General features: G+C 42.0%; 2 protein-coding genes across 3 annotated transcripts in view; one reads left to right on the top strand and one right to left on the bottom strand.

The window, feature by feature from the left end:
* The window catches only part of SUGT1 (SGT1 homolog, MIS12 kinetochore complex assembly cochaperone), a 78,401-nt gene extending 73,097 nt beyond the window's left edge, over positions 1–5,304 (top strand). The window contains exon 13 of the mRNA XM_023731653.1: positions 1,681–5,304. Within this exon, the coding sequence (XP_023587421.1) occupies positions 1,681–1,782 (102 nt within the window). The 3' untranslated portion in view covers positions 1,783–5,304. The remainder of the gene's footprint in view (positions 1–1,680) is intronic.
* A 9,642-nt stretch (positions 5,305–14,946) lies between these two features.
* Positions 14,947–44,671, bottom strand: CNMD (chondromodulin). 2 transcript variants are annotated; one of them, XM_012555625.2, is made up of 7 exons: positions 44,600–44,671; positions 43,934–44,074; positions 37,559–37,699; positions 28,515–28,628; positions 24,146–24,299; positions 20,726–20,895; positions 14,947–17,011 (listed from the first exon to the last, which is right to left on the bottom strand). In XM_012555625.2, exons 1-7 carry the CDS (start codon positions 44,669–44,671, stop codon positions 16,799–16,801), a joined length of 1,005 nt encoding a protein of 334 aa, XP_012411079.1. In that variant the 3' UTR covers positions 14,947–16,798. The 2 variants fall into 2 exon arrangements, with proteins under 2 accessions (XP_012411079.1, XP_004376680.1); XM_004376623.2 differs by having other exon boundaries at positions 14,947–17,014.
* Positions 44,672–66,899: the final 22,228 nt, after the last annotated feature.

Consider the following 66,899-nt stretch of genomic DNA (forward strand, 5'->3'; position numbering starts at 1 on the left):
TGTTTGGCTTAGTTTTTCGGATCTTTGTTGTGGAGGGACGGCGTGGTGCTTCTGCCTAGACCGCCATCTTGCCGGAGTCTCAGAATGGTTATTATTATATAAGCTTTCTGTCTCCTAAACTGTCCCTTTTCTGGTCCTTTGGTTTGAGATAGCAGACTTTTGTTGGGACTCTTTTTGTTTGTGCCCCTTAGCATTTCCAGGTTTCTGGTTTCTTCAGCTCCAAGCCTGGGATATATGAGGCAAAAAGAAAACCCAGGGAATTCACCACCATGTTGTTCCTTGGGTCCCAAGAACCCTAGCTAGTCTTTCTTCCCTTCACGTTTCAGATTCTTCTTAAGTTTGTTAATATATATTGTCCAGGCTTTTTACTTGTGTACTTCGTGGGAGGAATAGGGAAAAATACACCTACTCCATCTTCCCCGAAGGGGAAGTCAGTCTCATTGTTGACCTTTTAAAGGTGTGCTAGACAAATAGCAGTGTGTGAAATTTCAAAGATGACTTAAGAGTCTGCATCTGTTTTCAGTACAGCTACTTTGCTGTTTGTAAGTAAACCATATATTTTCATAAAACAAGCCATCTATTTGACAACATAGTTCTAGAACATACCAAGGACTTGCTTTGTCCTTGTGGGAATACAAAGGAAACAAAATAGACTCTATCCTCTATGATTTTCCAGTCTAATTGGGACAAAAAGACCAGCATGTACAAAATAATGCTAAATTGCACTGCAATCCTTAAGTAGCAAAGGGAAAAATAAGTATCATTAGTGAATACGACCAGATTGTAAATGAAATCCATTTCTTTCAGTTATATAACTGAAGGTCCTGTTAGGGGTAGTCTGTTATACAGATTTGTTACAAAGAATTGGAATGGAGAAAAGCCTCCCATGTGAGGGACCTTGACAGAATGTGGCATTCTAGTGAGGTTCCAATGTACAGTAGTGTATGTAGCTTTATATGTTTGCCAATACAACTAATTGTTCTTAAATGTTTAGATTTTAAGTAATTCACTCCGCTCTTTGCTGTGATCCAAGCCTGTGAATTTTTATTACATTAAAATAAAAAAGATTAGAAGTTTTACTTTTTAATGTTTTATGAGTACGCTAGGGTTGTTGATAGGTGATATGTTCCGTAGATGGTAAGTAGGTAACCAGTTCTTCACAGTGATGCTATGACTTTGTGTGCCTATGTACGTATACGTCAATTTAAAAAATTTAATCCCAGTGTAAACACACATGTGTTTAGCGTAGAGGGAGTATCAGGAAGGGGCTGTTAATTAAGTTCTATCCAACTGGTATAGAAAGAGGTTGCTTTTGCCTTCAGCAAAAGAGATTACATCCTTGTCTTTGGGAGCCAGTTTCATTTTTATTTGAAGGTGATTTTTCCACATATACCTTGTGGAGTATCCTTACTGACAGAGGGGGGATATGGTTGATTATTTATATGTCAGTGGATGTGAACATGATGCTCCTACCAGACAGACTTCTCTTAAGTGTCCTTTTCAGATTTTGCAGAACATGTTAACCTCTTTGGTAAGCCTAAGGTTAAATAAAAATATTGTCTTGTTTATATTGAAAAGCATAGCCTATATTTGAGAATCTATGTTTGGAAAATTTTTAGAAAAATACTCTATTTTGATTATATGGTCCAGGAATTAATCTGTTTTTATTCTTTATTGCAGATGGAGTCTGGTGGCACAGTTTTGAGTACCAACTGGTCTGATGTAGGTAAAAGGAAAGTTGAAATCAATCCTCCTGATGATATGGAATGGAAAAAGTACTAAATAAATTAATTTGCTATCACTGCATTGTGTATATTCACCTAGTATCCATTATGTATAAATACTGCATTCTTGAATTTTGAACACTGAGTATCTTTTTGAAAAATTATACCTCTTTACCTCTTTGTGCTTTAGAAATTACTTTCCTTTAAGTGTTCTAAGTTTCTAAGGAAGAATGAAGATCATATTTTATCACTTCTGTCCTTAAGGTTTTCAGACATACTGAAACTGAATGAAGTCTCATTTGCTGCTAGATAATTGCTGTCTAGTTGTGGGAGTGGTGAAATCTTTAGTGGGATATCTTGAATTATTGCCTTATTTTTGATGCAGTATTCTGTTAATAATTTATTAGACCTGGCAGCTCTGGGTCAGCATAGATTTTTTTTCAGTCTCAGTGTTACAGTGTGTTTCCGTTTAAAAACTGCTTTTGAATGGAGTTGTAAATACAATTTTTCTATGAAGAAGTTTGGTTTATTTACCTTTTTCTTAAGTTTTTAATGAGAACATTGAGAAATTATTTATCACAGGATATATTCCCGTTTGGTTCTTTTAATGGGAAGTATTTCTAATTGCACTGAGATTTTGGTCCTTGCCTTCCAAATTCTTGTATAAAACATAGACCCCTGAGTTAACACACTGCAGATTCAGTTATACTGAAGGATAGCCTGCGATGCTGGGGCAAGGAGGGATCTAGGAAGAGCCCAACTCCACTTCTTGCTGCTTTTGCCATAGCAGGATTCTTAAAATTAGAGCACTGGTGTTCTTTTGTGTGTGTGTGTGTGTGTGTATTTTTTTTTTTTTCCTTCTTTATTACAAAATCTCTGTTTTCACATCCCCATGATTACTTTGGTTTCAGTGGTTTAAGGTAGCTGTGGTGATAGTAAATTGATATGCATATGTTTAGTACCTACTCTCTGCCTAGAATAAATAGATACTGTGGAAATACAAAACTAAAAGACATGGTCATTAACTTCAAAAAGCTTATAATCGAGCAGAGAGAAAATTAACATTCATGAAGAAATTATGAAACAGTTGAATGCTGAGCTCTGGTTATAAATACAGTTTTGAGAGAGAAAGAAACTGTTCTATGATTAAAATTCTTCACAGTCTGAGCACTTCTAAAGCACAGGCAAGATGATCTGCTGTCCTGACTTCGTTTTCTGACCATGATTTTGCTTGTTTTTCAACCATAATGACCTCAGAGGTTGCTCTTTGTTAGGTGTCACTAATATTTTTGTGGTGAGGCACTACTCTGTTACTCAGAGCTGAGGGTAGGGTGAATGAGAAGCAAATTGGCCACGATGTCAGCCTCTGAAAGGTGGGAACGCAACCCCTACCTTCTAGTCCTTTGATGTGTGAGACGTAGGGGAGTTCATAAGGAAAGTGGAAGTGGATGATACTAGATCCTGCCCAAACCTGTTGTTATAGCTTCTTTAAGCATGCAGGAGTTTTCACTTGTCCTTCTGCCCACTTAGAGTTGCAAGCTACTTTTTTATTCTTGGACATTGAAGGAGAAAGCAAAAATAAATACTTGGCTTGGAAGAATTCCAAAATTTTCTCCTTATGGAAACAAGATAGTGATTTTTGTGTTCTGTATGTTAAATTTTTCAGTACCATTAGTTCTAAGGGGGCAGGAGGCAAGACAAGAATCCTAGCTCTAGCAAGTCTCTGCCTCTAACTAGCTTTATAATCTTGACAGGTTTAACGTTTGTGTGTCTTAGTTTCTTTATCTATAAACAATCTGTCGAGTCTTAGAGTGTTTTTAAAAACTCCATGGTTCTAAATAAGGAAACATTTTTGTCACTTAAGAACAATTATTCTTTTTTATAGCATTATTATAATAGAAATTGTTCTTTTAAAACAAAAAATCCTAATACTAGTTTTGTTTGTATTTTAAAGAGTATATTATCTAGACTATGCTCATCTATTGGCTATATTTGCTTAGCGTTAAAGGATTCAGGATTTTGCTGGGCCAAAATGATTCCTAATATACATGACTAAAAGCATTATAAAATGCACCTGGTCTAAATACATTAGATTTATGGGTCAAGAAGGGAATTTGACGAAGCAGGCTAGACCACGGCCCTAAGGTACCACTCTAAAGTACTGCTCCTCTTTCATCATTCTAGATAGTGAAATTAATGATAATGAATTCGTTCTGATTAAAAGCCTCTTAATTCTGTCCATATTCTCTACACTCTTATCTGTTAATTGGAGTGACTTTCATTCTTATTTCTCAAGCTTTGGTTCTCATAGTGTTCTAGTTAACCTTTTGTTTCTTCAGAATGGCCTTTTTTTTTCTCTTTATATTTCTTTTTTTAAGGTTCAGTCCGGGGATACTTTTTTTCCCTTGTTCTTAGAGACGTCATCTGTTCTGATTCCTGTAATCATTTGTGCCTAATGGCTTCCTTCCGTTTAATCCACAATTCTTTCATTGTCCTCAAGAAATCTTGGATGAGACAACCTTCTTTGAACTCTGTTACCTCGTAATCACTTTAGATTTACCATACTACCAGTCTGTAACATCAGGGTCAGTTTTGATAATTTCCTGTGTTGTGTCGTATATACCCATTCAGAGCTGGTTTCTAACAAGTTCAGTCTTCAGCATTGGCCAGTTATTGCCATTGTCTCCCTAAGTCTTTGGAAAAACTTCAAATTTTTTTGGCAGGCTAACTGTATAGGACAAAGGAAAATAATTGGACTGTCCTGTGAAATTTCTGTAGATAAATTTCAGATATACTTTTGAAATAGTGGCATATCACTGTGACGTTATGAATAGTTTAGGTAGCAGTTTAGTTCATATGTAAATATTTTTACAGCCGTCCTTTCCCACTCCCTTTTATTCTTCTTCAGTTACCTACCTGTCAGATTAGATCATTGTTTTCTGAGGTATATCACTGATCCAGAGAAGAATTGCATATTAATTTACCATCTGGTCAGCCTAATGCACTTTAATTCCATTGGGATTTTCCTTGCCCAGATTAGTGTGCATCTCTCTCTGACTTGTGGCTGTTACTGACAGTTCCAAAATTTGGAAGAAAATTTCTGGGTGGTATTTTGTTTGTTTGCTTGGGTGTTTTGTTGTTGTTTTGTTTTGTTTTTTTTAACTACAGTGACTTCTTTGTAGCCAGTTCTAAAGACATGAACCTGTACTTCTTCCTGGTACTACAGCCACATGAGACTATGGATTTCAATTACCTCTTTCTGAGAGGAACCAGGGAGGGGAGGTAATAAAAGCCAAAAGGACAAAATACTGGTTTCTGTGCAAGGAAGGGTCATAGGTAGTTTTAAGTAAGAGGGATCATCTGTATTGATCTGGTTTCCTTTGTCTCCATCTGTTCATTGTTTATCGTAATTTCGTTTTACACATACCAGGAGATTTTATTTTGGAAATGTCTGGGAACTTACGGACAAATTAGAGATATTGATTTACTAATAAATGTTACTATTTGGGGACATCGTTATGACTCGCTTCTGGAATTAATTTATCTCTTAGTCTCTCTTCCTACCTTAGTAAACTTGCTCCCAAACTTGGCTGAAAGCATACACATTCTTAACCCATTAAGGCAATAATAGTGGTAACTACTCTATAATAGCACTTTCTGTGGGCCAGGCATCACTAAGTTCTTCATGCACACTACCTCATTTACAGCAGCCCTGTGAAGTAGTGAAAGCATCCCGATACTACAGGTCAGAAAAATGTTAAGTTCTTTGCACAGATTCAAGTGTTAAGTGATGGAGCTGGGATTTGAACCTAGTCTTGCCAGACCGTAGAGCTCATGCTTTTAACCACTGTTACTTCTCCTCCTCCAGGTGAATGAGTTGGGTGTGCAGTGAATGATTTTTATCACTAAATAAACTCTCTGAAAATGAAGCAGAGAATGTGTAAGTTGGAAGAATTGTTTCAAGAATTTCTTGAAGAATTCTTGTACATATATCCCTAAAGATCAGAAAGTTAATTTCTTAAGTAGGAAAGCTTATTAGAATACCAACCTCTTGGATCTCATAGAAGATGATAATACAAACAAGTAGTTTTGATTTGTGTTGAGGGTATTGTTTTTCTCAAATCCAGATGATTACAGAGAAAGTACCCTTATAACCATTACAGGTGTAAGAGGACTGACTAGTCATGCCGATCAAATTCTTGGTCTTTTTAAACTGGGGAGCTCTTAAACTAGTTTTCATTGCATAAATGCTGACATTGTTTTAAGAGTTTCTCCAGGATACATATTTTAAGATTTGTGTTATCACTGATTTCTTCAGTAAAATTGGAATGATTCAGGTTAGTTCCTTTGCCCTAGTTAGTATTTTCTTTATAATCTGAACTTCGGTTTATTTGGGAGCCTTCTAATATGCCTTCAGGTTTGAGCTTTTAATTCTTATTTTTGCACTGAGATTTCTCTTAGGTAAGACTTTAAAAGGTAAGACTTAAAAATGAAGTCTCAATGACTTTATTTTTTCTTATGATTACAGGGTTCAGTCATACAGAGACATGTTTTAAAAATAATACTATTTGCCCAAAGCATTTTTTAGCTTGTCAGACCAGAGTTAGGAAAATAATCTCTAATGTCTATCAGAGGACTTCTAAAAACCATACTCCACAATGCAACCACAAAAGCTCTGAATAGTAAACTGTTGAGCACATGAGTACAACTTGGTGCTGTATTAAGTGCATTGAAAGGTAGGAATGCACTTTATGGGTAAGTACGTGGACTCTGAAGCCAGACTGCTTGGAATCACTCTAGCTGTGTGACCATGGGCAGGTATTTAACCTCTCTCTGCATCAGTTTTCCCATCTATAAAAATGGGGATAATAACGGTACCTATCCCATGAGCTGTTACGAGAATTGAATGAATTCACATACTTCCACAATTTTTTATCGTAATCCAAAAAGCTGTAAAAACAAAGGTTTTTTTTTTTTTTTTTTAATATTTTTTGGTGACAGTGGTATAAAACCTGACCTGAATTTACAGTCCATATTTATCCCATTTAGTATGAACAGTCATATATTTCACAGCAGAGAGATTGTGATATTTAATTACAGGATACCAGCACATACCATGCTGAGGGTGTTACAAAATAAATGATGTATCTATATTGTATTAACTTCTAAAATCCAAAATTTTGAATTCTGAAACACATCTGGCTTCAAGGGTTTTGAATAAAGAATTATATACTTATATATGTAAAGTGCATATAGCAGTGCTTAATGTTACAGATAACACCATATTATTTTATAATATGTCTTTAGGCTGGAAGGTTTAAATCCCAGAGAAAGCCTTTTTTGTTATAAGTTCAGTCCTTCGAGATCCTGGATTCCTTCTTAGGAAGATATATCATCTAGTTAAAAAGTTGTTAATACAATTTATAAAATTTGTACTTTGACAGCATAACAGTTCATAGAAAAGTTTTTAATAAATTTGAGTAGTTATTTAAGCAGAGCTCAAGTATTTAAGTATTGTCAGGAGCACTTCCAAAAAGTCATAAAAAAGTAATGGTGGCAAAAATACAATATATGTAAAATGTTAAGGAACTTCCTTTCAGAAGTTCTTTTAATTTCATTTTAACTTTAAATCGGAAAACATAGTAAAACTATTAGAGTTTATAGAAATAATGTGCAAAATCAACCACGTGTAAATCCCAAATTCTATCTTGTTATTCCCATCAGTGAAGAGAAGCTGATAGGTGTTTTTACATGGATTTAGTTCATCGAATTCCAAGGCAGTGGGGAGCAAAAATAAGTATGTGCAGTCTTTGTATATGGGCACTACTGTGGACTCACTCTCGGTATTTGGGTTTTTTCCCCCCACCACTGTTTTTTGCTGATCATCTGTACTGTAGCATAGGACCTTAATTGACTAAAAATGAGCACTTTTTAAAGTTAGCTAGCTTAGGCAAAGGATGATATATATTTAGTGAGCATGAAATATGTTAGAAATTGTGAACACATTTCCATAGTGTTATTGTTAGTATGCAGTGTTAGTGGCAAAATTATTGATTTGATATTTATACTCTCACAGAGGCAGCCGTTGTCTGGTGGAAAGAGGACTTTAGTTTAAAAATCTTTGGTTTAAATTTAGTTTAAAAATCTTAACTCTGATATTTTAACAGTTGTATGATTTGAGGACAAGTGTCTTTTTTTTCCCTCTCATCTATAAAACTGGATAATAATTCTCAGAATTAGGAGGATTTCCCTAAGTCCTGACTAAAGTTACTTAAGTCGAAAGCTCCTGCATTTTTTCCTCAGTCCTATTGAGTAGTGGAATTCCTGAGAGAAGGGTAACAAGTCTGGCTTTCACCTGGCACTTCAAAGACTTTCATAATTCAGCCCCCATCACATTTTTAGCCTCATCTCCTGTCACTGCATTCTTCGATATCCCAGCTGCAGCCACACAAGAATACCCTATTTCGGGGCCAGCAAACGTTTTCTGTAATGAGCCATATAGTAAATATTTTAGACTTTTCAGGCCACATACAGTCTCTGTCTCATATTTTTCTTGTTTTTGGTTTGCAGATCTCTACTTTGTCTGTATATGCCATGTATTTTCATCACTTCCACTTACCTGGGAAGCTCCAGTTTCCTGTTGATCTGTCAAAACTGAGCTCATATGCCATCTCTAGGCTGCCGATCTACCTTCCTACACCAGAAGGCCAGTTGTTTTAATCTTGTGCTACTCTATGTGGTGACTGGATGGGTTATTTGCTTGTTTGAAGCACCCATCAGATCCTTTGATAGAGTCAGACAAAAACCACAGTGCCTCATGAGCATGTCTGAGAGTGCTAATCTCTTCTCTCTTTATCATGTTACTACGTTGCAGTTGACTCATTTTGTTCCCCATGCGACTAAGCCTCTTGAGGGCAGGGGGCTGTCTTCCATCTCTGTATTTGCTTACCTGGTGTAAACAGAAAAAATAAACCACCAAACCCATTGGTGTCGATTCAGTTCCGACTCATAATGACCCTATAGGACAGAGTAGAACTGCCCCGCAGGGTTTCCATGGAGTGGCTGTTGGATTCAAACTGCTGACCTTTTGGTTAGCAGCCAAATGCCTAACCACTGTGCCACCAGGGCCCCGCATGCATAATGTTGTTAGGTGCCGTCCAGTCAGTTCGACTCTTAGTGACCCTGTGTACTACAGAACAAAACACTGCCCGGTCCTGCGCCATGCTCACAATCATTGCTTGATTGAGCCCATTGTTGGCAGCCACTGTGTCATTCCAACTCGTTGAGGGTCTTCCTCTTTTTTGCTGACCTTGTACTTTACCAAGCATGATGTTCTTCTCCAGGGACTGATCCCTCCTGACAGCGTGTCCAAAGTATGTAAGATGTAGCCTCGCCATCCTTGCTTCTAAGGAACATTCTGGTTGTACTTCTTCTAAGACAGATTTGTTCGTTCTTTTGGCAGTCCATAGTATATTCAGTATTCTTCGCCAGCACCTCAATTCAAAGGCATCAGTTCTTCTTTGGTCTTATTCATTGTCCTGCTTTCGCGGGCATATGATACGATTGAAAATACTATGGCTTGGGTCAGGCGCATCTTAGTCTTCAAGGTGACATCTTTGCTTTTCAACACTTTAAAAGAGGTCTTTTGCAGCAGATTTGCCCGATGCGGTGTGTCTTTTTGATTTCTTGACTGCTGCTTCCATGCGTGTTGGTTGTGGATCCAAGTGAAATGAAATCCTTGACAACTTCAGTCTTTTCTCCATTTATCACGATGTTGCTTATTGGTCCAGTTGTGAGGATATTTGTTTTCTTTATCTTGAGGTGTAATCCACACTGAAGACTGTGGTCTTTGATCTTCATCAGTAAGTGCTTCAAGTCCTCTTCATTGTCAGCAAGCAAAGTTGCATCATATACATAACACAGGTTGTTAGTGAATCTTCCTTGAAATTGATCAGTGTAGTTATTCATCAACATAGATAGTATTAAGTAGGTTGTTTAGCCATGGCCGTGTGGGCTAAATCTGATTTGTTCTTAGTTACCCACATTACTGATGGAGGATAGCAGTTATATAACTAAAGAAAACTAGTGTGATATCAAAGTATTTTTTTGGTTTCCTAATTTTGAGATTCCTTTTTTATCGTACTGATTGTTGTAAGATATAATAGTATGTTAAAATTGCTATAAAACCATAATGTGTGTGTTTCTTTAAGGAAGGGGCTGAAATTTACTTACTAGATTAGTCATCTTTTCAGAAGAAATTTTGAGTCCAGAGAGTGTGGGTAGAGGAGTTAAGGGAGGTCAGAGCCTTACAGAGCCAGGCGTGGAATATGTTTGTAGTGTGGAGAGCTCTGAGAACTAGGAGTGAGTGAAGCCATTGCATTTATAAGCATACCAACTTCTAGAGGCAAAAGTTTGAACTTCTCATTAGTATATTTTTTCTGGAACACCTTCAAACGATTTTGAAGTATTGAAACTATATGGCCCTCTATGGTGAGAGCTGTATACTTTTTAAACAGTATTGATACCCTTTGAGGTCTTTGATATCAAAAACCATACACTTTTTTTTTTTTTAAGCGGGTTTTCACTTTAATACAGGTGGTAGAATAATGTAGGTAAAGGAAAATACAGGGTTTCCTGTACACCCCTATATTCATTCAACAAATATTCATTGAGAGCCACATATATGTCAGACACTTCTCTAGGCACTAGGGGTGCACTGGCCAACAAAACAAAACTCCCCATCTCGATGGAGCTTAGCTTGTGGTTGGGAAAATAGACTAAGTAAGCAAAATCTATGTTAGATGATGTTAAGTACCAAGGAGGAAAAGTAGAGAAAGGGACGATAGACAATTGAAATTTGACATAGTAGGCCAAGAAGAACTCACCAAGCCAGTGACATCTGAATAAGATTTGAAGAAAGTGAAGGTGTGACCATTCAGATAGGTACTAAGCAGAAGGGTCAGCCATGTAAAGGCCTCGATCAGGAGCGTGCTAGATGTGGGTGAGGAATAGTGAGGAGGCCGTGGGGCTGAAGCAGTGTGAACGAGGGGTTGAATGGTAAGTAGAGTGAGGGGGTAATGGGACACCCAGATGAAGGTAGCCTAGACTACGGTTTGTCCCCAGCTCAATATAAGATCCTTTCGTCCTCAGTGCTATCACTATTTTGTCTGTTGTCATGCTTTTTTAAAAAAAAATTATTAAACCTACATACAGGCAGTCTTTGGGTTACGAGTGGGATCCGTTCCTAAGTGTGTCTTTGTCAAATTTGTAAGTAAGTCAGAACAGGTGCATAGGGTTCTTTCTTAGCCTTACTTTAGTACAAGAAAAGGCTCGAAGCCTTTTCAATGATGTAAAAGCTGCACGTGCAGGAAGTTAAGACGAGAAAAGCATAAGTCCTCTGGCCATCTCCCTCCCCTGCCCCAGTCCTCCACCTCAGAGGCAACCATTTCAAAAAATTTTAGCCCCCTATTTCCCCCTCCCCACCCCCACTGCCTGAGGTCTCAGTATCAGCCCTCTTGTCTCTGTATCAGTCTGGACTGGTCACTTAATAAGCTTTCCCTTACTATTCTCCTGTTCCTTACCTTTTCTTGGTGTATACTTTCATTTTGCTAAAGCATATCATCCTCCAGTAGCTTCCAAAGGAAGCATGCAGGGGCGTGTGTGTGTGTAAGTACTTGAGCCCTTGTATGAGTGAAATTGTCTTTATTTTACTTTCATACTTGAGTATATATTGAGTGACAGCTGGACTGGCTGTAGAATTTTAGGTTGAAGAGAATGTTCCCCCAGCGTTTTGAAGGCATTATTCCATTGTTTTCTAAAGCCCACTGTTGCTGTTCGGGAGTCCAGTACCAACTCTCCCATAGTTTTTGTCCTTAAGGGGTAATACTTCTTTTATTCCTTAATGTCACTTTAAAATGTGGTTGTATCAATGCAAAAAATATTTTTTCTTCCCTCATTCTTTCAGCCAGTGGAATTACTATAAATGGTATTAGCACTTGGCAGCATTAGAAGCAAAAACTGGAATTTACTTTACAGGGATTGCAGTGGAATTTTACTCTGAACACCCTAATAAATTAACTTGAGTTATACTATATTACTTAATGGGTATATGAAAAACCCTCAGTCTAAGTACTCACCTTATTTCTGCTCTTTATCCTCCTTGCACATTAAATTAGAGGTAATACCACATTTTAGTGTAGTCTGTTTTTAGCAGAGCTACCTTTTGTTCTGGAATATAAGTATAGTTATAGCAGAATAGATACAGAAACAAGATCGGATTAAATAGAATGACTGGTGGTGAACAGGGACTTGAGAGTAAGCATGGTAGTAGAGGATTTTATGTTTGATAGACTAGTTAAATCAGAATATGTTTTTATGGGCCATCTGCCAAGACTAGATGTGGCTTTGGTACCTGTTATTCCCTAAAACGTGAATTTGCATTCCATGCCCTGTCATACGAGGAGATAAAACAGAAATAAAATCAGAATTTCAGAGCTGGAGTGGATTTAAAGTACTACTAGTCCAATCATGAGTGTACAGATTTATGTTTTCCATAAACATAAGATGCTTCTTCATAGCAGTTCTTCAACGTAACTCACAGTGATAGAATCAGAATTTGAATCTCTTAAAATTTAAACTATTTTTCTTAATCTTAGAGTCACCTTTTGACAGTTGCCAAATATATTAGGCAACTAAATTACGGCATTGGGCAAATATTGTGTATTCTGTATAGGGGATATGGTGATGTGAGTAACCATCACCTGGGAAGTTTGTTTTTTAAATGCAGGCTTTTTCAGCTTCCCCTCCTGAGGTTTTGAGTTAGTAGGTTTGGGATAGGGTCCAGTAATGACCCTGCGTTTTTAGTGAAGTAATGATTCTGAAGCAGGTGACCTAGGAGATTTTTCAGAAAACACTGAATTTAAGGAGTAAAAGAATAAAGAAGTGAGGTTGTCACTGATCACTTCTAATACTTTATTTCCATTAAGTTTTAGAAAGAGTAAAAAGCTACTTGGGGGCTTGCTCCTTTAAAGGATTTGTTTCTCTCTTACATAGAAGTGAAAAGGCAGAGGAGAAATGTTCAGTGATTGTTTTGTTCCTCTGTCAGTAGAACCATAGGGTCATTTTGACAAAGTCTTTGAGTCTATGTAACTATGGCACTGCACGTGATGAAAATCTGTTTCAGTCAAAGTGAAACAAATTCAGAACAAGGCAAAACACTAGTTTATCACTGCTGAGATATTACTAAGCTTGAGCACAGAATACCAGAATACTCAATATTCATGGAGAGCCATGGCACAGTACTGATTCACAATAAAGCACCTTTTCTCTTTTAGCAACTGGAATCTCAGGTGTTGCCTGATTATATCTAGGTGTTAAATATTAAAAATTATGGTGCTGATTGAGTAGGTCAAGTAGAATGTGTGTTAGGGTGCATCCTGTGGAGATCTTTTTTACTTAGTTTTATGGTTACCTCAGTAACAAAGAGGCAGGAATATGGGTTTTAATTGCCTTTAACAGTGCTATGCCTTGCTAAGAGAAAGCTCATGCTTGACTAGCTTATTCCAGTTCTTTATATTGGTATTTGGTAAATTCATTATAAAAAGATGAATAATAGCCTAGGCTAATGGAATATAGGCAGTTGAAAAGAGAATTCTTAGCAATTAAATAATCTACATGTTATAAGGAAGGCTGAAAGACAGGAAACCACAGAAAGCATGTTTAAAAAAATAATTGAAAAGTGTATAGATATTACTACTTCAAGCTGTCTCATTGCTGTTAACCTTTTCTGTAGCCATGGGAGTTGAATTTTCTGGCGTTCTGCTTCAGTTACAGGAATTTGGGGTGAAGAGAATTTTGCAGAGGAGTGGGCCACAGAGAAGAGAACAGGACTATGACAGACTCCAAGAGGGAACTTAGTGGGATAGATCTCTTAAAATGAAGCATTTTTAATAATCTGGTGTTTTAGTGACTTTGTTATAGCTTAGTGGGCATACTTTATTTCCATTCCCATTACTGATTTTTATCACTCTCTTGTGATAACATACACCCTAATGAAAACTGACTTCTATATATTTGATTTCAAATCTGTTAAGATGTGAAAAAGGTTCAATAAGCCAAACACTTCAGAAAATCGTATCATCTATTTGCCAGGTTAGATTATACACACATAATGTATTCATGTGTAGATGTACTTAACGTTTACACAGTAAGTACCTAAAAACTGTATAAGTTGAATACTTCTCAATGTAAACAGTTAAAATAAAGCCTGTGGTGAATCCTTTTGTAAAGTCAGTCAGTGCTAACTTAACCTGTTCTGTAAATTTGATTCTAATATTATAATGGGCTTTTTCAAAGTAAAGCACACCTGTGTATCTGTATAAACTAGGAGCAAGCATATATGTACAGAAGCCCTTTAAAAGGAGTTAGCTTTCTTTTATGAACACTGAAGCTTTGCCTATCAAATGTTTTTGCTAAAGTTTGCATTATTGATTCACATTTATACGTTCATTTTGAGATATTTTATTAGGATTATCTGTGCATGCAAATTTTGGTCAATTCCGCCCCCCCCTTTAATAAGTCAATTAACTTTTAAAAAATCGTGGCCATTTCTATAAAACAAATGTCCATAAAAGAAATTAGTGTATTCAGCTTATACGGAAATAAAATTAACTTATGCCACTCACACAAGGAATTTCTATTTTGTAAAAATGTAGTGTGTATTTCAGAGTGTAATAAAATCTGATGTAAGAAATAAACTGTTGAATGGGTTAAGTGATTATTCTGTATATATTTTTTAATGTCACAATTATTTGAGTAGTGGGTGTAAGGAGGTCTAAGGGTGAGATTAACAGCTGTCTGAAACTTTTTGTTGGTTCCTTATTATCCATCCACCCCCCCAAAACAATATTCCAAGTTAACATGCTGTCTATCATAAAAGAGTCTAACTTTGCCTACATTCCATCTTGATATTTCCTATCTCAGTCCGAATACTTACAGGTCCCATGTTTGTACTGTGCATCTTCTACCTCTGTGACTTGATTTAAACTACCCCCTCTGCTTGGAACACCCTTTCTGTGTCACCTCCACATGGCTAACTCCTGCTCATTCTTAGAGACCTAGTTTAGACATTCTCTTCTGCCAGGAAGCCCAGTGCTCCCATCCTGGGTGTACTGAACCCTGATTATCTCGTACTAGACCACAAGCCCTTCTGGGCTGGGATCACTGTCTTTTTTTTTTTTTTAGTTTTTTGTGCTTTAGGTGAAAGTTTACAGCTCAAGTTAGTTTCTTATTCAAAATTGTGTACACATACTGTTTCGTGAGATTGGTGGCAATTCCCACAATGTGACAGCACTCTCCCCCTTTCCGCCCTGGGTTCCCTGTGTCCATTAGTCCAGTTCCTGTCCCTTCTTGCCTTTGCATCTTGCTTTTGGGCAGGAGCTGCCCATTTGCTCTCGTATATTTGATTAAACTAAGAAGCATGTTCCACATGTGTTACTTGTTTTTTAGGCCTGTCTGATCATTGTCTGAAAAGTAGGTGTCAGGAGTGGAGTCATTCATTTTTTTCCCCCCCTTCTCTTTTCTTGTCCTCCTTTAAAAATTAATTTCTACAACTCAGTACAGGTTGCTGGGCAATTGAAGGGAGGCAGGGTGTAATCGTGGTCCAGAACCATTGGCATATATTTGCATAGTTAATAGAGTAACAACCATTTTTAAGAGTAAGCGTAAAATGTATAACTTGTGCTGTGCAGGAAGTAGCTGCTGCCTAAGAGCAGTGCAGCCATCACTTGTAATTATTTTAGTGTGTCTTTCCTACATCCCTTTTTTCTCCAGAGACCTGGCTTGCTGTATATTCCGTTCAGTATAGGCATGCATATGAGTGTCGATCTGATAACCAGGTTTAAAATTCTTTTTATGACTTTACACATTTTAATTGACAAACATTAGACATACAATAATAAGATGTATTCAGAATATGGGACTGTAGTAAGATCATGGCATCAAGACCTTTCTGTCATCTCTCTGAATCCTTTCATTATTGATTTGGGAAACTTATCTTTCCCCCGCTTTGGAAAGTTAACTCTAAAAAACTGTGGGATTCGAAACTAAAATGTCAGAAATAGGAAATAGTTGTTCATCCTCCTGATCTAATATTTCAATTTCTAAAGACAGTCCATGTTCCTGAGAGATTTTCTTTGTCATTATGAATAAATAAGCTGTCTGTCCCTCCTCAGCCTTGCCTGCCAAGCAGCACTGTCAACCCCATTACTAGGAGAGTCACTTATTGGTAATTGGACTACAGTAGTAGCCTGGTTTGTACTACGAAGCTAGAAATCACTATGCTGCTTCATGTCCAGGGGCCACTTATTGAAAACAGATTGAAAAGTCTGTGAAGACCTGCTTTTCAGAATGTCAGTGAAGTCCTCCTTTCCACAGGTCTGATTTATCTTTGTATTTTTCCCCTTTATCCTAATGCTCTTTTCCTGGAGGTGACTCTTAGCAGGGGGCAGCCACCTGTTAATTACATGCCAGTACATGCTTACGGAGAATTTCCCATGGGCTACCACATTGAGGCTTACAATGTTTACTTTCAAGTAGATTCCATTATATTCCCTATTTTATTTGCGTTCTTATCCGCAAACTCTGGGGCACATTTGCTGGGAAGGAATAATAAAGGTTAAGAACAATTGAGGAATTATGTCCTAGTAACATCAGAGAACAGCTTAATTCCTTAGTCAGTGACTTGATTAAAAAGAACTCAAGTGTACAATTGAGATCTTTGACTAATTGTAAATAATTTTCCATGTTTATTTCAAAGTAGCTTGGGAAAACAGGCACTTATTGTCAAAGCAAAGAAAAAAATAGCAATAAAAGGATTCTTAAACTACCTTTTCAGTACATTTGCACATGCTAGATAAAATTCAGAGCAATCGAGAAATATTTTTTAAAGGTGTCTAGAATAATCTCCCTCTGAGTATAAAGTACTTTGTGGTCCTTCAGCATCAGGATGCTTCATGCTTCTTTGGTTGTCTCTTCAGTTAATTTTTACTTTACAGCACCTGGTGTATGAAATGATTTCACACCATGCCCAAGATGCGGGCCACCCACCAGCTACATGGCATGACGACTCTGCAGGCCACACGGCAACCTTGATAATTGTAAGGCCATGGGTAATAGCCCCCAAGGGGTTCACAGATCCTCTGGCAGTGTGTGTAGCTCCGCCTGCATTCTATACAGCAGATTCCTTCGTGATCCAGTCTAGGGTCGAATGTCATGCTTTCACCTTCCTGCTGCTGTGACAATAAAAATTATTTGAGTATTCTTCATAATGAGAAGTCTTAATAGCATGCACATTATTTTTAAATAAGATCTTGAGTTTTTCGCTGCTACAGGAAATCAGTATAACGTGCCATGAGGAGTATTCAGTCTTGTAACCTGCCCTCATTCAGAGTTATTCTGAGTTCATGAAACTTTCACCTGCCTAATCTGTCACTGGCAGGAGGTTTGTGTGTGTGTGTGTGTGTGTGTTTAAATGATATCCTGAAGTTGCTGCATGCCTTTAATGAGTGCCATGGTTACTTCTCGGTAGTGACTCAACTTGTTTTAAATGGCAAAACAAAAAGGAAGCATTATTATTCAGAAGTAGCATTTCTGCTACTGCTAATTTTAAGTCAGTGGAAATCTGGTGCCTCTTTGTAGTAATGGCTTCTGGGGCTCTTGGGAGCGTATTTTGAAACTCACTGATTTAGGCTAACAACAGATTGCAATTCCAGTTGTATTGACTCTGAGAACACTGTCAAGTCATTTCGTTTCTCCTGTCTGCCACAGAACGGTGTGTTATCTCCATGGGGACATGGGGTTTGTAACACTCAGAGGAAAAGGTCTTATAAAAAATAAGAATTCAAGACCTTAAACTTTACCCTCCTGGTTTACAGTTACATAAACAGAAACCTGTGTTGAAGTAAAAATCACCTACAAAAACCTCCATTTTCACTGCTGGAGAGATCACAGGGCTGGAAGGAACTTGCCCCCTGCCCAGTTTGCATATCTGGTTTTCCTTTTCAGATATTTCTAGGAGTATAGATTCTGTATCCTCTTTATTATGGTATTGGATCACGTTGCCAAGAAGCTCTTATCTTTAATAAAAACTCTTGCATCAATTTAAGCCCCTTTCCTGAATGTGAGGAGATGCAGCACGAAACATCAAAAAACCCAAAAAACCCCAAACCCGATGCAGTTGAGTGGATTCTGACTCATGGCAACCTTATGTATTACAAAGTAGAACTGAGCTCCATAGGGTTTTCTTGACCGTAATCTTTACGGGAGCAGATCACAAGGCCTTTCTTCTGCGATGCCTCTGAGTGGGTTCTAACCACCCACCTTTCAATTGGTAGCTGAGTGCAAACCGTTTTGCGCCATCTAGGGACCTACAGTGGACTTAAACAACCTTTTTCAGTATACAAAAAGAGTCTTCATTGGAGGGGGGAGCATTTTATTATGAAAAATTTCAAACACATTGAAAAGGAGGAAATCGTATACTGAACACAGATAAACCTGTAGATTATGCTATTAACCTTATTTTTTTGGCTGAAGTATTTTAAGTGAATTTAAGGAGGATTGGAAGGCAATTGATATATCACACAAATACATTAGAATGTACCTCCAAAATATGAGGGCATTTGTCCTACACCACCAATTAACAATTCCCTAACACCATCTGATAAAGCTTATGTTCAAATTTCACGTGTTGTCACCAAAATACCACTTATTGTCTGACTCTTAAACACCATTTTTGTTCCTCATATTCTTTTCATTTTTTTTTCCTTATCTCTTGAATCGGGTTCATCTAGGAAAGCAAAATCAACCACCTCATTGATTACAGCTGACTTCTCTGGGACGGGTGTCAGGCCTGTTGGAGGCATTTTTCAGCTCTTGACGAGGATGCGTTAGGATGAAAAAACAGGGAGGAAATCTCAGGTGGTTCTAAGATACTTCCTCAAAGGAATATATGAAGGACTGCAATCATGAGGAGGGAATAAATGGATGTAATTGGAGTTTTTGAAGGGATATGGATCACTCCTGTCTGGAACCAGGGCAGACAGAGTCACATCCTGCCCTTCTCAGAGGCTGATGGCCTCATCTCTTGAACCAGATTCAGTCAGTCCAGCTACCTGGGGAATAAACTATATTAAATATTGTTTGCTTGTTCAGATTTCTTTTTTATAGGGAATGAAGTACTGTGGTGTCCTGAGTTTTCTGATAAGCCTAGAGTTATTTGGAAAATACTTTTTGCTCTGAATCTAAAATATATTAGTCTCAAACGATAAACTAGAAAATATATTTGCAACTCATGACAAACAGTGTAGGACTGAACAGGCTACACAGAAAAAATTAATGATTTATCAGTGTAGGAAAAGATGCTCAACCGTACACATAATTAAAGGCAGGCAAGATAAAAACAACCAGAAGATAACAATTTTACACGCAAGAGATTGGCAAAAATAACAGTGTGATAATATATGGGTCCTTTCATTACCATTTGCAGGTGTGTACCTGATGTAATTCCTCTGAAGGCAATTTGGTATCCTCCATTAAAATGTAAAATTGCCATCTACTTTGACCGAGCAGACCCATGCTTCAGTATTTATCCTAAGAATATACTTCCACTTACGTACAAGAGGGATAATAATAATAGCTGTTGTGTGAGGAGTGCTTATACTGTGCCAGGCACTGTGCTAAGAGCTTCACATACAATACCTCATTTAATCCTTCCCATAACTCTATGAGGCATGTACAAGGCTGTATACTGTAACAGCATTTACAGCTCGAAAGGGAAATAAATGTCCATTGAAGCATAACTAGTTAAATTTCAGTACGGAGGTGTAGTGATTAAGAGCTACGGCTGCTAACCAAAAGGTCGGCATTTCGAGTCCACCACCCACTCATTGGAAACCCTATGGGGTAGTTCTACTCTATCCTATTGGGTCGCTGTGAGTCGGAGTTGACTCCATGGCAGTAGGTTAATGGTTATCCATACAATGAAATACTAGAAATACTATGTAGCCATTATAATGAATGAGGCGGATGTGGGAGACCTAGAACAATCTCCAAAATACCGAATTATAATAGGAAAGCAAGGTGCAGAAGTTCTGTATGTTCTCATTTGTGTTAAAAAATGTGTGTGTTTGTGTGTGTGTACTTGCTTATGCAAAGAAATTGGGTAACTAGTCATTGTTCACAGATTGGGGAGGATGGGGTGGAAGGGAGGCTCGCTTTTCATTGTGTGCCTTTTGTACTGTTTTAATAAATATATATACATCTTATTTTTTCATTTAAAACTAGTTACAAATAAATGGTATTCTTCTTTCACCCCCTGGAAAGTATAGTAATGTCAGTAATAATTCATTGAAGGTTTGAGGATTTTTTAGCGCTTCAGTGTCATCATTACAGACACCATCTCTCAATGTTTCAGTGTAAAGAGTCTTTTTCTATGTATGAGTCTGTCTCCCCGGCTGGACTGAGAACCTCTGAGAGCAGAAGCTTCGTCTGAGTGTGTCCAGGGCCTGGAAAAGAGCAGGCACTCAACAAATGTTTGATGACGAGATGAATAAAATGGATATAAAGGGGGAAAGAGAATACTTGAAGTCCGTGTGTTGACTCCAGGGCACAGTCTCGGAAAGATTTTTAAATAATCAAGTTCCTAATACATATTTGTTTGCATAGATTTGCCTGTGACCAAAAGAAAAAAGAAGGAGAGGCCAAAAAACAACTCTGAAAAGGCTGACAGCTAATCAGGATTTTACACTACAGAGGCAACACTTAAGTGTTCTTACCCTCAATTATAAACCTTGAACCAAAAAAAAAATTAAGATGTATTTATACAATTGAGCAAAAGTCTCAGCTGAATACTAAATGCTCATTTGAAACCTCAAGTAGAAATACCACCATGTCTGTGCTGTGTTGAATGAATTAAGTCGAGTATGTCACGAGACAACAGTACTCACGTGATAAGGATTGTCTGGGTTGAAGGGTTCTGAATCCACTTGATCATTGGGTCTAGTTTCATTATTCAGTCTTCCAGGGCCTAGGTTGCCCCGTGGTGGTGGTCTGCTGCTTGGTCTTGTGGTAGGCTGGACAATTTTTCTTACCACTTCTCTTCTTTCTCTCTGGATTTCTGCAAAAATTTTCATAAGTTAATTTCTTTATTTCAATAAGGAAAGTAGTGCTGTGTTTATCTGGGAGAAGAATTAAGAAAAGGATATCACATGCATGGCTAGATACTGTTAAGTTTTGTACTGATTTTTTTTTTTTTTAAGTAATAAAACATGTTTTAGTGTCTTGGTAGTAGTAAAACATAGATAACCAGAGTTTGTTTTTATAATACTAACTGAGGCAGGCATTGTAAGATGGCTGGGAAACATCCATTCCTAACTTGCTTTTTCTTTGCCTTTATTACAGAGACCGAGAAAGTAAATATTAGTCACTTTCCCAGCCTGCTTTGCTGGGTGGCTAGGTGAAATATTTGTGGCCAGAGAGACACAAACAGAGTGTGCTGGTGCAGTTTCTAGGAAAGCATCTGCTTCCTTGGTAATAGGGGATGGATAATGGGTTTCTCTCTTCCTTTTCTTGAAAGCAGGTGTGTTATCTGGAGCCAGCTTGTGACCATGAAGTGATAGGCATAGGGATGATAAGTAACAAAGTGGCAAGCTAGAAAGAGAGTTGATGGTATTGAGTATCGGATAAAGCCTCCTACTGCCAGACTTCTGATTATATTTAAAAAATTAACCCATTTGTTTAAACCACTGTTGATCAGGTATTCTGTTAACTTGCAGCCCTATGCATTCCTAATGAGCTGACTCTATAAAGTGTTACAGTTTTCAAGGGATATACTATCTTGGTTGATTCTCTCAAACAATTCTCTGGGATGTAAAAAACAGATGTTTCTATACACGAGGGCATCAAGGCTCAGAAAGACCAAATGACTTGGCCAAGACCATAGAATGGGTGGCAGAGCTAGGAGCAGAAAGTGATTTTTTTTTTTTTTTTCCGGTTTCCAGCTCAGTGCCATATTTCACCACACTGCCTCATTGATCCTTCAGCATGACCTATGGCTGCCAGGTAACCAAGGTTTACCACATGGTATGGGCTTTGGCATCTCTGAACCTGTTTCCTCATCTGTAAAATGGGGATAATCATATCTAATTCACAGGGTAGTGATCAGGTTAATGAGAATTGGTATTTAAAGGTTTTACACAATGTTGGCATATTAATAAGCACTCAAATGTTAGGTGATGATGAGTATATCATGCTTTGTTACTTATGAGAAGTTAGATGTGCTTTGAAGCCATAGATAGCTTCCACAGGTAGCTTCTTGGTTTCTGAGGCAGGGTAGAAGCATTAGGGAGACCTGGATTCAATTCACATCTCCACTTCTTTTTAGTAGCTGAATGACCTCAGGCAGATTACTTAAATCTCTGTGAATCTTAGTTCCTTCATCTGGAAAATGGGAATATTAGTAGTTACCTTGACAGTTGTTGGTAAAGATTAAATGAGGACAGAATGTACAAGCTCTAGCAGTGCCTGGCACAGAGTCAGGGCTCAACAGACATTGGTTCTCTCCCTTCCCTTCTGCCTATGTCTAACTGCCATTCACAGGGTCTGTGGCAGGCTTGAGGAACTGAGGGCAAGGGATGCTGGAGCCTAAAGTGGGAGCGGGGGCTTGTCTATTCTGTTCACCTGTGCATCCCAAGTGTCTAGAGCAAGTGTGTGCACAGAATAGGCTTTCAGTAAAGGTTTGTTAAATGAGTGAATGAACTTTATATTCAAAGAGGCTCATCCTCATAGAAAGTGATTAGGGAGAGCTTTCCATGGGAGTAGGGTTGGAGGCTCTGAGTCTTTAACTGGAAGAGGCGACAAGGAATTATAGAAGTAGTTCCTGGTGAGTGGAAAACAAGGGCCATTCCGTGGGGAGGCAGGTAGGGAACAGAAAGCAAGAACTTGGTCAAGTGGCTATAGAATTCTGAGTTACAGCCTCTCACTGGAGCCTAGAGCAGGGATGGCAAAAGCACAGCCCATTTGGCAACCCCCTCACCAGCCCCTACAATTGTGACAGACATTGCTTACTGATCATGGTATTTCTCACTGAGCCTACATAGGCCTCAGAATCCTAAACCCAGTGTTCCAGGCAGCCACTGCCAGTGGCTTATAGATTGAATCCTATTTGCCTTATCTAGGCTAGAGAATAATAGGACTTGGGAACTGTAGGAATAAATTAGCCATGGCAGAATCAGAAACCCGAACTTTGAGTCTGGTGGTTTCACTGTCAGTTTTCTCTCTGTCCATGCTGCTCTCTCTATTGGGGTTCAGTCAAATCTTTCAGAAAACATAGCCTATCTCAGCTGTGCTAGGAGAAAGGCCCCTTTTTGCACACTTGAGCCAGAGCTATAAAGTAGGCTTTTGGGGACTCAGTGTGGTGACTGCAGTGGAAATCAAGAGTGAGAGAATGCCTGGGGACAGAGCAAAACCCATCAGGTTCACCACCTTGAAATAGCTCAAAGGCATGCTCCAACCTAGCTCTAAACCCCAGGGACCCCTTTTATCTTCACCGGAACTTGGAAGCTGGCCCTCAAGCCTTGAACTTGAGGAATTGCAACCTATACCCACAGCAGCTTTTGGCTGTCCCATAATTCTAGGTTTGAACATCATAAAGATCCAGCCATATGACAGCTTCTTGGTCCCTTGATTCTATGCCTTAGGAATAAGAAAGAAGTAAAATTGGAAGGTGCAAACAACTGAGATTAAGGGCAGAGCAGAAAGAAGGGGAAGTGTCATAAATAAAAACCTCAGGTAAAGCCATGGTGCTCTGCCTCCCGTTAACCCCGCTGCCCCTTTCCTTCTGCAAAACATCCAGGTACTCTGATTTTCCTTGTCTTTTATCTGTCGTGCTAATTAGGAGACACTGCAACGTGCATCCTGATTTCCTTGTTACATGCTCGGGCTTGTGAGTGGTGTGTGGAGGGGCTCATAGGAACCTCACACGAAAAAGGGAGAATTCCCAGCAGCATTGTTGTTAGCTGCCGTCGAGTTGGCCTCCGACTCATGGCGACCCCACCTCACCAGAATGAAATGCCGCCCGTTCCTGCGCCATCCCCATGGTCAACTGTGGATCAGACCGATGTGATCCATAGGGTTTACACTGGCTGTATTTCAGAAGTAGATCGCCAGGCCTTTGTTTCTAGTCTGTCTGAGTTTGGGAACTCTCCTGAAGCTGTTCAGCATCAAGGCAACATGCCAGCCTCCACTGACGGACAGGTGGTGGCTGCGCATGAGGTGCATTGGATAGGAATCGAACCTGGGTCTCCTGCGTGGAAAGTGAGAATTCTACCACTGAACCCAGGCAGCATTAAGATAATTTAAAATATTACCTTTTGGGTATGTGGGCTTAAGCCAGAAGATAGGAAGGTCACCACAAAGCTCTAAGACTTTAGAACTCAAGAAGCTGTTGTCCTTCACAGGCTGGTCTACAGCCACCCAGATCAGAGAATTTTCTTCAAATTTAATTGGCATGATCTTGCCTTCCTGTAAGTAAATAAAAGCGAAACACATTGAGCAAGAGGACAATATGCTGCGTCTTAAGATTCAGGTGTTGCTAAAAAGATTATTTTGCCTGATAAAAATGTAATGAGAACTCTGTGTGTATGTGTGTGTGCACACCCACCACTTTAAAGTTCTAATCTCGTCTCTGTGGCTCTCTTCACGTCTGCCCTGCCTGTGGATAACTGTAATGTGTGAACAGGAGTGTCCTGGGTTGAAGTGAAAATTACTTGATACCAACTTTGAGATTTAGGTTAATCTGATGTTTTTGATCAAAGATGTTTTTGAGGAAAAGCAGTCGAGTGGACCCGAGAATCTTATAAAGGATAGAGGAACCCTTCATTTGAAGTGAAAATCCTTTGGGGTTTTGTATGGCAGCTTCCAAGCAACAATGGAAAAAGGAAGTGATTGGTTCTTTAATGTCTTTAGTTCAAAGTGTTGTTTAACATAAACCATTTCTACATTTCCCAGCTCTCACAAAACAATATTTCAGATGTTCTTCGCATCAAGCACACCCCTGAGATTTCAAAGCTAAACCTTGGATTTTCTTCTACAGCGAGATACTGACAATGGTTTGATAACCCAGGAGACAAATTCTTTTGCCAGGTTGTTCCTTTCATGTATTTATTAGTTTGCAATTGGTTGGAGAAATTAAAATGTTTTCTCATTTTTAGCTAAAAGTAGCATTTCATTTATGCTTTCTGCCTCAGGCTTATAGCTGCATTAAAACAAAGTTACTGGAGGAAGCTAACACTCATGTCATCCAGTTATTTACCTTAAATTAAATGGCTCCATCCAGGAAATGAATGCTCTTTGGGTATAGCAGCTTTTTAAAGTTACACAAAACTGATGAAAAATTTATGAGAGCAAGTGGTGCATAAACCTACCCCATCATAATCTAAAGTGTGTGGGGAAGAGTGGGGTGCTTGGAATAATGCATATATACATATGTGTATATATATATATATATATATATATGCAGCTGGCAAGGGTAGGAATGTTAAATCTTGTGGTGCATACTTGCAGTTGCTTGCCCAATCTCCTTCCCCCTACCCCCGCCCTCACCTTGCAGCGCAGTCTTGATTTTGTTGAGGCAGCAGTGTGCCCAGCCTCAGGAGAGACACTTGCTTTCTCAGACTTCAGCAGATAGGGGTGACTGTGTAAGATAGGTTCAAGCCAACGAGATCCAGGCTGAAGTATGTTGTGGGGGCTGGGGCGTCTTCTGCTTTTCCTCATTTAAGGGGAAGTCATGGTGGCACTACTCAACCTCTCCCTTACTTGAACGCATGGTTTATGTTTGGAGCTGGAAGGAGAGCCTGAGAATATGACAGAGATGCTGGCCACTGAACGCATGCCTACAGCCGAGTCCCTCCACATTGCTTATGTGGAGAAAAAGCCCTATTTAAGTCACTTTAAGCCTAGTTTTCTGCTACTCACAGCCAAACACATTTCTAATTCATACAAACATATCGTCTGAATTTGTTTTTGTCCACCAGAGGGTCTGTCATGCACAATATAAACACCTAGAACACAGGAAAAATAATCCACCTACTGAGGCCCAAGAAAGGAATCAGACGCAGACAAAGATTTAAATACAAGAATATTCACCACAGTATTATTTGAAACAGTGAAAAACATGAAGATAACTGAATGTTTAAGAATAAAAGGCTTTTAAAATTATGGTAGGGTCATATGATGAGATATAATACTTCCCATTATAATCTCTATTTTAGAAGAACTAAGGTTAAGTGAAAACAAGAATATACAACAGTTATAAAAAGAGTGTCTCTCTCTCTCTCTCACACACACACACAAATACACACACACGGAGTAAATTCACCAAAATGTTAACATTAGTTATCTGTGAATTATGCAATTGAGAATGAGTGATTTTCTTCTCTATACTTTTATATAGTTCCTGAGTTTTCTACAATGACAATGTATTGTTTTTTTTAAATCAGAGAAAAAAGTATTTAAAACAATACAGAAAATGTGCTGCAAACCTATGGTTAGATCTAGGTCAGCTGTGGTTGGGAAGCAGGTCCTTTTGGGAGGGGGGAGAGGAGAACTAGTTCATTGGCCAGGTATGGGGAAAATGCCAAGGATTAGAGTTCACTAAAAGCTTCATAACAGGAACTGAGGGATATGACTGCAGTCAGAGAAGTTCAAAGGTCAGAATACAGGAGGTCTTGGTCCCAGTGATTAAGTGCTCAGCTGCTAACCGAAATATCGGCGGTTGGAACCCACCAGCCACTCCACGGGAGAAAGATTTGGCAGTCTGCTTCCATAAAGATTACAGCCTTGGAAACCTTACGGGACAGTTCTACTCTGTCCTATAGGGTCACTGTGAGTCGGAACAGACTCGACAGCAGTGGGTTATTGTTAAGTTCACACTGAGAGTATGGCGTGCCATTCTGAGTGGCATAGCTCATGAGGAACAGTGACAAACAGGCGTATGATCAGAGGAGAGTGACTGGAACAAGCAGATCTGGAAAACATCTCAAAGGATGAATGGCTGGGGAAACAGACTAGAAAAGAGCAAATAGGACAAAATAGCCAGCTTAAAAACCACCCAGGTTTGTTGTTTTTGTTTTGAGACACCTGCTGCTGTTGCTCCTATGGAGGCAAACACTCATGTTTGTTTACTCAATTTTTGTGTCTTTTCCCTGAGGGAGATGATACTTGACCTCCCTCTTAGCGATGCTGGAAGGATCAAAGGTGATCATAATAAAAGTAACAATAATGATAGAAGCTAACAATAATGATAGAAGCTACCATTTATTCATCCTTTAGTAGGTTCTAGGGCCGTGAAGACATAAGGCATACCCCCAGTTTTCAGATGACAAAACTGAGGCTCAAAGAATTGAAGCCACATCCATAGCAAGTGTCAGAGCTGGAATTTGAACCCACGTTTTTCTGACTCCAAAGTCCATTTTCTTCCTATCCTGCCATGCCACGATTCAAATGGAAGAAGATAAGGAATATGACCACTTGGTAAATAATAAAGTATCATAAAATTGTAAGGTATTATTGTCAAATGTGTCTTTAGAATTGGGTACAATTCTTAAATGTTTAAAAAATTAAGTTCAGAGACATTATTAATAATAAATGAACTATGTAAAAAAAAAAACAGGTTTGATATATGGAAAAGGAAGTACAGGTAGTCCCCAACTTACAACATATTTGCCACACTTACAACCATCTTTTGTTTTCTTTTGTACATCTTATAGTTAGTAATATGTACTACATACAGTGTTGCAGCATGTAATTTGCTAATGTTATCATTCTCAGATGTTCGCTTGAAGAGTTCAATACTATGATTTATTGTTCAAAACACTGCCGTATAGCAGGCTATGAAAACTTAAAGTATTTGACTTACATCAGAACTGACAACGAAGTCATTGGGATGGAACCCCGTCGTAAGTCAGGGACAACCTGTATAGCTTCGTTGGGCTGAACTTGAACCAATGGGGAGATCCTGTAGGGGGAGCCATCTCAGCTCAATGTAGAACAAAGCAATTGGAGCTACTCCCATGCCAGTGGCCGACAGAAGAGTGAGTGCCCTGTTGCTGGCAGAGTCCAGCAGAGGCTGGGCGATCTGCTTTGAGGGACTGTGCAGTAGGAATGCACACACTGAGTAGGACCCAGCCTGGAAGGAAGATTCTATCATGTAGAGTCTTTTCTGTTGTCCAAATCACTGATCAGAAACTTCTCTAACGTCATGCAAACAAGGGCCATGTGAGGACCACACCTCATTATGCACTTTAAAATATGGTTTCTCAAAACACTAAAAAATACTACATGTAATAAAAATCTTTTGGAAATAGAGTTTTTGGACCAGTAGGACAAAGACAAGGAGCCCTGGTGGCACAGTTAAATGCTTGGCTGCTAACCAAAAGGTTGGCAGTTCCAACCCACAGCAGCTTCATGGGAGAAAGACCTGGCAATCTGCTTCCCTAAAGATTATAGCCAAGAAAACCCTATGGGGCAGTTCTACCCTGTCACATGGAGTCAATATGAGTAAGAATTGACTAGATGGCACCTAACAACAGAACAAAAACAGTTTACACTCCTTTGGCAGGGAAGAAATAGAAGTTCTGTTACGAACGCACACCTGTCTGGGAACTAGAGGCCAAAGGGGTCGTGCCTTCAAAGGATGTCTACCAACCCTCTCACAGTCTCTGGCATGCTGGTACCCACCAGTTCGGAGGAGATGCTCTGCTTGGTCATGGTATCCACCTCAGGAATGCGAGCCTTCACTTGTGCTTTGATGTAGCACTTCTCTCCTCCAGCAAAACGGATTCCTGTGATGCCCTGCAAAATAAAAATGGATCCATCCATCTATCCATCTTTTCATTTATTCAACTTATTGAGGGTCTACTGTGTGCCAGGCACTGGTCCAGGTGTGTGTTTGTGGATAAACAAAACATAAAATCCTTGCCCTCATGGAACTTATATTTCAACATTATTTGCCCATAATAAAAAACAGATAAAATATAAAGTCAGGGTAGTGAACAGTGGTAGAATTCTCACCTTCCACGTGGGAGACCCGGGTTCAATTCCCAGCCAGTGGAACTCATGCACAGCCAACACCCATCTGTCAGTGGAGGCTTGCATGTGGCTCTGATGCTGAACAGGTTTCAGCAGAGCTAGACTAAGACGAACTAGGGGGAAAGGCAGGATGACTTCTGAAAATCAGCCAGTGAAAACCCTTGCAGAATCCTGATCAAAAGGGAGAGAATATGGAACAGAATTTCAAATTGTCAGTGGAATCCAGACTTTCTGGAGCTATTGAGCTAGATGAACCCCCAAAACTATTGCCCTGAGACAATCTTTAAACTTTAAACCAAAGCTATCCCCTGAAATCTTTGAACCAAAAAATACATTAATAAGTACGTCTGCCTTGAGAATTGAGCTCTTTTAGAGAATTATCTAAGTGAGATAAAATTGATAACAGCAACTCCAAAGGTTAGTTGAGAAGCTTAGGGAACAGTTTAAGTCAATGTGGTGGGACAATTTGGAGAAGGATGGTGAGAATATTTGGACAACTTGAAGAATGTAATCAGTGTCACTGAGTTTTTCATATAGAAATTGTTGCAATGGTGTATGACTGTATATTTTCACCAAAAAACAAAAAAACCCAGATTTAATCTGCAACTGATCACAGGACTGGGCAGCATTTCACTCTGGTGTGTTGGGGTTGCCATGAGTGTAGGGCCAACATAATGGCAGCTAACAACAACCATGATAAGTGCTATTGAAGAAAAATAAAGCAGGGGACAAGGATAGAATGACAAGGGATGCTACTTTAGATAGTGTGGTCAGGGAAGGCCTTCTAGGAGGAAGGGACATTCGAGCTGAGACCTGAGAGTCCAGATGAAATGGCACCTTTTTTTATTATTATAATTTATTTGTTGTTGAGAATATACACAGCAAAACATATACCAATTCAACAGTTTCTGTATGTACAATTCAGTGACATTGATTACATTCTGCTGTTACGCAACCATTCTCAAGCTCCTTTTCTGAATTGTTCCTCCATCACTGACATAAACTCACTGCCGCCTATGGTTCCCATCTAATCTTTTGAGTTGCTATTGTCAGTTTGATCCCATATAGATGGATCTTAAAAGAGCACCACGCTCTAGGCAGACATTCTTTACTAGTTAAGCTAAACTATTTGGGTTTAAGAAGACTTCAGGGGATATTTTTGGTTTAAGGTTTAAAGATTATCTCAGGGCAATAGTTTTCTAATAATAAAAAATAGATAAAATATAATGTCAGGGTGTGATAAGTGCTGGCAAGGGCAGTGGCATCTGGATTCCATGAGAATTTGTAATTCTGTTCTGGAAATGCCACCTTTTCCATGCAGCCTTCTCTGACCATCCCAGTCTAAATGTGCTCTCCTTCCTCTGTTTTCCTATAAGCCCTCCTGTCTTCATCACTTATTTGGCATTTAGTCTATACTGCCTACATTGCAGTTGCTTATGAGTGTCATCTCCCTACTCAATTATAGTTTCTTGAGATCAGTATCTGAGTCTTTCCTTCCTTCCTCCCTCCCTCCCTCCCTTCTTTCCATTCTTGTGATCCCACATATGTTCTCTAAAATGTTGGTCAAATTAATTCCATGAACTCGGAATTTTCTTAAGTTTCCAAGCTTAGAGTAAATAATAAAGCTTTCTACAGCACCAGGAGCTTAACTCTGCTCCTAGACCTTACTCAAAGGCTTGGATGCTTTGTCTTTGTCCCCTGTGAGACACAAATAGTGTCTGTTTCTTGTCTGCCTAGGGACCAACCTCAAGGAAATTATCAGCCACAAAGCTTCAGTCTTGGCTGACAGCTTGACACTGGTTTTAGCCACACAAAGGGCATCAGGAATAACAGTAGCTTCTGTCCCAAGAGTGTTTTATATCCCCTGGCAGGTTAGTTTCATGACTAGTGAGTGGCCAAAAATAGTATTCAAGGCCTACAAATTCTATGCAATAATAATGAAGACACCAACACAATTCTGAACCTTGTCAGTCTTCTGTTGGGTTGAGACAAGTGTTGGGAAGACGCAGAACTGGTTCCAGGGTCAGAGCTAAGGGATGGAGGTGGGGAAAGCACTTAGAAATCTTGGGGTCCTGGCTCAGGATTCAGCACTATTAAATGAAGAATGAAGTTAAATGTAAGTCATTCTTCAGGATATTCATGGAAAGTTGTATCATATGTAATCTCAGGCCAGGAGCCCTCAGAAACTGAATGGGTACCAGGCCAGAGAACAGAGAAGGAAAAGCTCATTTTTCCTAAAGCTACATGTTATTTGCCTTGTGGCCTAGTGGGCCAGGTACACCTAGATCACTCATATCACTTATTTCTCCCAACACCAGTAAAAGGAGTGACGTTACTCCTGCTTTTAGGAGGAGAAACACCGAGGCTTACTGCAGAGGTTCTCAGCTGGCACTGTGGATCACCTGGGGAGATGTTAAAAACAGAGATGCCTGGGCTCCTCCCCCTGTAACTGGCCTGGGGTGAGGCCCAGGCACTGGTTTTCTTAAAAGCTCCCACAGGTGTTTCAATATCCAGCCAGGGTTGAGACCACCAGTTTAGGGAGAAAAGAAATTTGTTCAGGGTTATAAAGCTTTCAAATGACAGAACTAGCCACTGGACCCAAGTGTCTAATCTCAATTGCAGCACCCCACTCTTCTATACCTGTCGTTCACAAACTTGACCTTGCATCAGAATCACCTGCAAACCGGATGCCATTGAGTTGATTTTGACTCATGGCAACGCTATGTGTGTCAAAGTAGAACTGTGCTCCACAGGGTTTTCGATGACTGATTTTTTGCAAGCAGATCACCAGGCCTTTCTTCCAAGGCACCTCTGGGGGACTCAAACCTCCAACCTTTCGATTGGCAGTTCACCATACTAATTGTCTGTACCACCCAGGCACTCCTGAATCACCTGGAGCTGGTTAAATAAAACAGAATGCTGGATCCCACCCCCTAGAGTTTATGATTCAGTAGGTCTGGGATGGGGCCCAACAATTTTCATTTTTAACAAGCTCCCAAGTGCTGCTGCCTCAGCGGCCTGAGGAGCATACTTGGAGAACCACTGCTCTCTACTCTGCAATCCTCCACCGGCTACTGCTCTTATTCTGATGTAATCTAGGACTCAGTGTTTGAAAATCAGAAAGCAGGGGAGGGAGATTACTGCTTCTCCCTGTGATTTGTTCTCTTAACTTCAAACCCTCATATCCTCTGAAAGTGAGATGCATGAGGGAGGAACCAGTTTATAACCATCGCCATATACCCAAAGGAGAGAATTGATTCTACTGAAGGATTTACATCCCCAAATGCGAATCTAGTATTGAGTTAGAGCTGAGGGTCTACACACAGCAGAGAGAACTGAAGCCCCATAGGGATGGCACCTGGAGGAAGGATTTCACACCTTTTCACCACCATGTCTGGCTACAAGTTCACATCAAGCAGCCAGATATATTAAGAGATTAAACAGAGGGAATTAAAAAAAGCACCAGAAAGCCAAGCAAATCTAGTGTTTTTAGAATCAAACAAGACCTTAGAAGCTGGTGATAATGAAGAAATTTGCTAACAAAGACAATGGGTGAAGGTTCCAATGATCCAATATTCTTTTATCAAAACAGCCACGTAGTCTCTTCCTGGAGTCCCTGGGTGGTGCAAATGGTTAATGCACTCAGCTACTAACTGAAAGATTGGCAGTTTGAGTCCATCCTGAGGCCCCTTGGAAGAAAGGGTAATCTAGCAATCTACTTCAAAAAAATCCAGTGTTGAAAACTCTATGGAGCACAGTTCTACTCTAACACACATGGGGTCACCATGAGTTGGAGTCGACTCAACAGGCAGTGGTACTGGTACTGGTAGTCTCACCTTAGCTGCATATTCCCCCCGTGTGAGCTCATCTATTTTCATGGCTTAAACCAGAGGTTCCCAAGGTGGGCAGAGGGTCCAGCCCTGAAGGAGGTACTTTAGAAATCTCTGAGGGAGTTTTTTGTTGTCACACAGACTGAGGGCACTCTTGGCTTTTATTGGGCAGGACTCAGGGATGCCAGGTCCCCCAAACCTGGGGCAGTCCCAAAGAACCAACTGTCCTGGGTCCTGCATGAAAAACCTATTTATAATTATCTGCACCTAGAACCTGGCACTGTTTTGCATATAAACAAGTAATGATTTTTTGGCATGGTTTTAATGTTTAACGTGACAATGCTGAATTTTATCTGAACCCTCTGATCCTGGAAAACAGCAATGGTTAAAGAATTCCCCCCACTCTATGTTCAGGAAAACATCTTACCGCAAAGAACCACGCTTCCCATATGACATAGATAAGACTCACAGATGGCCCCTTGTGTACCTGTGACACGGCGAGACACAGACCCTCCAAATCCCCATTCCCTGCCTCAGAAATGATTAATTGAATTGCTTGCCCCCACTGATCAATCAGAAACAAAGTGCTTGTTAACCAAACTGTGGTTAATCTTCTCCCCTTTCCCCAAGTCCTGAACTTTGGCCCTCCTACCCCTCCTCAAGGACCCCACTCAGAGAATGGGCTGACCTCAGCTTAAAACCTTCTCTGGTTTACTATTTGATCGTGTCACGCTCTCATCCCACTTTTCCACACCTGGTTTTTTCTAGCCGTGTTTACTTTTGTCTTTATAAAAGAAAAACCCTTTCTGCCTAACTCTTGAGAGGCTCACTGATCTTACTGTCAGAGCGAACACCCTGTTTCAATAGACTCCTCCCCTGTTGTAAGTCTTCCCCAACTCCCTTGGAATAGTCCTTCTTTCTAAATAAAGCCTCTCCCTACCTAAGTTCAGATTTATTTTTTTATTTGACAAATGAATTTCCTAGGAATGCAATTACTGTGAAAATTGAGAGAAAATGGTACTTTGTTTTGTCTGAAATTTTACCAAGAATTGTTCACTGTTTGAGGAACATTATGTGACATTTAATTTGCCTGCACACACGTGACAGTCTGCATTGTTGGGCTGGGGCATTGACAGTGATTCAACTCTGCCCTAAGTGTATGACTTTATTACGTCTTCTAGCACGTCATGTTGAGCATTTACATATTGAAGTCCATATTTTATTATGAATTACTTTCATTTTATTTTTTCTTTATGTGATACTTGGGGACTATATTGATTTTTGAAATCAATAACTTACATATCCACTAGATGCTATCCTTTTTTTCTTCCAGTTTAAAATTAAAATTGTTAAACATTTAAAAAGTTAAAAGAATTGTACCAGGAACACACATATGCCCACCAGTTTATTCTTTTTTTCCCCCCATTTTTTAAATTGTGGTGAGTGTATATGCAACAAAAGAGTTGCCATTTCAACATTCTTCACATGTACAATTCAATGACACTATGTTTATCATGTTGTTCAACCATCACCATTTATCCATTTCCACATTTTTCCATCTATTCTTTTAATGTCAAATCAGAGTTTTTGTTATATAAATGGAGTGTTAGGTGTGACAGGAATCCCTAGATGATACAGTTAACATGCTTAGCTGCTAACCGAAAGATTGGGGGCTCGAGTCCACCTAGGGGTGCCTTGGAAAAAAGTCCTGGCAATCTACTTCTGAAAAACCAGCCATTGAAAACCTTATGAAGCAGAGTTCTACTCTGACACACGTGGGATTGCCATGAGTTGGAATCAACTCCGTGGCAACTGGTACTGGTAGGTCTGAGAGGGTTGGTTTCAACCAACAGCACTGATGCTTGGGAAGGTGTGACCCTCTTAAATGTAACACATACACTATGAAGTGACCTAGTTTTTTAATTGCTCAAAGTATAGAGCATGGAGCGTGTGGCTCAGTGCTATTCCCCCTCAGGAAGTTCCTTCTCCACTGGGCTCTGCTAAGACCTTCGTGGGGTCTTAGGTTAACAGAGGGGATCGTTCACCTTCTATTCAGAGCCTGTCATAATCTGGCCCTACCTACCACCCCATCTCTTCTCCTTCCCCACTGTTACGGATTGAATTGTGTTCCCCAAAAAGATATGTTGAAGAACTAACCCCTGGTACCTACAAACATGACCTTGTTTGGAAACAGGGTCTTTGGAGATGCTATCAGTTAACATGAGGTCATACTGGAGTAGGGAGGGTCCTGATCCCATCGGAGCTGTGGGTGTCCCTATAAAAGAGGAGAAGAGACACAGGGGAAGGATGGTTATGTAAAGATCCGTCTGCAAGGCAACGAATGGATGGGGCTGCCAGAAGCTGGGGGAGACAAGAAAGGATCTTCCCCTAGAGACATCAGAGAGATGACGGCCCTGCCAACACCCTGAGTTTGCACTTCTAGCCTCTAGAATTGAGAGACAATAAATTTCTGTTGTTTTAAGGCACTCACTTTGTTACGGCAGCCCTGTTATTGTTGTTAGATGCTGTTGAGTTGATTCAGACTCGTAGCAACCCCACGTGACAAAGTAGAACTGCCCTACAGGGGTTTTTTTGGCTGTAATCTTTATGAGGGCAGAATGCCAGGTCTTTCTCCCACAGAGTCGCTGAGTGGGTTCAAACTACCAACCTTTCGGTTAGCACCTGAGGGCTTAATCGTTGCACCACCAGCCCTAGGAAACGAATACACCCACATCCAGCCACACTGGGCTACTTAGGACTTCCCACTAGACCTGTACACTTGTATTCATTATTCTCCCCTGGGCCTGCAATGCCCAGCCCCCTGTCTCTTGCCAGTTGAAATCCTAATCATTCTTCAAGACCTGAGTCAATTGCCACCACCTCTGCGAAACTGTCTTTAGCCCCCTAATTGGAAGTGAGTGCCCCCTCTCTGTGCTCCCAGGGCACTCTGTTCACCCATCCATTGCAGCAGGCTTCCCAGGCCGACCTGAACCCCTCCAGTGTGCATGTTCCTCTCCTGCACTGGACTGTAAGGCCCCTGAGGTCGGGGTACCAGTGTCAGTCATCTTTGCATCCCCCTTAGCAAGGTCCCTTACACATAGTAGGCCTCAATAAAATGCTTCTTGAATGTGATGATTTAAAGTACGGGAACAAGTAATAGCACAAGTACCGTGGTGACTAATTCATGTGTTTTCAAAGGCCCAGGCTTGTTTAAACCCATAACAGGTTCTATCCATCAAAAAAATGTTCTACTCACCAGTTCTGACTTAGAGAAATGTGGAAGCTATCAAAGAGAATCGATCAGTTTATAAAATATTTGTGGCCCTGCTGGCCTCTGAGAACAAAACACAATCAATACCATTATTAGAAAGAGCCAAAGGATTATAAAACAGAAATATAGGTCTGGGATTAAAATATTTTAATGGTATATTTATTCCTGATACATGAATATTTTGAGAGGGACGGACCTTTTTTTTTTCCAAGTCTTCATAGCTTCCTTTGCATATCTTGATGCTGTGGCATGTCATAGGTATTCAGCTTTTTCCTGGATTGAATGAGGTGTCGGGGGAGTTACCTTTTATGAGTTTATATTGAACAGTACGAAGAAAAAAACTGATGATGTTCTGTCCTGGGTTTTGCAGTAAAAGCCTTTAAGACGTCCAGAGAAATTATACTTGTGCACTGACCGGAACCAATTGCAAAGCTCTGACTAAAGTAGGTGCGGTGACCCACATACAGGACTTCAGAGCCTGTCCCCGACTGCTCTGAACATAGCCAGTCTTCGTTCATCATCAAATACTACCAGGTATCACCAGTGCTCCAATGTTAGTATCTGTTTAGTATTCAGAAGGACTTGTGAAGTGTGTTTTCGTACACTTCAAATGAAATTCATCCCCAGTTTTTCCCATCAGTTGGAGGGAGATGGGTCAATACGATGTTTGTATGCCAGTCAGAAGGGACCTTGTTTTCAGGAGGCTTTTTTCATAAGAAGTCTCTCCTACTCCTACAGATTTAATGTGAGGATACAAATAGTAATGCTCTTCCTCATCTTAGAATATGAAAGAAAATAAGATACTTATGTGGGCCAACAAGGAGTTCTTGGGTGGTGCAAATGGTTAATGCACTCAACTGCTAACTGAAAGGCTGGAGGTTCGAGTCCACCCAGAGGCTCCTCAGAAGAAAGGTCTGGTGATCTACTGCTGAAAAATCAGCCACTGAAAACCCTATGGAGCACAGTTCTACTCTGACACACACGGGGTTGCCATGAGTTGGAGTCAACTTGACGGTAACTGGTTGGTTTTGTTGGCGGGCTAGTAGTAAACAAGGCCTGGCGTGACATTTTGGTTTGCAGATGTACACGGAAGCACAGATACACAACTTAATGTCTCAAATTGCCTGTAAATTGGATTTTTGTAAAAAACAAATAGACAAACATATTTGCCCTTTCCACAGGAGACGCAAATGTTTTATCTATAATAGGCCATGGTTAGAAAACATATGGTATAATAAGGAAATTTCTCCATGCTGATTTTCTGGATTAAATGGGAGATCAGAAGAATTGAGAAAAGTATGTAAATAGATCCCATCGGATGTCAATGAGACTACCGGGTCATTAAGATTTTTCTCCCCTCTAGAAGTTCAACATTCAGACTTTGCAATGTTCCAGGATCGTTTGAGCATTTTATTCACAGCATTAGAAAAAAATGGATTCGAAGTCATTCTGCCAAGACACTACATAATTCCAAAAAGAACCTACTCTTTTCAGTGCCATGGAGGTGTGTGAAAGATGCTGCTTCTCTGTGAAATAGAAAAGTCCCCCAGGCTTGCCTGGTTAAACTCTCTAAATGCATGAAACAGACTTACGTTCTGGAAGTCATTAACTTCAATTGCTTCTTCAGCTCCACTTCCCATTTTAAAGGTCTCCAAGTTGTTCCCAGCATCTATTTCCATTGACCCATCTTGTAATTTCCCATTGATGCTCATGCTGTAATGGACATTGTAAATCTGGAAGGGAGCATAATAGTTAGTGATGCTTTTTTTTTTTTTTGAGCAATTCAACTTATCTTTAGACCTCCAGTATAGAAGACAGTTTTCAGAGATACACTGAAGCATCCTTAACAGTAATACATTAATATACCAGGACTTCATCCATACACTAGTCATTTAATACAGGGATTTTAAAAAATACCTTAAAAGTAAAACCTTTGGTACTCTCTGATATGTATTCAAATAGCTCAGTGACCCGCAATCCTGGCTGCGCATTAGAAGTTTCTTGGTCGAATTTTCAGTGATGATGCCCAGGCTTCATCACCCTGGACCAATCAAATCATAACCTCTGGGGGTAGTACTGGAGTCCCTAAGTAACACAAACAGTTAAGTGTGGCTACTAACTGAAAGGCTGGCAGTTCGAATCCACCTAGAGGCACCTCCACCCAGAGGCACTTCGGAAGAAAGGCCTGGAGATCTGCTTCCCAAAGGTCACAGCCATTGAAAATCCTATAGAGTACAGTTCTACCCTGACCCGCATAGGGTCGCCATGAGTTGGAATCGACTTGATGGCAAGTGTATTTTTTGGGGGGGGCGGGGTGGTGGTGATGGGACTTGGACATAGGTATTTTCTAAAGCTCAATTCTCCTGCGCAGCCAGGGTGAGACCATTGATAGGTAAACGGAAACTGGGGAGGCACAGGGTTAACTGGGCTGTTACCTGAACTGGACTGCAGTGGCGCCTTTGTTTGAAAAGTTTTTTAATCGTTTGGTTCAGAGTAAGCATGGAGCGTGGTCTGTAGTAAAGACTGCAGACAGCGCTGACGTACCTGATGCAGAGCGGCGTTTGGAGACAGCAAGGTCGATGTGCACGTGCGTTCCAGCTCAAAATGAGTTTCTCATTTTAATGACTCTGTGGGACAGGCAAGGAACCCTGGTGGCTCTGTGGTGAAGCACTCAGCTGATAACCAAGGGGTCTATGGTTCGAACCCATCAGCCACTCCACATGAGAAAGATGTGGCAGTCTGCTTCTGTAAAGATTTCAGCCTTGGAGACCCCTATGGGGCAGTTTGACTCTGTGCTATAGGGTCGCTACGAGTCGGAATCGACTTGACGGCAATGGGTTTGTTTTTTCTGGTAGAGGACAGGCATATTGTGTGATAGGACATTTTGTTATAATGAGACGTGGGGCGTATGTGTGTGGGGGGTGGGGGGCGGGGAGGGAATTAGCCTTGTGGAGAAAGCACTGGTCCAGGAATCAGAAGACCACTCAGTCACGCCACTTAACCCCCTGGGTCTGGGGAGTTGCCTTGAGCGGACAATGAAGATGTTGGACCTCATAGGTGGTTTTCATCTATGTCCCCAGAGCTCTGAGGTTTCATGGGGTGGCCCAGAGGCGAGGGTCAGAGAGAGCAGGAGGAACTCGGAGGCTCCTTTCTGCCCTGTCCACTCACAGTCCAACCACAGTGGCTCTGCTTTTTATCTGTTTTATGTGTTAGATTTCTGAGTTAGATTGTGTTAGAACAAAAAATCTGGTCACTTTTTAATTTCTTTATTTTTAAGTTTACCACTAAATTAGATGATTCAAAGGGCCTCTCCTAGCTTAGACATCTTGTTAGGGCACTGGTTAAAAAAAAAAAAAAAGTTATTTGTATGCTGCTCCTGCAAACTGCAGAAGAAAATAGGATGGTGTGCTGCCCTGCCAGATCTTTCTGTGTGTCGTGGGGGTATTGGGCGGGTATCTTCTCTTTCCTTCCCCACCCCTGGCTTAGAGGCATACAGATCTTTCAAGGGGGAGGGGTAAGAACTGGTGAAAGACAGTGGCCCCTCAATGTCAGGTCAGTAGGTCAGAGCTACGAATGGCTCAGCTTCAATTCAAGTCTGATTTTTCTCCCTCATTATGAAAAATGGCTGCTCCACGGACAAACAGTGGAAAAAGTGTCTCTTGTTACTGGATCATTACTTGCAGAAAACTCATTATTACAAGATCCACAAAGCCCTGTTTTATTTTCTCAGCAGAGATATAGAAATGGTTTTGCTCTCCAGTAGCCTTTGAAGCACCAGCATTCATTCAGCAGAATGGAAAATAATGGCCTCCTATTTCCGCTCAAGGAATCCCTAGATGGTACAAATAGTTAACCAAAAGGGTGGAGGTTCGAGTCCACCCAGAGGCACCTCAGAAAAAAGGCCTCGTGTTCTAGTTCTGAAAAATCAGCCGTTGAAAACCCTGTGGAGCACAGATCTACTCTGACACATGTGGGGTCACCATGAGTCAGCTTCAACTCGATGGCAACTGGTTATTTCTGCTCAGACATCTCTCACTGCCTCTACTCCCCTTCTTCTGATGAACTTCCAAAAAACCAAACCAAACCAAACCCACTGTCATCGAGTTAATTCCAACTCATAGCAAGTCTATAGGACAGAGTAGACCTGCCCCGTAGAGTTTCTAAGGCAGTAATCTTTACAGAAGCAGACTGCCACATCTTCCTTCTGTGGGGTGGCTAGTGGGTTTGAATGGCCGACCTTTGGTGAACAGCTGAGTGCTTAACCACTGCACCCCACGACTCCTGTCTGATGAACTTAGATTCTCTCAAACTTGCCTAATCATCAGAACCGCTTCTAGAGTTCTGATTTAGCAGAGCTGGAGCACAGCCCACCAATCTGTTTTCACTTTGCACCTCAGGTGGTCCTTACGATCACAGAAGCTTGGGAAACCTGTTTTCTTTGGCTGAGACGTGCTTTCTGCAGGTAAGGTTTAGAAAGCAGGCTCTGTTCTGTGCCTGTGCTCTCTGAGAGGCCACTGTTCACATGGGTTAATTATGACTGTCAAAGGGAGCGTGGCAGACAGCACCGTGTGAGTTCCTGCTGGCTCGGGTGTCCTTCACTCGGAAGGCAAGAAGCTCTTCCCTTTGAAGCATTGCACGTAAGCATTTACTAGTAAAGCTGTGCAAAACTTAAGAAATGAACGATTTCTAAATTCTCAGCGTGTTTTAAGAAGCAGAGATTGTAATAGGAGAGTGGCCTGTAACTACACTTTCCTCCACCACCACCCTTCACCACCTCCCTGCTAACAAACCAGTACCAGTTGTCATTGAGTCAACTCTGATGCATAGCAACCCCATGTGTGTCAGAGTAGAACTGTGCTCCACAGGGTTTTCAATGGCTGATTTTTTTGAAGTAGATCACCAGGCCTTTCTTCCAAGGCACCTCTGGGTAGACTGGAACCTCCAACCTTTCAGTTAGCAGCTGAGTGCATTAACCATCTGTACCACCCAGGAACTACCTCCCTCCCCGCAAGCAAAGGCTCCCAACTAGGTAGGTATTGCATCCTTTGTAATGATGTAGCTTCAGCCCATATTTGATAGCAGTGCACCACCTGCAGGGGGCAGCAACGAGAGGTTTGTGCCCTCCTGAATCAACGGGTGGCCAGTCAGCTGTTGTTTACAAAGTTCTGGGCTTGGAGAGCTCAGGAGGAGGCTGGGCTGGAGGAGAGGCAATCACATTATCTACTCTCAGCCGAAGGAACAGTTGGCACCTCAGGCTATCCAAATACAATGAAGTTTATAGTTGCCAAAATTCTGCTCAGTATGGCACCTTTTACAACCAAGGACATTTGCTAATGAGTTTTTAATAATGCCTGGGTTCTATATGATTAATTACAGAATGTTTGCAAAAAATGTCTAGAAAAAGCCATCTGAGAAGAAAGGCAACAGGCAATGATCTCATCCCCTTACCCCACACGGTAGGGTTGTTGGTTATTTCATATTGGTGGGAATTTCCCGTATTTCAATGCCTTGTTCCATTTACAATAATATGGGTGAAAAATGGCTTCAATATTTGAGCCCAGTCAATTGTCCCCCAATTATTAGGACTTCGATGCTTCATCGTCTTCCAACTAAATTCAAGTGAACCAGTTCTAGGGGGATTTACCCACATGAAAGGGATAGGAGGTGAATTACTGCTGGTTCTCCTCTATAAACCAATATAAGGAGCAGATGCACAGATAATCCCCGAAGAATGGATAATCCATTCGGTTCGGGGACGTCTTTCTGTTTGACAGAGACTTACCTTTTTTGATTCTGTTTTACTTGGGTTATTTAGATTTGTGTTCAGGAAAAGCAGACTCGTGCATGTGCTATGCATAGATAGTGCCAAATTTACTCTATTTGGCATTTTGTGATATGTTTTTCAGACTTAAGTATTGTGAATCAGCATCAGAGATTTTTTTTTGGGAAAAAAAGACCATGATTTCCTTCATTCTTCTGCTTGTATAGAAAAGACTTTGATTGTCGGCAATAAAATGTGATTCACTATTCCTCTGTATTTTTAGAATTTAATACTGCTCTTTTGAACTAGACAACTAACCATCTTGCAGTAAAGTAAAAAATACAAAGGGAGTCCCACTTGTTCAGTGTGATCGTTCAATCTCTCTTTCTAGAAGCTTGTCAGTTAGCTATGTTTGCCTGGAATAGTTAAATGCCACATGGTATTTATTTTAATATGTATCATGACCAAAATCCTTACTTCCCCCAAAAGCAAAGCTATTTTTGTCCCCAAATGACCTATTGAGGCTTTGTCATCGGAAGGATACCATTTACATTCCAATACCACAAAATTCCCCAAAGGGATGACAACCTAAACTCCACTATTAGTGGAGATATAGATATTGACATCGGTTCTCATGTTCAGATTTGCTGCTTTCAGATATGAGCATCTGGCCCAGCTTCTATATTTAAAATACAAATACATTAAGGCACTTTTCAAATATACACAAAATACTGTGCAATTCTGATCTTACAAATCGGTGCTTGCAAATTTTATATAGTCTCAGTGCTAAATGGCATGCTTATCTACATTAGGCATTTGAGTTAAAAATACAAATTATGCGGTGACTGCAGAAGATGTGATGTGTAAAATGGTTGCGTTGCTTTCAGCACCATTTTCTCTAAGTACTGGAATTCGTTCATGCTTTGAATTTCATGATGGGGGAGAGAGGGGGAAGAAAAGAGCAGTCACAGATCCTCCGAGGGTAGTGATTAAGAAACAGCCCTTTGTGTGGGCCGTCGAAATGGAATTCTTCTCCATTAGTAGAAATAAGCTTATACCAGACCTGGCAAGTGGTCATCAAGATAAAATGTCCCTTCCACATAGGCGAACAAAATTTGGAGTATTTAGAGAACACACTGGAATTCTGCCCAGTAAAGTTAGAAGCAGTTTTTATACTTCTTGAGAGGCCTGTGGAGTTTTAAAATAAATAGTTGCATACAAAGAAAGTAGCACAGCAGTTAGTGAAACATTTACCACTAAATCATATGTGACTAGGCCAGAATTGATTTTTAAACACGATTTACCACCTTTAAGGAAGGTAGACCTTTTTTTTTTTTAAACAGCAAGAAAGAAGGGAGCGTTGATGGAGGGGTCACAAAACAAACAAAAACTTCCTGAAAGATCATATTCCTCTCCAATTACTGACTCCGAATATTCCTCCCCTATCTTTGTCCTTGGGTAGGGCCACTATGAGTTGGAATTGACTCTACTGCAGTGAGTTTGGTTTTTTTTTTTCCCCTAACCGAAAGGTTGGCGGTTTGAATCCATCCTGTGGCATAGCGTAAGATAGGCCTGGGGATCTGCTTCCCTAAGATTACAGCCAAGAAAATCCTGTGCAGCGCAGTTCTACTCCGATGCGCAAGGGGTCTCCATGAGTCGAAACGGGCAATGGATTTGGGGTTTGTTTATCTTTGTCCTAGGTTCTTACACTCACAGCCTTTCTTGGCTGGCAGAGGCCTTTGAAATTATGTAGTTCCACTTCTTCCTTTAATGATGAGTAACCTGAGGCCAGAGAGATGCCGTGCCTTAGCCACGGTCACACAGCTGCTTAGTGGAAGCTCCAGGCCGAGATTGGCTGAGAATGGCTTTCCTCCAACAGTCCACGGTATTTTCCGCTACTCTATGTTTTGACACCATCCTTTAAAACCTTGACCTGCTTTTCTACAAAGTTGCCTATGAGCAGAAAACAGGATCGCGGAGTAGGATGGAAGAAGGGCGAAGGTGCCCGGGTAGGATGGAGAGAGAGACAGAAACGGGGGCAGAGAGGGCGAGCGGCCAGCGGAGAGCCGTAGCCCGGGCCGCGGCGCCAATCAGCGCTCTGGCTCCGCCTAGGGGGGAACATGGGGGTGACAGAGAGGACCCCGCTACCCTGTGCGCCTCCCGGCCCCGGGAGCCTCCAGCCCTGCGCGCCGCCCACTGGACTTACGTGATTGTCGCTCCCCTTCCAAAAGTAGAAGGCTCCGATGGCCCCAAAGAGCAGCAATACCGCCCCGGAAATGAGGACCACGGCTCCAACCTTGAGCAGCCGCGCGGGGCTGGAGGGCTTCACCGTCACGGTGGCGTACACCTGCGGGCCAGGCGGTAGAGCTGCGAGTTACTTCTACGCCGCCCGCACCCCGCGGACCCCGCGTCTACCCCAGCCCCGCGCAGTGCCCGTAGTGATTCGAGGGGTGTGGGAAGCAGCTCGCCCTGAGCCCCTTAGGGCGCCCCCTTTCACTAAGCTCTCCTCCAACAGCCCCTCCCCAGGGTCCCTTGTACTCAGGCGGGAATGTGTGACAAGCAAACTTTTCGTGGCGCAGGGCCAAGGCCCCCGCCGTTCTGCAAACTCAGCGGGCCACAGGACGCCCCTTCCTGACGCCTGTTCCACCCTCCCCTCCACACCCGTCTGTGGATCCCGAGCCCCCTGCACCCACTCGCAAGGGACGCCACCCAGTGCACACATTTGGGCACGCAAACTTGCGCATACCCTTCGAGACACATTCGGTGGCACAATTCCCTGGCCCTCGACAGTGGATCCGGACCCTCATGCGCAGTCCGGGCCCTGAGTATGAACTAATCCGGCAGCGAGCTGGGGGTCCAGGGCTGTACTCACCGGGGGACTGCAAAACTCGACGTCGTCAGGCCCCACCAGGGCGATGGGAACTTTGTCGGAGTTCTCTGCCATGGCTGTGGCTGGATAAGCGAGATACTCGGAGCCTCTGCGCGCGCCCTGGCCTCCGTCCTGCCGCCCCGACGTGCCGGGCACTTCAACGCCGGGCACACACGCGCGCGCACACACTGGACACCGTCCCGCCTGGGCCAGCCCAGAGGTCCCCACCCCTTCTAGCGCCTCACCTCTCCCCTCCCTTCTCCCTCCCGCCCGAGAGCAGCATTATTAGCAGACCGTGCTTTCGGGGACGCCCTTCCTCGCTCTCTCGGGTGTAATGGCCTCCAAATAACATCCTGGCAAACCACTGTAGGGGACTGGTTCTCTTGGGGTGGAACGGGATTACTGAGTCCCGCGACCCCAAGAAATGCTAAATCCCCAAGGCTCTTTCCGTCATCCAAGGTTCTGTTAGAATTTCAGAGGGCTTCTGCTGTTGACACCTGGTAGGAGGTAATTTCCTGCAAGGTCTTGGAACGTGTGTGTTGGTGTAACAAGCAGAAGGAGAGCAGGGTTGTGCAAGTGGACAGGGGACACTGGCCATATTTTTGCCAGGGTAATGCCACCTTTGAAGGTCCCTTTTGTTGTTGTGTGCTGTGGAGTGGATTCCTATTCATAGCAGTCCTATTGGACAGAGTGGGATTCCCCTATAGGGTTTCCAAGGCTGTAATCTTTCTGACTGCCACATCTTTCTCCTGTGGAGCGGCTGCTGGGTTCAAATTGCTGTCCTTTTGGCTAGCAGCCAGATGTTTAACTGCTGCACCACCAGGGCTTCTTGAAGGTTCCTAAGTGGCACAAAATGGTTTGGACTGGACTACTAACCTAAAGGTTGGAGATTTGAACCTGCACAATGGTGCCACAGAAGAAAGGCCTGGCAATCTGCTTCTGTAAAGATTACAGCCAAGAAAACCCTATGCAGCAGTTCTACCCAGTAACACATGGGATCGCCGTGAATCAGAATGGACTCAGTGGCAATGGGTTATACCACCTTTACAATGGCCTGGTATTGCTGGATGACCCTGGGACTGGAGCATGGAGTAGAGTCTTGGAGATGGCCCCTGGGCCCCATTTCTCTAAGAGGAGGGTACAACTGCAGCAAGAGCAAAAGCCAAGCAGACGGGTCTGGAGGGAAAGAACTGGGGAGACTAGAGCAAGAGTGCTTTCTGGTTGGTTGAACAAGTAAGTTAAAAAAACAAGACCAAAACAACAATGGCAAAACTAACACCGATGCGTCCAAAGGGACAACTGAAGTCTCTATTTAAAAAAAAAAAAGCTGATGGAAATGCCATCTGCTAGTACTAGGAAGACTTGGATGACATAGTACTGCATTTGGATGGATTCATTAATTATCATACTGCATTTGAATGGATTTGTTAATTATCACTGGGCTCCAGCTTTGTGCAGGGGGTAGGGACCGTGCATGGGAAGGACTGAGGTTTCCTGAGCAGAGAGAGACTAAATGGTTAAATGGGCAGGACTGCAGCAGGAGGAAGTGTGTGGACAGAATCCTGGAAGAAGAGACCATTATGAGGGAGGAGGGTTACAAGGACAAGGATGCGAAAAGTGGAAGGGACTTCTGCAGAAGAATCTGTGGCAACTGCTTGAGGTGGGGGAGACTGAGGTTTCAGGCATGGGAGAAGTGGGAGAGTGGGAGGAACACAAAAGAGAGGAGTGGTTTTGAGAGAGCAGACACGGTAAGATTGATTTTAGACTTGTTGAGTTTGATAGGGAGTTCCTGGGTAGTGCAAACGGTTAACACTCGGCAGCTAACTGAAAGGTTGGAGGTTCAAGTCCACCCAGAGGTGCCTTGGAAGAAAGGCCTGCTGATCTTCCTCCAAAAACTCACCCATTGGAAACCCTTTGGAGCACAGTTCTACTCTGATGCACATGGAGGGCTCCATGAGTCAGAATGTCTGGACAGCAGCTGGTTTCGTTTTCTGGTTTGAGTTTTATGTGGGAAATGAAAAAGAACAGTCCAGACAAAAAGTCCTGAGTCTGCCTTGGGTTCAAACATGGCAATATCAATCTGCATATCTAATTAGACTTAAGGTGTTAGGAGAACCGCCAGCAAGAGCTCCAGAAAGGGCACATCCCCAGGGCACTGCTGTGGCAGAGTTGAAAGACCTCCTATCGCAAGGGCATCTACAACAGGAAGTCAGGCAAAGAATAAGAGAAGTAACAGAAAAAGGAGAGAAGATCCAAGATAAGGTTGTTGGTTGCCCTGAGTTGGCTCTGACTCATGGTGACCCCATGTACAACAGAATAAAACGTTACCTGGTCCTGTGCCATCTTCACAGTTGTTGGTATACTCAAGTCCATTGCTGATCTGCTTCTGTAAAGATTACAGCCAAGAAAACCCTACAGAGCAGTTCTACTTTGTAATACATGGGGTCACCGTGAGTCGGAATGGACTCAATGGCAACAGGTTATGCCACCTTTACACTGGCCTGGTATTGTTGGACGGCCCTGGGTCTGGAGCATGGAGTAAGGTCTTGGAGACAGCCCCTGGGACCTGTTTCTCTTAGAGGTATTTTTTAGTGCCTTCCAACCTAGCGGGCTTATCTCCTAGTACCATTTTGGACAATGTTCTGTTGTGATCCATAGAGTTTTCATTGGGTAATTTTCGGACTTTCCTCATAGTCTGTCTTAGCCTGAAAGCTCCGCTCAAACCTGGCCGCCTTGGGAGACCCTGCTGGTATTTGAAATACCAGTGACATAGCTTTCAGCGTCATAGCAACGACCAAGCCCCCACAGTATAACAAACTGGCAGACGAGTGGTGGAAGAATAAGTCGTGCACACAATAAAAGAAAAAAAAAAAAAACGAAAGAGAGTTCAAGAACGATAGGTCAGCACTGTCGAATGCCGAATAAAGCAGGAGAATGAGTACACAGCAAAGCCTTTGGATTTCACAATTAATAGGGCACAAGGAACCAAAAGACAGTGGTTTAATTTGCTTTATTGGGCACAAAAATCCTATTGCAAAGGGATACGGACAGAGTGGCTAAAATATTTGCAACTTATATCACAGACAAGGAACTAATTTTCTCATATACAAAGTTCCTAGGGATCATTAAAAGGCCAACAATATAAAAGCAAAATGGGAGAAGTATAGTAACAGACAATTCACAGAAGAAGAAATACAAATGACTGTTAAATGTAAGAAAAATGCTTGGTCACATTCATAAAGGAAAAGCAAATTTAATCTATACTTTTTCGCCTAGCAGACTGGCAAAAAAAAGAAAATTGTTAAGACAATCTGTTGGAGAGTATGAGGCGAAACGAGGTCCTTCAATATATTGCTGTGGGATGGTGAATTGGTACAGTTTCTATGCAGAGCAATTAAATACCAAATGCAAAATACAATCCCATATCTATGAACTTATCCTACAGATGCACTCACATGTGTGCAAGATCCTATATGTACAAGGATACTCATTGCGGTATGTTTGTTAGAACGAAAGATGGGTTGGAAACTGCCTCAACATCCACAGTAGAGAGCTGGTTAAATAATTTATGGTACATTCTCATGGTGGAGTCCTGGCAGCCATTTAAAAGAATGAGGCTGTTTTGAAAAAACTGATATGGAACACTTTCTAAGATACTTTAAATAAAAAAAGCAAAGGGTAGAAAGGGTATATAAATGCTCCATTTGTATAGAAAATACAAACAAGAATATATAGTTACACACATGCTTTCTGGAAAGATACACAAGATGCCTCTGAGGTTGCCTCTGAGGAGAATTGTGGGGCATGGGGAGACTGGTGGGAGGAAGGTGTTTCACTGTGTATCTTTTGGAACATTTGAATTCTATACTGTGATGGTTAATTTTATGTATCCACTTGGCTAGGCTATGGTTCCCAGTGATTTTGCCAAATGCTAGACTAGTTGCTGTTGTATAATGTAATCTAATGCAATCTAATGTAATCACTTCCTCTAATGTAACGTAATGTAATGTAATGTAATGCAGTCAATCAGTCAGTTGAAAGGGGAGTTCCTTAGGGTGTGGGCTGCCTTCAGACTATAAATAGATATTTTGGCAGAACTGGCTTTCTCTTTCTCTCTCTCTCTCTCTTTCTCTCACTCTCGACCCTACAGTCTTCTCATTGCCTGACCTATGGATCTTGGGGTGCAAGCCTGTAGGAGTCTGAACTGGCAAATTTTTTCCTGATGTGCCTGACCCACAGATTTAGGACTTGCCAGGCCATCCCCCACCCCCGCCCCCCACAATCCTGTGAGCCAGCAGAAGTCTCCAGCCTGATGCCTGACCTGTGGATTCTGGATTTTCCAGCCCCCACAATTGCATGAGCCTATCCCTTGAAGGAGCACTGGTGGTGTAATGGTTAAGTGCTCAGCTGCTAACTGCAATGTTGGCGGTTCAAACCCACCAGCTGCTCTATGGGAGAAAGATGTGGCAGCCTGCTTCCACAAAGATTACAGCCTTGGAAACCCTATGGAGCCGTTCTGCCCTGTCCTATAAGGTCACTACGAGTCAGAATCAACTCGATGGCAATGGATTTTGTTTCTGGGTTTTATCTCCTGAAGTAAATATCTATCTGTCTACCTATCTACCTCTCTATCTATTTATCTGTCTGTCTGTCTACCTACCTACCTACCTCCATACCTACTACCTACCTACATCTATCTTTATCTCACTGGTTCTGTTTCTCTAGATAACCCTAAGACTTGCACTGTGCACATGTATTAACTCTTCAAAAAATGAATGAATAAAAAAATAACAGTGAGTGGATGTGGAGGAAGTAAGTACTGCAAATGGAGACAACTTGGCATTGAGGAGAAGAAGAAAGTAAGGAGACTAGAAAAAAGGGGTTGGAGGGTCCCCAACGCTGGAAAGATGTGTTTGAAACCTTAAGGGAAAGGAGCAGGGATGACAGAAGATGGGGACAGGAGGGAATGGATCCAAGGCAAGCAAGATTAACCTTGAGAGGGGAGAAAGCTGGAAGGAATAAGGGATGGTTTAGATGCTTTGGGGATATTGAGGAGAGGCTGAGGAGTGGGATGCAGGACTTTGCCTCCTTCATACAACAAATAATACACCACATGCCAGGCAGAACAGGAAAAGTTGCTGACTGGGAGTAGGAGAACCAGTTGCATCCTCTGAGCACTTTCTCCTCGAGTGACCTATTTCCACCAGTTTTAAGGTAATGTGTTTACTTGTCGATGGTTAAGCGTGATGAGAATGCACTAGAAGAAGCAGCAAGGAAGCAAGGCAGGGGGGCCTATGGAGAAGGAGGTCAAAGGGGCGCCTGTTTCATAGGCTTGCTCCTCTCTGCCCACCCTCCTGTGGAGCCCAATCCATAGGCTCACACCCTGGAGGTTAGAACCTAACTCTTCCCTCTTGCTAGGTACTGTGCCAGGTTTGGGGACACAGCAATGAGAAATGGGAAGTGGTCCTTGCCTTTGAGGAGCTTATAGAGTAGGGGAAAAGACAATCATTAATTAAACAGGTAGTCACAAAATAATAGTGTCATTGCATTTTCAATAAACAGTATGAAGAAAATGTACAGGGTAGCCTAAGATCATATAACATCTAATCTACATTGGGAGGGGGTAGGGGGGACAGGCACCTGAGGAAGGGACATTTAAGCTGACAGCTTAAAAATAAATAGAAAATTTCTTGTGGAGATAGGGTGGAGGGGTTTCTTAGCCTGGGTTCCCTAGAGGAGCAAAACCAGTGAAGTATATATAAGTATATATAGTGAGAAATTTATTTCAAGGAAATGGCTCACACAATTTTGAGGGCTGCCAAGTCCAAATCTGTGGGTCAGGCAACAGGCTGAAGACCTTTGCTGGCTCATGTGGTTGCAGGGGCTGAGGAACGCAAAATCTGCAGGTCAGGCGACAGGCTGGAGGCCTCTTCTAGCTCATGGGGTTGCAGGGTTGGCAAATCCAAAATCTGTAGGTCAGGTGGCAGGCCAGAGACTTCTGCAGGCTTACGTCTCAAGAACTGGAGGTCAGGCGATGAGAAGAGTGTAGGTTTGGGAAAAGAGAGTGAGCTTTGCCAGAACATCCACTTGTATACTGGAGGTAGGCCACACTCCCAAGGAAACTCCCCTTCCAACTGACTGGCTGCTCACATAGATCACAAAATGGAAGGTGATTACATAGCATCTGCCAAACCACTGAGGATCAGCCTAGCCAAGTTGACATGTAGCATTAACCATCATAAGAGGTATGGGAAACGTGGAGGGGTGGGGAGAGGGTTCCAAGTAAAAGGAACAGCACGTTAGAAGGTCAGGAGGTGGTAAGGAGTTTGGCATCTGAAAGAAGAAGAGAAGGATGGATTGTAGAGAATAAAAGAAAGAATGACAAAATGGGAGGCTACAGAAAGAGGCTGGTTTTCTAGGCCACGTTAAAAATTTTAAAAGTTTTCCTTCAGACCATCAGGGGTTTTGAAGCAGTGGAACTGCATGATCAGGTTTGCACTGGCCACTGTGGGGTAGAATACTTAAGTTGGAGGGGGCAAGAGTGAAAGAAGTCTCCGGGTGGTGCAAACATTTAAGTGCTCGGCTGCTAACTGAAAGGTTGGAGGTTGGAATCCACCAACAGACACCTAGGAAGACAGGCCTGGTGATCTGCTTCGGAAAGATTACAGTCATTGAAAACCCTAAGGAGAACAGTTCTACTCTGCAAACCTGGTGTTGCCGTGAGTTGGAGTCGAATCAACGGTTTGTTTTTTGGTTAAGAGTGAAAGGGGTAGATTCTTAGACTTTCACAGTGGTCCATGCGAGAGATGGTGGTGGTCAAAACTAGGATAGTTGTAAATGATGGAGATGCAAAGGAGTTAATAGATTTGAGATCTATTTTGAAGGTAGAATCTACAGGATCTGGAGATGAGTTGATTATGAATTATGTGGGAGAGGGAGAGTTAGGATTGACCCCCACGTTTCAAGCACAAACAACTGGGTAGATGGAAAGGGCATTGACTGCGGTTTGCATATGTTGAGTTTAAGAGCTATGAACATTCAAGTGGAGATGTCGAACTTGACAGTGTCAGAAAAGAAACAGAGAAGTCCATTTACTGAGATGGAGAGGTGGTGGACCAGGCGGGGCTTGAGGAGTGTGGGAGAAGTTCATAGCATTTGTATGAGGACTACAATATGGAGTTTACAAGAGCAGCGACCAGTTTGGGGCCAGAGAACATGAAGGTGCCAAGACTCTTCGTCAGCATGCAGCAAAATGAGAGCCAGTTAGAGGACACTGGTTGATGTTGGGAGTCACTGGGTATTGAAGGTGATCTTGGGAAGGGCAGAAGGTCAGGGCATGAGTGACTCCAGGGTATAGGCTGGGAAGCGAGGCTGGTCAAGTGAGGAGGAGCTAATGAGCTAGGAGAAAGGGAAGGACTGGAATCATGATGGTGGAATGATGCAACAGGAGAGGGAAAGGCTGTGGAGGTTGGAGTCAGAGAGGAGAACCAGTTGTGTGCAGAAACATTCTGTAATGTGAGTTTACTGATGAGTTGGATTGGAGATAATCAGCCTTTCAGGAGTAGAGGCTATTGAGGTCAGGCTGTCAGAATCAGTGTGGGTTCTGAAGTTGCAGTGGGTGTAATAGGGACGTGATGGAAAGAAAAACTGTAGGGAGTTGCAGAAATTGTTAAGGAAAGTGGGACGAAGTTCTGCATGGAACTTCCTAGCCTGAGATGAAGGTGTGAAGAAGGTGATATGAATGGATGCATGAACTGGAAAAGAAGAGATTTTTTGTTGAGTGAGGGCAGTGGAATGGAAGTGGAAAACCAGAAACAGACTCTTGTCTCCAGGGAATAAATGCAGAACCTTCTCTTCCAATGGAGGGATGAAAGGGCAGCATAGAGCTCCAATTATTTTTAAGTTTTTTTTAGCTACTTATATATAAAGCTTTGGGTGCAGTGATAGTTCAGTGCTAGAATTCTTGCCCTTTGTGCTGGAGCCTGGGTTCAATTCCCGGCCAGTGTACCTCATGGGCAGCCACCACCTGTCTGTCAGTGGAGGCTTGAGTGTTGCTATGACGCTAAACAGGTTTCAGTGGAGCTTCTCTACTAAGACAGACTAGGAAGAAAGACCTGGCAATCTACTTCCAAAAATTAGTCAATGAAATGCTATGGATCACAATGGTCTGATCCCATTGTGCATAGGGTCACCATGAGTTAGGGGCCAACTTGAAAGCAGCTAACAACAGCAATATATAAAGCTTTATATTGCTACTGTTTTTCTATACACCCTGGCACTTACGTGAGGAGAAGGGGGGCAGTTTAGGGACAAGTGGTTAAAGATAAAGGAGAGCTTTTCAGGAGATTCCATGGTGTCAGTAACGCATGATTGTTCCACTCAGGCAGAGCCTCTCTAGAACTTTCTGATGGTGACACTGATGTCCTCGACCTAAGAGGACTAAGGGCATTTCTGTACGGTTTCCGCAGGCGGTTCACTTTTTGTGCATATTCCTGAATTCCCACATTCCCCGGCCACTCAGCCACCAGCTCGTGGGTCTATTTGCTTTTCCTTTCCCACTGCCCAGTGTCCAGCCGATTTGATGTTAGTTCAGGGAACATTTTTATATTGGCAAAAAAAAAAAAAAAAAAAAACATTACATGGATGGCAAATACTCTCCAGAAAAACAAAGCCACATTCCACAGTCAACTACGGGGAGTAATTTATTATTTTACCTTTTGCAATGATCAAATCAGGGTTCTTCCCCTTTGTTGCCATTGTTAGCTGCCATCAGGTCGGCTCCGACTCACGGTGACCTCATGCACATGGGAACTAAACGCTGCCTGGCCCTGCACCATCCCCGTCATTGGTTGTGGGTTGGAATATTGTGATCCATAGGGTTTTAATTGGTTGATTTTTGGAAGTAAATCTCCAGGCCTTTCTTTCTGGTTCATCTTAGTCTGGAAGCTTCACTGAAATCTGTTCAGCATCCATAGCAACATGTAAGCCTCCAATGAGGTGCATTGAACAGAAATTGAACCTGAGTCTCTTGCATGGAAGGTGAGAATTCTATCACTGAACCACCACTGCCCCCTTTTCTCTTTAACTTAGACAATTTTGAGTCTTTTTAGTTTTTACATCCACGTCCAAAACCAAACCTATTGCCACCGAGTGGATTCTGACACAAAGCGACCCTATAGGCAGAGTAGAACTGCCCTATAGTGTTTCCAGGACTATAATCTTTATGGAAGCAGACTATGACGTCTTTTTCCCCTTGGAGCGCAGGTGAGTTCAAACCTCTGACCTTTCAGTTAGCAGCTGAGCGTTTAACCATTGCACCACCAGTGCTCCTTGCAGGTCCACATAAAACCAAAAAAACCAAACCCACTGCCATCGAGTCGATTCTGACTCACAGCGACCCTATAGGTAGGTTAATTTTCAAGCTGCAGCGTACTTTATTTTTTCCATGCAAGTGGTTATTTCTTGGCTTGTCAGCTCTGTCTTATGCTTCTACTCTCAATGACTCAAATCCTTCTCAACGTAGCTTTATGTGACAGTAATCCTTGGGATGACTCAAGAACCTCCTAGCTATCTGCCTCCCTCCCTCCAGTCTTGCCCCGTTTCATCTCTTTGCATTGCAGCGAGAGTTTTTCTAAAATGCAAATTGGATCCCCTCATGTCTCTGCATGAGACTCTGCAGTGGCTCTGAGTGCCATCACAGTAAAGTCCAAACTCCTTTGAAGCACATTTGAGGCTCTGGTCACTTCCCCAGTTGCTTCTTTTTCTGTTTATTTGTCTGCTTTCCCCACCAGACTGCCATGGAAGCTCCGGAAAGTCGGGACTGTGTTTTATTCACTGCTGTTCTTTGGATGGGTGCATACTAAATTAATAAATGAAAAAGAAAAGCAGTGTACGGGTCATTGAAAACATTTGCCAAGTCATAGTTCAGAAAAGCTGGCTGAAAGGCTCATGCTCTTGCTAATTGCCATTGCAGAATTATGAATTGTCAGTCACCTTACGGTACGAGCGACTCACGCGTTTAGTGGCTGTCTCAGTTATCTGGTGCAGCTATAACAGAAATACCACAGGTAGGTGGCTTTAATGAACAGAAGTTTATTTTCTCACAGTTTAGAAGACTAGAGTCCGAATTCAGGGCGCTGGCTCTAGGGGAAGTCTTTCTCTCTCTGTCGGCTCTGGGGGAAGGTTCTTGTTCTTTGATCCCTCGGCAATCTTCATGTGGTGTGGTATCTATCTTCCCCCATCTCTGCTTACTTAATCTCCTTTTATATCTCAAAAGAGTTTGACTCAAGACACACCCTACACTAATGTTGCCTCATTAACATAACGAAGAAAAACAAAAAACCCTTTGCCATTGAGTTGATTTGTCTCATAGTGACTATGAGGGTTAAGGTTGTGTGTCAACTTCGCTGGCCCATATTCTCAATGGGTTGGGAGTTACGTGATGATGTAATTTAGCAGTTATATGATTATTTAGTCATCCTCCATGATGTGATCTGATGTTATTAGCCAATCAGTTGTAAGGGGAGTATTCTTGGGGGTGTGACCTCCATCTAATATGTATATGGACATTCTGGCAAAACTCGCTTGCTTGCTCTTGATCCTGTATCTAGCTTGACATCATCTGACGTCTGGTTCTTGGTTCTTGAGCCAGTTGCCTGCTATTCAACCTACCAGTCTTGGGTTTGTCAGCCCTTGCAGCTACGTGAGTCAGGATAGCCTCCAGCCTGATGCCTCACACATAGACTTGGGACTTGCCATCCTCTACACCATGTGAGCCGTTTCTTTGAGATAAATCTCTCTCTCTTTCTCTATATCTATGTATATATGCTTCACTGGTTTTGCTTCTCTAGAGAAAACAGCCTAAGATGTTTTGTACCAAGAGTGGTTCTAGAGAAACAAAATCATAAGGATAAGTTTTCTAAATTGGTTCTCAAGTCTGACTAGTTTTAAAGGCACTGATGACTCTGCCTCCAGTAGTAAGGAGGGTGCTGTTAATCCATGGTGTGAGGTGGTAATATTAATACGCAAAATATCATCACCAATAGATCAAGTATTGGTGAGAAGTGAGGCTCTGGATGATTGCATGTTTGGTACTTTTCTACGATTTTGTCAGAATGAGAAGTATAGGGAAGCTGTTTGGTCGGTCCTACTTTCACTAGTCAAAGTGGTGAAAGAAAGGATGAGTTCAGGGCTTCAGAGTCACAGCTCAAGTGCTGCATAAAAGACCTCAAAATTGTCACTTGTGCCCTAAAAGATAGACTTATTTCTTGTAGTAACAGAGCTGATACTGCCAAAAACCAAACCTAAAGTCTTATCATAACAGTGGCTGAATTACAATGCCAATTGAATTCCCAATCTCGAATGGTGTATGACATTAAACTGAGGGCATTGATTGGGAAGAAATGGGGTCCTAAAATTTGGGATGGGGACATACGGGCAGATAATCAGGAAGCTAGAGACATTGAGCCCCTAAATTCCATTGAATCACTCCTTCCAACAGAACCAGCCCTCTTACTCTCCCATCTGAAGAGATCACACAATCTTGTCTATTAAGCCACCCTACCCAGTAAAACAATTATCTCTCCCATCCGCATCTGATGAGCAACCCAGCTGTGCCTGAAGAGTCCTTGTCTGAAATATCATCTGAGGCAATGCCTGGAGCATTGCCTGGGGTATCGCCTGAGGTAGATGCCTTACAAGACACTGCTGAATGTTTCCAGGACCCACACTCACCATCTATTCTTGCTTCTAGATCTATAACTAGACTTTAGTCCCAGCAAGCCCCAAAAGGTGAAGTACAAAGTGTGACCCAGGAGTAGGTACACTACACCCTGAAAGAACTGCTTGACTTTTCTAATTTGTAAAACAGAAACCTGGGGCATATTGTGGGAATGGCTATTAAGGGTGTGGGATAATGATGCAAGGAACATAAAATTGGATCAGTCTGAGTTTGTTGGTATGAGTCCACTAAGCACAGATTCTTCATTCAGTGTTTCAGCTTGAGAGGTTTGGAAAGGATCTAGTAGTTTATTTGGTTGGGTTGCTGAAGCATGGGATGCATGGTGGCCTACACTAAATCAAGTTGAAGTACCAGACCTGCCTTGGTATACTGTAGAAGAAGGTATCCAAAGACTTAGGGAAATTGGCATGTTAGAGTGGAATTATCAGGTCAGACCCACAGACCCACCCATGGAGTGTCCAGAGGACAGATCTTTTACCACAATGGTGAGGAACAAATTTGTGAAGGGAGCCTCAGAATCCTTGAAGACTGCTGTGATTTTTATTTTATGTAAGTCAGACTTGACAGTGGGAACTGCCCTAACTGAATTAAGACACCTAACTACAGTGGAGCTTATTGGACCCCGTGGTGGTAGGGGCCAAGTTGTGGCACTCAATCAACAAAGACAAGGTGAGCATGGTTACCATAATGGACAGTGAAGTCAAAACAGTAAACAGAATAGTCTGACTCTTACAGACTTATGGTGTTAGCTACTTAGTCATGGTGTCCCTAGGAGTGAAATAGATGGGAAATCTACTAAATATTTACTTGAATTGTGCAAGCAGAAGAAGTCTAGGTCAAGGGAATGGTAGTCTAACTCGAATCGCCAGAATAGAGCATTATGGCCCCTTAATCAAGAACCAACTACACTGCCAAAAATTTGTACTGTTAATCTTTCTCCCAGCCTTCCCCAAAGGGATCTATGGCCTTTTACAAGAGTGGCTGTTCACTGGGAAAAAGGAAATAATCAGACTTTTTGGAGATTACTGGATACTGGCTCTGAACTGATACTAATTCCAGGAGACCCAAAACATCACTGTGGCCCACTAGTGAGAGTAGGGATGTATAGAGGTCAGGTTATTAATGAGGTCTTAGCTCAGATCCATCTCACAGTGGGTCCAGTGGGTCCCTGAACCCATCTTGTAGTGATTTCCCCAATTTCAGAATGCATAATTGGAATAGACACACTCAGTAACTGGCAGAACCCCTACGTTGGATCCCTGACATGTGAAGTAAGGGCTATTATGGTAGGAAAAGCCAAGTGGAAGCCATTTAGAATTGCCCCTACCTAGGAAAATAGTAAAACAAAAGCAATACCGCAAAACTGGAGGGATTGCAGAGATTAGTGCCACCATAAAGGACTTGAAGAATGCAGGGGTGTTGATTCGCACCATATCTCCATTCAGTGCCAATGCAAAAAACAGATGGATCTTGGAGAATGACAGTGGATTATTGTAAACTTAACCATGTGGTGACTTCAATTGCAGCTGCTGTTCCAGATGTGGCTTCATTGCTTGAGCAAATTAATACATCTCCTGGTACCTGGTAGGTAGCTATTGATCTGGTCAATGCCTTTTTCTTGATTCTGGTTTCAAAGGAACACCAGAAGCAGTTTGCCTTCAGCTGGCAAGACCAGCAATATACTTTAACTGACCTATCTCAGGGGAATATCAACTCTCCAGCCCTATGTCATAATTTAGTCCACAAGGACCTTGATTGCCTTTCACTTCTGCAAGATGTTACACTGGTCCATTACATTGATGACATTATGCTGATACTAGTAAGGAAGAAGTGTCAATGACTCTAGACTTATTGGTAAAACATTTGCATGCTAGAGGGTGAGAAATTAATCTCACAAAAATTCATGTGCCTTCCACCTCAGTGAAATTTCTAGGAGTTCAGTGGTGGGGGACATGTTGAGATATTCCTTCTAAAGTAAAGGATAAATTTTTGCATCTGGCCCTCCTACAACTAAAAAGGAGGTATAATCCCTGGTGGGCCTCTTTGGATTTTGGAGGCAACATAGGCCTCATTTGGGTATGCTATCCAGCCGATTTATCAAGTGACTTGAAAAGCTGCTAGTTTTGAGTGTGGCCCAGAATAAGAGAAGGCTGTGCAGCAGGTTCAGGCTGCTGTGTAAGCTGCCCTGTCATCTGGGCCATATGATCTGGCTGATCCAATGGTACTTGAAATGTCAGTGGCAGATAGACATACTGTTTGGAGTCTTTGGCAGGCCCCTACTGGTGAATCACAGTGCAGACCCTTAGGATTTTGGAGCAAAGCTCTGTCATTCTCTTCAGATAACTACTCTCCTTTTGATTACTGGGCCCTAATAGAGACTGAATGCTTAACCATGGGCCACCAAGTCACCATGCAGCCTGAGCTGCCCATCATGATCTGGGTGTTGTCTGACCAACAGAGTCATAAAGTCAGACATGCATAGCAATACTCCATCATTAATTGTAAGTGGTATATATGAGGTCAGGCCCAAGTAGGACCTGAAGCCACCAAGTAAGTTGCATGAGGGAGTGGCCCAAATGCCCATGATATCCATTCCTTTCGCATTACCTGCCCTCTTCCAATCTGCACATATGGCCTCATGGGGAGTTTCCTATGATCAGTTGACTGAGGAAGAGAAAACTCGTGCCCGGTTTACAGATGATTCTGCCTGAAATGCAGGCACCACTTGAAAAGCGGACAGCGGTAGCACTGTAGCCCCTTTCTGGGACAATAATGAGGGAAAATTCTCCCAATGGGCAGAACTTCGAGCAGTGCACCTGGTTGTTCATTTTGCCTGGAAGGAGAAATGGCCAGATGTGCAATAGTATACTAATTCATGGACTGCAGCCAAAGAGTTGACTGGATGATCAGGGACTTGGAATGAACATGATTGGAAAATTGGAGACAAGGAGGTATGGGGAAAATGTATGTGAATAGTCCTCTTTGAATGGATGAAAGAAGCAAAGATATTTGTATCTCCTATGAATGCTCACCAAAGGGTGACCTCAGCAGAGGAGGATTTTAACAGTCAAGTGGATAAGTTGACATGTTCTGTGGAAACCAGTCATCGTCTTTCCCCAGGCACTCCCATTATTGTTCAATAGGCTCATGAACAAAGTGACCATGGTGGCAGGGATGTAAGCAATGGATAGAGTCAGCAATATGGACTTCTGCTCACTAAGGCCATCTTGGCTACAGCCACTGCTGAGTGCCCAGTCTGCCAGCAGTGGAGACCAACACTGAGTCCCCGATATGGCACCATTCTTGCAGGCGATCAGTCAGCAACCTGGTGACAGGTTGATTACATTTTACTCCTTGCATCATGAAGAAGGCAGTATTTCACTCTTACTGGGATAGACAGTTACTATGGATACAGATTTGCCTTCCCTGCATGCAGTGTCTCTGCCAAAACTACCATCAGTGGACTCACAAAACGTCTTATCCACTGTCATGGTATCCCACACAGCATCACCTCGGATCAAGGGACTCACTTCATAGCAAATGAAATATGGCAATGGTTCCATGCTCATGGAATTCACTGGTGTTACCACGTTCCCCATTATCCTGAAGCAGTTGGCTTGATAGAATGATGAAATGGCCTTCAAAAGACACAATTATGGAGTCAGCTAGGTGTCAGTACTTTGCAGGGTTGGGGTAGTGTTCTCTAAGAAGCTGTATATGCTCTAAACCAGTTTCTAATATATGGTGCTATTTCTCCAAGAGCCAGGATTCATGGTTCCAGGAATTTAGGGGTAGAGATGGGAGTGTTACCACTCACTATTACTCCTACTGTCATGGATTGAATTATGTTCCCCCAAAAATGTGTGTATCAGTTTGACTGGGCCATGATTCCTGGTATTGTGTGATTTTCCTGTATGTTGTAAATCCTGCCTCTATGATGTTAATGAGGGAGGATGGGTAGCAGTTGTATTAGTGAGTCAGGACTCAATCTACAAGGTTGGATTGTGTCCTGAGGCAATCTCTTGGGATACAAAAGACAGAAGTGAGCAGAAAGACAGGGAGACCTCATACTACCAAGAAAGCAGTGCCAGGAGCAGAGCACATCCTTTGGACCTGGGATCCCTGCACAGAGAAGCTCCCAGTCTGGGGAAACACAGATGAGAAGAAGGCAAACGGAGAGAGAAAGAATTCCCCTGGAGCTGATGCCCTGAATTTGGACTTTTAGCCTGTTTACTGAGAAGAAATAAATTTCTCTCTGTTAAAGCCATCCACTTGTGGTGTTTCTGTTATAGCAGCACTAGATGACTAAGACACCTACTGACCCACTTGCAAAATTTTTGCTTCCTGTCTCCATGACCCTATGCTCTGCTAGTCTGGAGGTCTTAGTTCTAAATGGAGGAATGCTCCCACCTGGAGACAGAAAACAGATTCCATTGAACTGGAAGTTAAGAATGCCACCCGGCCACTTTGGGCTCCCTCCTACCTCTGGATCAACAGGCAAAGAAGGGAGTTACCATATTGGCTGGTGTGATTGACCCTGACTACTAAGAGGAAATTGGATTAATGTTGCATAATGGAGGTAAAAAGTGTATGTCTGGAATACAGGAGAACCTTAGGGTGCATCTTGGCTATCTAGTGCTGCTATAACAGAAATACCGCAAGTGGATGGCTTTAACAAAGAGAAATTTATTCTCTCACAGTCTAGTAGGCTACAAGTCCAAATTCAGAGTGTTAGCTCCGGAGGAAGGCCTTCTGTCTCTCTTGGCTCTGGAAGAAGGTCCTTGTCATCAATCTTTCCCTGGACTAGGAGCTTCTCCACACAGGAACCTTGGGTCCAAAGGACACTCTCTTCTCCCGGACCTGCTTTCTTGGAGGTACGAAGTCCCCATGTCTCTCTGCTCATTTCTGTCGTTTATGTCTGAAAAGTGATTGACTTGAGACACAATCTAATCTTGTAGATCTTATCAACATAACTGCTGTTAATCCATCTCATTAACATCATAGTGATAGGATTTACAACACATAGGAAAATCACATCAGATGACACAATGGTGGACAATCACACAATACTGGGAATCATGGCATAGACAAATTGATACACATATTTTTGGGGGACACAATTCAATCCATGACAGGGCGTCTCTTAGTACTACCATGCCCTGTGATTAAAGCAAACGAAAAACTACAGCAACTCAATTCCACATGACTACTGATGGCCCAGACCCTTCAGGAATGAAGATTTGTGTCACTCCACCAGGCAAAGAACCATGACCAGCTGAGGTGCTTGCTGAGGGTAAAAAGAATATGGAATGGGTGGTGGAAGAAGGTAGTTCTAAATACCAGTCATGATCATGTGACCAATTGCAGAAATGAGAACTGTAATTGTTATGAGTATTTATTCTTCGTGTGTGTGCATCAAATATTTTTGTTTTTGTCTTTTATAAAATATAAGATTTAAATGAGGCTGGTGTGTTTTCAGAAACCCCGGTGTCTTAGTGGTTAAGTGCTATGGCTGCTAACCAAAAGGTTGGCAGTCATATCCACCAGGCGCTCCTTGGAAACTCTATGGGGCAGTTCTACTCTGGCCTATAGGGTCACTATGAGCTGGAATCCACTAGACGGCAGCGGGTTTTTTGAGTGTGTTTTCGGTTGCACGCATGTTAGTTGTATCATGTTAGGCTCAACTGTGACTTTGTAATGTCTTTATTTAGAGATTGTGTATGATTTAAAGAGATGTGTACAGGTGCCAAGGTTACAAGGGGTGAACTGTGATGGTTAAGGTTGTGTGTCAACTTGGCTGGGCCATGATTCTCACTGGTTTAGCAGTTACATAATGATGTAGTCTGGCAGTTATGTAATGATGTAATTTGGCAGTTATGTGATGATGTAGTCATCCTCCATGGTGTGATCTGATGTGATCAACAAATCAGTTGTACAGAGAATTTACTTGGGGGTGTCGCCTGCATCCAGCATATATATGGATGTTCTGGCAAAGCTTGCTTGCTTACTCTGGATCCTGCATCCTCCTAGTCATCATCTGATCTCTGGTTCTTGCTACTTGAGCCAGTGGGCTGCTGTCTGACCTGTTGATCTTGGGTTTGTTAGCTCCTGAAACTAAGTGAGTCGGGGGAAGCCTCCATCTTGATGCCTGACCCATGGACTTGGGTCTTGCCAATCTCTACAACTGCATGAGCCATTTCCTTGAGATGACTCTCTCTCTATATATACGTATATACACTTCACTAGTTTTTCTTCTCTCGAGAACTCAACCTAAGGCAGCTACCCTGTAGGACAGTCTAGAACTGCTGTATAGGGTTTCCAAGGCTATAATCTTTATGCAAGGAGCCCTGATGGTGCAGTGGTTAAGCTCTTGGCTACTAACCACAAGGTCTGCACTTTAAACTCACCAGCAGCTCTATGGGAGAACTATGTGGCAGTCTGCTTCCATAAAGATCACAGCCTTGATAACCCTATGGGGCAGTTCTATTCTGTCCTTTAGGGTTGCTATGAGTTGGAATTGCCTCAACGGCAATGGGTTTGATTTTTGGTTTGGAATCTTTACAGAAGCAGACTGCCACACCTTTCTTCCGCAGAGCAGCTGGTAGGTTCAAACCACTGACCTTTTGGTTAGCAGCCAAGCGCTTAGCCACTGCACCACTAGGGACCCTTTTAACAAAGAAAACCCATTCCTAAATGGGATTATAACCACAGGTATATGGATTAGGATTTACAACACATATTTTTAAGGGACACAATTCAATCCATAACAGTGGCCATAAGTTTTTAGCTAAAAATCAGAACTAATGGTTTGACAGAGGATTTTGTCTTGCTTCCAGATATAAGAGGTAGACCGAGAAATGTTATTTGGATTCTGACTATTGGAATCCAATGATTTTTGGGGATAATGGCATAGACAATGAAGTGTTAGAAGAAGCCCTGAAAATCCAGGACCTCTGATAACAGAAGAGTCCTTGAGTGGAGCAAATGGCTAACGAGCTTGGCTACTAACCAAAAGAAAGGTTGATGGTTCTAACCCACCCAGAGTTGCTTCAGAAGAAAGGCCTGGTGATCTACTTGTGAAAAATCAGCCAGTGAATCCTTATGGAGCACAGTTCTACTCTGAAGCACATTGGGTTGCCATGAGTTGGAGTGGACTCCATGACAACTGGTTTGTGTGTGTGTGTGTGTGTGTGTGTTTTATGATTACAGATCGCAGTAATGATCATGGAACATTTGGCACATAAAATGTCTCCTTTGACATTATTTTGGGAATGCTCTATCCCTCTGATTAGACAACAAGTTTCTGGCAGTCAGGGACCATCTTGTACATCTTTGGACCCCTCCAGTGTTTACTGTGGTGTGTTGAACACAGTAGGTCAGTGGTAAATGTTTGTTCAGTCGCTGAATAGAGACAAAGTCAGTAACCTCCTCTGTGTTGGTTGCCCAGGAGAATGAGGGCAGAATATTCAAGAACTTCTAGAGATTGTTCACACTAGAGCAATTACCACTTGAGCTCATTCAGTGGGAATTACCCTGGATTTCCCCAGAGAACATCTCATCCAATTAATAGTTTCTTCAGAATGAGCATAACCTTAATGTATCTTGGCCTTGCAATCACTAAGGAAAGTAAATCAAGCTGATGATTTTCAAATCCCATCTCTACCAATCTTTATGGTTTTCTCCCTCCATGCTCACCCAGATACCTTTATCTGTCAATTGAAAGAAACTCCTTCTCAGAAGAATAAAAACCAGCTGCCATCGAGTTGATTCTGACTCATAGCCATCCTATAGAACAGGGACTATGAAAGTAGGTAGGGAAAGCCAACTGAAGTCTCTTTGTGGAAAGTAATAAAAATAGGAATGGAAAAAAATGAAGATGGGGAGCATTCTGGAGGGTCATTAGGTCTGCCTCCTCTTTATCATTGCTGAATAGGTATTGAGTATCAACCCACAGAAGGCACAGTAAGTGGGTAGGATCCCAGCACAGCGAGTTAATCCATATGCAAACACAGTGACCCCAATTGCTTTGCAATAGACAGCCACATGGCCTGTGCCCTTAAAATACATCATTTGAGCAGCTGCCAGCAGGCTGATTTATCCCAGCTGGCCAGAAACAGCCCTGAGATCATCAGTGCTTTTGTTAATTGGGAGAGAGGGGCAGAGGAATCAAGATATTCCTGGGCACCAAGCATTCATTAGCCACCTGGCCTCCCTAAATTACGGTCCTGCCATGATTTTCCCAGTGCTTTGAGCGACATTTTAATATTTGAAATGTATTAATAACTCAGAACATGTCATTTCCTAAATAAGCAGTGCCCTTCTGGACTCATTGGAGAAGGGAGCCCACAGAATGGTTAAACAGCACGGTTACTGGCTACCCAGTGAAATGAGCGGTGCAGGGTGACCCTGGAAGTTCCATCCACAACAGCAAATACAAACAGATGTGATGTATGAATAGACCTCTGGGTTAATGCCCCTGATTTCTATTCATTTGTTCTATTCATATAGCATCTTAACAGGAACAGCCCCAGGAAAAATGGTGAAACAGATGAAAACAGCAGCTAACAATTCTAGAGCACCGACTGTGCACAGCCACCATGCCGAGTAATGCACAGATTACGTTAGCTGCTCCTCAGAGCACCCCCACCAACGCACTGAACATTCCCTGGGGATGCATGCTTCACAAGGGCAGAGGAACTTTGTCTTACTCACCTTTAAATCCCCAGTGCCTAGAACAGTTCCACCCCAGTAGCTGCTCAATAAAATATTTGTTGGATGAATGAATCTCCATTTTAGATGAGGTGGTTGAGTTTGGCAAAACTAAGTAACTTGTTCCAAGGTTGCACACTCTAGAAGTTGACAGAGCCAAAGTTCACACTTTCATTCACTGGTCATTTCTCTCCTCAATCAAGCTTCTTCCCCTCCTCTCAGGCATTCTTTTGCCTCAGATGCTCAGAGCCTTAACAGCATCCTATTCAGGTCTGTTCCTATCACTGTTCAGTCCTCCCAAACTAAACCTTCAGGCTCATTCATCAAAATCCACCTATCCTGTGTCCCATTCATTTAGGGCTCTGCTTTCTACCATTCAGGAACAACTTTCTGCTCCCCAACCCTTCGAACATCTGTGTGGTATATCAGAGTTTATAAACAGAATTCACGTACATTATTTCACACCATGCTCAAAACCAACTTGTGAAACAGGCAGAACAGCCATTATTCCCATTTTACAGACAAATAAACTGAGCCTTGGCAATATCACACAGAAAGGTCTAGGACTCAGGTCCTCTGATACCCTAGCCCAATTTTCCTTCCTCAGTACCACCTTGTGGATAATGTTTTAATGTGGGTTGCATGTTAGGCGGGTTGCATCGTAACTGGAGGCTCATGGAGAGATGGAATGTGAACTTGAATGACTCCTGTGGGGTCCTTCCCAGCGGGTGAGATCAGAGATTTTGGAGTACCTCAAAAGACCTCGAGTTGGCAGGTGTCTATCTTACTTATCTACACCTAAGCCTGGGGCGGGACCATTCTTCAGAAAAGCCCCAAAGAGCTGGCAAACAAGTGCACTCATGTAATCCACACACCTGATTGATCTTCTCCTCCTGAGTCTTTGGGTGGTGCAAGTGGTTAATGCACTCACCTGCTAACCAAATTTTGGTGGTATGAATCCACCTAGAAGAGCCTTGAAAAAAAGACCTGGCAATCTATTTCCAAAAAATCAGCCATCGAAAACCCTATGGACCACAGTTCTACTCTAACACACATGGGGTCATCATGAATCAAAGTCAACTTGATGGCAACTGGTAGACCATCCCCAGTTCCACTTCCATACTTCACAGCCTCATCCTCTCCTGCCAGGACTGTTGCTGTGGTCTTCTAACTGGATGCCTTTTGCTTTGCCCCTTCCCTGTTCACTCCATCTCTCATGCTGGGGCCAAAATGATCTGCTGGAAGAACAAACCCAGTGACACAAAGCTCTTGCTTGAAAACTCATGTTTGAGGAACTCTAAGAGGTGAATGTGGAAGACTTAAAACAGGAAAAGAGAACAAAAGTCAAAAACCCTTTCTTTGGGGAGACTTGAAAATTATTTTTTTTGTTAAAATTCCCTTTTTCTTTCTTTTAGAACATAAGCTCATTGAGAACAAGATTTTGTGTTTTTGTGATACAAACCTGTTACACACATATCAGTTGCCATTGAGTCAATTCCAACTCATGGTGACTCCCTATGTGTCAGAGTAGAACTGTGCTCCCTAGGGTTTTCAATGGCTGACTTTTTGGAGGTAGTTGCCAGGCCTTTCTTTCGAGGTACATCTGGTGGGCTCAAAGCTCCAACCTTTCAGTTAGCAGTCGAGCATGTTAACCATTTGCACTAGCCAAAGCTCCACAAACTTCTAGACCCCTAAATGCTAAGTAATATGTGAAAGAATAACCACCTAAGATGTTGATTCTACTAACAACCTGGATTTTTTTTTTAATTGTACTTCAGGTGAAGGCTTACAGAACAAATAGTTTCTCATGAAACAGTAGTACACATATTGTTTTATGACATTGGTTAACAACCC

The sequence above is a fragment of the Trichechus manatus genome, unplaced genomic scaffold, assembly GCF_000243295.1.
Source record: "Trichechus manatus latirostris isolate Lorelei unplaced genomic scaffold, TriManLat1.0 scaffold00044, whole genome shotgun sequence".
Lineage (NCBI taxonomy): Eukaryota > Metazoa > Chordata > Mammalia > Sirenia > Trichechidae > Trichechus > Trichechus manatus.

Coding starts and splice junctions, on each gene's coding strand:
- CNMD (XM_004376623.2), bottom strand. CDS start 44,671: ATGGCAGAGAACTCCGACAAAGTTCCCATCGCCCTGGTGGGGCCTGAC. Junction 44,075..44,599: donor TCGAGTTTTGCAGTCCCCCG/GTGAGTACAGCC, acceptor CCTGGCCCGCAG/GTGTACGCCACCGTGACGGT. Junction 24,300..28,514: donor AGAGCATCTCCTCCGAACTG/GTGGGTACCAGC, acceptor ATTTACTTACAG/GAAGGCAAGATCATGCCAAT.